We start from the raw sequence: 72,089 nt of genomic DNA, 5'->3' as shown, positions 1-72,089 counted from the left end.
GGTAGAAGAGAGACAAACTAGATAAGGTTGCATAATATAGTCTGTCATCTCTTCCGATTAAATAAAAAATAAAAAACACAGAAGAACATCCTCCTCACAGATATACAACTATCATGATGCAATATCGATGTGAGGGTTGACTTAATACACATGAATGTGTAGGTTCAATACTTAGATTGCTCCGCGAGATTATACAATATTAGCTATGAATATTTAATGAGAATCAAATGTAATATCCCACTCCAAGATGGTGCTCAAATTTTGGGTTATAGTTGAGGAACCAATTTGGATTAGAAACTAAATCTCTCCTACTTATACAACCAATATAGAGTGAGGTATTGCTATCTTGGGGTCAAGATAGCCATAGTGTAATTCCCAAAACACCCCCTTCATTTTCTATAACGGTATAAAAATTGGAGATCACTTTAAGATTCAAGCTAAATAAATATAGTATGTCGCCAAACTAATATAGTATTTTACCGGGAGTATACAAACATAGAACGAGTTGGTGTTCTGTCGGTAGAAAAACATAGTAGATCGCTCCATCTCAAGATGGCGCCCACTCTATAAAAGATAGTCTGATACAAACCTACGGGGACGACAGGTAAAACGAATGCCCAGGAAGCAATCCACCAACAATACACACACATAGAGGTCGCATACCTTGTACCCGGAACAGTATCAGGTTAACAAGCTCCGGGGTGTATGTATATATAGCGTGAAGAATTAGAACAGTTTCTCTACCATACAGGAACCGAGAGGACCCACGGCGCTGTTGTCGGACATTATTTCGGTAAGATGAGGCTACGAAATTAGGGAAAAGGGTGGGGTGCTGCCAAGCTCCAATTTAAAAAAAACACCCCATAAATCATGATAGGTAGAATAATGTTTTACTGCTCGCGAGTTTTTTTTAATGAACGGTATTATAATTAGACCTCGAGGACCTCATCGAAAAATAAACGCGTCGCCAATATAAATATATATATATATATAAATGCGCCGCGTTAGTAATTTCGACTTTGTTAATAAAACGGACATTGGGGGCGTGGCCAGGCGCCGAGGGTAATGGCCATCTGATTCCCCATCTCCGCCGGGACCGCCAGTGTCCCTTCAGAAATCCGCTCGCAATCCTTACCAGGAGGCTAGCTGAAGGCAGCCCCCGATCCCCTCAGGCTGGGTGAGACCTAGGAGCGATTTACAGGCTCTGAGGACCCTCGGAGGCTCCGTGAGGCGGCCGCGACTCGCGGCGGCAACCCGGCGTCACGCACTTGGAACCTAGGAGCCGTCACCTCTTCTACTCGAGGTCCCGGCTTTCGGCCTGCTGCGGACCGCGGCCGGAGGGTGCGAAAACGGGGGGCATGGCCTCCGCAGCGGCGCAGGAGCTTCGCGCACTGGGATCGTCTGTCAAGGAGGCCAGCGAGATCCTCTGGACCCAAGGGACGGACCCTCACACCGCGACTCGAGGCACAGCGCCTACCACAGAAGTAAGGAGGGCTGCCACCCACAGCGCTACTGCCATAGGGCGTGCGGGGGAAGTGATCTCGGCCTGATGGGGTGCTGCTGGCCTTGAGTGCTGCACAAAGGCGCGCTTTGGAAAGGGGCAAATGCCCACGGACGTGGAGACGCCTGGGTCACGGGACATCGGCCTAAAGGTGGACCGGTTGACAGCGACTGTAGACCCGGCCAGTTTGAAAACGCTGCAGAAGTCTCGGAGTACACCACTGGCAGCAGGCCCCACGCTACCATAGCTCCTTGGCAGTACATACAGTCTTAGTTGCGGTCAGTTGGAGCGGGGAGTGAATCTGACCTGGCGACGGCCCGAAAGACGGTGGGGGACAGACCGCCCAACCCCAAGGACATCAGTTCGACCATGCGGCCTAAAGTGGGTGTAGTGTCCCAAACCAACAAACTTGATCAGTATACGGTGCCCAAAACGCAGACGCAGGCCGGGGGGGCAGCGAAGGAAGGAACGGGGCAGGCGGAACCCTCCCTGACATCCATAATGGCGGCGATCCAGACCCTAGGTACCAACCTCGAAACGAAAATAGACAAGATCACCATTGAAGTAAACCTGCTCCGCACCGACCTGGGAAAGACCACGGACCGCTCGAAAACTAACGAAGTGGACATTAAGGCCCTTCAGGAGTCGGAGAAGAAGCTCGAACGCAGGGTCAGTGAGCTTGTCCACCAGCACCGACAGATGGCGATTCGGCTCGATGACCAGGAAGGCAGGGCTCGGAGGAGCAACATACGCATGGTGGGAGTAGAGGAGGAACTGGAGGGAGACAGCACGGAACTATTCCTCGAAGACTTGATACTCCGCCACCTTAAACCCAAACGGCTTTCCAAGATATTCACTATTGAGCGGGCCCACCGGGCCCCGATTCCCAAACCCAAGCCTGGAGCCCCACCGCGAACAATCATTGCCAAAATACTCAATTATAGGGGCCGAGATGCGATCCTCCAGGCTGCCAGACAACACGGGGACCTACAGTATGAGGGATCTACAATTCGCTTTTTCCCTGACTTTACGCTGCAAGTGCAACAGGAGAGGCACTCCTTCCAAGGGGTCAAGGCAGCACTACGTGAACATGGAGTCCGATATATGATGTTCTTTCCCGCAAAACTAAAGGTTATACATGGCGGCAAGTCCCACTTTTTCACCTCGCCAGCGACGGTGCAGGAATGGATTGACACAACGTTGGCAGTGGCCCACCCTCTTCAAAATGACGGACAGTGGAGAGACACAGGACACCCCTCCCCGGGGTCGGTGACTGGGAGAGCTGAGAATGGTGAGCCGAGCCAAAGATCCTGGCGTTCGAGATCAAACAGTCCCCGCTGGGACTCACCCGGAGATAACACGGCGCGATGAGGCGGCACACGCTGGACTTGGAAGAAGCCGGACTGTAATGTATACAGTGTGATTGTTTGTGTGCCTGGGCACTCCGAGGGGACAGCGCAGGGCCTGCCCATGCTTTCAGGGATGGGCCCCTTATAGTACTCATACACACCTGGCCTGAGGGGCTGACTGACCCGGGACACTGCGGGAGGGCGACGGGGACGGAGCTGGCCACGTTAATCCCGAGTTAGAAGTTCCTCGGTTTTCCACCGGGGTAGGGTTGGGCGACAGGCACTCTGCTAATCGGGGTGGTGGGTAGTTTGAAACCCACGGAGCAGGGGGCAGGGAGGGGGGGGTTCTTTGTTTTCACAGAGGTGGGCGGGATGTTAGGGGTCGATATGGGGAGAAAAGCATGGAGTCAAATGTCTAATATGCATCTTACTGTTTACACTGTTAGAGTTTTTGGGGGGGGGTACCAGGGTGGACGGCGGAGTTGGGGAGTTTTGCTGCTGGGGGGGAGCCGGGGAGGGATGGGAGTTGTGCTGCTGGGGGGGATCCGGGGAGGGTTGGGGAGTACTGGGTATGTGTTGGTCGTACAGTATCTATGTCCGTGAAGACTTTACTGGTTCAGGAGTGCTGAGTAGGGACTGCTTTCAAAGTAATGGCTATGGCTAAGAATTGGGAAAAGAGCCTTAAAATACTGAGCTGGAATGTGAATGGACTGGGGGACAGACTCAAGCGTACTATAGTCTTGCAATTCATTAAACGACACCAACCTGACATAGTACTGCTGCAAGAAACTCATTTGCTGGGGAACGCATGTCAAGCCCTCAACAGGTGGGGTTACACGCTCGCCTCACACTCCGGCTTCACCTCAGGCTCAAGAGGGGTGGGAATCCTCATCCGTCGCTCCTTGCCCCTCCATATAGACGGCACTACATCAGATCCACAGGGCCGCTTTACGGTGGTCACAGGCAGGTGGGAGGGGTACGTACTGAACCTACTCTCGGCGTATGTCCCGCCGGGATTGCAGGCTCCTGCCTTTGCAGACTTGGGCAAATTGTTACTCTCCCTCCCCGAAGGTCAGTTGGTCCTGGGAGGGGACTTCAACTCGGTGGTGTCGGGCATGATGGATAGACGACCCTCTAGAACCATACCCCAGGGACAGCAATGGTTGGCCGAGTTTCTTGAGGCCTTTGGACTCACTGACGTTTGGCGACACCTTCACCCCACGGCCAGTCAATTCACCTTCTTTTCGGGGCCACACCATACCTTCTCACGCCTCGACTACATTCTCACCGTCCTGCAGCATCACACAATAGTGCGAGAGGCGTCGCTCCTGACGCGAGGCATATCAGACCACTCACCAGTCACAACTCACATCACATTCGGAGCAAGGAGGGAGGGGTGTGTGGCGCCTATAAGCCTGTGGCACCTGCAGAATGAAGACACGCGGGGGAAAATCGACGCCTCTATCACTCAATATTTTGTTGAAAATGAGGGTTCAGTAGACTCCCCTGTCACGATATGGGAGGCGTTTAAAACAGTGGTAAGGGGGGAAGCGCTATCACTCATTTCGGGCAGGCGTCGAGAACAGCGCAGTCAAGTCACCGCAGCGGAGGCGGGGCTTGCAGAGCTTGAAGCGGAAGCGCTTGCGGAAGGGGGAAGGAAGATCCGACACCAATGGCAACTCAAGCTGGCGGAATATCGAGCTCTGGTCTCCCAGGAGGCCCAGACGATAGCAAGACATAAAATGGCCAGGTTATATGATCAGGGGGACAAAGCCGGAAAACTTATCGCCTGGCTTGACAAAAAGCAGCAGGCCAGGAAGACGGTGCCGCTAATACATAATCAATCCGGGGCGAGTCTCACTGAGCCGCGGGAAGTGGTGAAGGAGTTTGCTAGACACTACAAACAGGTCTATACTAGGGTGTCTGACCGCCCGGAGGAGGACTCTATGGCCCTCCTAGCTGATATCCGAATGCCGTGTCTGTCAGATGAGGACCGAGAAACCATTGATAGCCCGCTCACGGTGGCCGAAATACAGCGCGCGTTACAGGAACTCTGACCTGGGAAAGCGTTGGGCCCGAACGGTCTCCCTATAGAACTACATAAGATTAACCCTGAAACCATTAGCAAACACTTGAAAACCATGTTCGACGCCAGTAGAAAGGAAGGAATACTGCCACGAGACCAGCGCATTGCCACTATTGTGGCTATTCCGAAAGAGGGGAAACCTGTTGAATCATGTGCCTCCTATACGCCGATTTCCCTCCTCAACGCGGAGCCCAAAATACTGGCAAAAACACTTGCTAATAGGCTTAAACCGATATTGACTACACTGGTACATCCTGACCAGTCAGGCTTTATGCCACACCGAAACACGGCCCTAAATATCAGACGTTTGCACGGGGTGATCGGACAGTGCCACAGATTGAAGGAAGACGCGGTTGTGGTCTCCCTGGACGCAACCATGGCGTTTGACACCCTGGAGTGGCCGTACATGTTCGCTGTCCTGCGTAAACTGGGCTTTGGGCCCCGCTTTGTGGAGTGGGTTCGTCTTCTCTATACAGAACCCCTCGCACAGGTCCTGGTGAATAATAAAGTGTCGGAGGTTTTTACTTTAGAGCGAGGGACAAGACAGGGCTGCCCCCTCTCTCCTCTCCTCTCCTTTTCGCCCTCTCCCTTGAACCGCTAGCTGCGTGGATCAGGCGTGACGTCTACCTTCGTGGAATAGAATGGGCGGAGGGATGGGAAGACAAAATATCCCTTTATGCGGACGATATCCTCCTCTACCTTTCTAAGCCACGACGGTCAATCCTTGCGGCCCTGGACATCTTCGCGAGCTTCGGTTGCAATTCTGGCTTCAGCATCAACTGGAGCAAATCGTATCTATACGTCCTCAATGGCGACCCCCCGAAGCTCCCCGACACGTGTCCCATAACAGTCGCTGAGGACGGCTTCAAATACCTGGGGGTGTTCATAACCAAGGATAAGACCCTAGCCTACGAGCGTAATCTCCAACCTCCCCTGCGGCGTCTCCAACGAGAGGCCAAGTCCTGGCAGGGTCTCCCATTATCATTGTTAGGCCGAGCAGCCTTATTCAAAATGATGGCGCTGCCCAGGTTTCTCTACGCCCTACAAAATTACCCGGATATGGTGCCTAAAGCCTACTTTACAGCAATCGAGGCAGCGCAGCGCACCCTCCTTTGGGCGGGAGCCCCGCGAATCGCCCTGTCAAAACTTACACTGGGATGGTACGACGGTGGCATAGCCCTCCCCGACATTCGCAAGTACTACTGGGCAGCTCACCTCACCGCGATTAATCAAGGGACTTATGGGAATGGGGACGATCCGGCCTATGGGATGGATAGATGGCAACTTCCAGGGGGAAACTATGAAATAGCTCTCTACTCCACACTGGGCAAACATCGTCTTACTGGGCCTACACAACACTCGGTGCAGGTATGGCACACAGCACAGAAACAACTGGGGTGGTCGGGGGTCCTCACCATGGCTACACCGCTCTGGGCGTCCGAAAAGTTAGGCAACCTGGGTCGCACTAAGGGGTTCCGGAACTGGGACCTTATAGGTATCTCCCAAATCAAAGATGTCTGGGGCCCTAAAGGAGTTCATACATTCGCTCAAATGCGAGACACGTACGACCTGTCGCACACCGAATACTTCAGATATCTACAGGTGCGGCACTCCCTTCACACACACATTCCACCTGGCACTACACTGCCTCAAAGTTCCCCTCTGGAAGATAGACTCCTGGACGGGAACATTCCAGAACACGCCATATCCCTCACGTACAAAAAGCTGATAAATAACTCCCCTGACCTGCTGCTACCCTTGAAAGAGAAATGGATTGCTGATGGGTTGGAAATTGATGAGGAGGAATGGAGGTATGCTCTGGCCTCCCCCCGTGAGGTGGCCATTTCGGCCCGACTGCGCCTGATTCAACTTAAAATTCTGCACAGAGTTTATATCTCCTGTACCAGGCTGCAATTGATGAGAAATGGGGGAGATGGACTCTGTCGCAGGGGTTGTGGTGTAGCGGGCACCTTCTTTCATACCCTATGGGAGTGCCAAAAAGTGCAACGGTATTGGGGGAGAGTAGTGCACTGCATGCAGGAGGTGTGGGAGGTAGAAATTAGACCTGAGGCCAAGAAATGTCTACTTAACATCTGGGAACCCACTGACCTAACACACAGAGGGAAACAGTGGGTGACACTTGGGTTGGTGGTGGCTAAAAGGAACATCGCAAGGTTGTGGGGGGACCCTAACCCGCCGAAACTGAGAGACTGACAATGTGATATGGACTGGTCCATGCTACAGGAAAAGACAGTGTATGTCTCGAGAGGATGTCCTCGCAAATGGGTAGAAATATGGTCCAGATGGAATGACTACAGGGGGAATATATGTGAGCCTCCTCCAACTACGCAATCTGGCTCCCTGGACATGTAACACTGACCAACGCTAACTGAGTCACAGCACTCGAGAAGGTATAGACTATGTGCGCACACCGGCACTGCCAAGAACCGTGTAGTATTGTAATCTGACGACCTCGTTACTGGGGGTTTGTTTTTGTTAGTTCCTTTTCTTGCTACAGAATGCATTTACAGTGGACCTTATTATTTGTATAACCTTGTAAAATCTGACCTTCTCTCTCCTCAAATATCCTTCGAGATCTTGTACACTTGAACTCCGCTACGCCGCCGTACCCCCGGGTTGTCGGCATGGGGCTGTGTTATTGTTCTATTACACTGAACTGTTGATTGAAAGCCGGCCCAATGGGTTGTAGGCGAGGAATGTCAAAACTGATCTAAATAATAAAGGTCTTTAAGAAATGGCAAAAAAAAAAAAAACGGACATTGGGGGAGGAACTCGAGGCTCATTGAAAAATAAGCGCGCCGCCAATATAAATGCGCCGTGTTAGAAACTTCGACTTTGTTAATAAAACGGACATTGTGGGAGGAACTTGAGGCTTTCTACAGTAAGTGGGATGAAGTCGCAGATTTAATTTTGCCTTTCGACTCACCACAGATATTACTACAGGTAGAATTAGATTTCCCTGCCCTTGTGATATATATTTTCCAAACGTACTAATGGTGAACAACTATTTAGACCTACCAATTAGACCTGTAGGTATCACACAAACTATATACGTGCCACAATAACAAATACTTTATGCACGTAACACTCGATCTGTAAATAGAGGGTCTACTGGTTTACCACGATAAGGCTAGATATATTAAGGGTAATATTAAACAACGAGGGGCCGTGACAGAAAGATTTAAGTCACCAATAGGCCACCTACATTGTCAAAAGAGATAGAATACAGGCAAATTATTATTACTTGTAATTAGCCACTTAATCCGGGTAGAACAAGTAGTGATACGCTATGCACTGGAGCTCAGTAATATGACTAGGTTTTGGATATAATTACAGTCGTAAAACGTTTTTCCTATGCTCATTTTCAAACAGGCACTGGACTAAATAGGAAACAATAGATGGGCCAAACTTCTTAAGGTCATACCAAAATAAAAGAGGAGGAAATAGATGATTTCCCCAACAGAAGTGATCCTATCATCTACCTCATTTAAGGTAACTTTTTGGAAGACTAATGCTATTTCATAGAGACATTCATTTAATCTCCTCCTATAATTAATATAATTAGAGATAAAATGCATATGTATAATATATCATTTTAGATGAGATCTTACTGTGAACACCACTCAGCAACGAGAACAGTGGACTAAGCATAATAAGAGTTGTTAAGGTGAGACATGCTTTGGAGATAGATGTCTTAGGTAACTACTTTATAGAGGTATTAGAAAAGCTCTAAACCATCCTCTCATATTATGTCTGTAGTTGGCCTTCCAGCAAGGGAATAAAAAGCTCCCGATCAAAATAAGGAGGCTTGCTAAGTCGGTCCACAAGAGCTTTGCCTTCAACAAAGATATTAAAAGGGGATGTATGACATTACAACGCATGCTTTTACATCGCATGCTTTTACAACGCTGTTTTTACAACGCATACCATTACAACGCATAGTGCTTTTAGGCGCTTGATAGTGAATTGTTTAATTTACTATTCCAACTCCAGTCCCCGTGGATAGTAGGGAAGGTGTTGGATAGTACATTAAACACATTCCCTATCCTAGAGCGCCCCCCCAGCGCAATGCGTTGTAATGGTTTGCGTTTTTAAAAGTTGCGTCGTAAAGGCACTACCTGGTAAAAGTTGCGTTGTAAAGGATGTTTCCCATTAAAAGGTGAGGTGGCATACAGTAATATTATAGCAACGTAGAATGGGAGAGTTAAGCTTCTCCCTTTCTATAATGAGTGTGAATGCATCTGAGGAAGGTTGTTAGTCCCCTCCTCTTTTAATCAGAATGGATGTATGTGAGTTTAGTGAAAAGCACACTAGTGGACAGTATGTCAAGTACTAGAGATTACTTGTATATAACTATGTGATAGTTAGGACCATGTTTAACCTGATACAAGCATGATGTTCTCCTGACAAATAACGGTCTCAGCAAGATGTGTGCTGTATAACAAGAGTAATATATAACCAAACTAGGACCTCTGTAATTTGGTACTTCCGCAATGTAGTGTACAATTTCTGAACTTAATGTATATTTTTATAGGTGAATTGTTGAAACAACTATATACTGTAAAAGAGAGTGATTAATCGGTCTTAATAAAGATGGAGTAACCTTTGGAAACCATCGAAACGCGTCGACGCCTACAATAAAATACACAATCCTTTTTTCTCATTGCTTGAACAATAGAAAATGTCAATGTTGTCAAGCAATGATTGTAACATCTTTGAATAATGGATGTGTAGTCTATCAAGACTAATTGTATTGGTCTGTTGGTAAAACTCTCTGTATGAATTTTGAAAGGGTCTATTTTGTTAATTTGTGAGGATGATTATTGTGTATTGATTTTTTGTAACTGTCATTGTTTACAGCTGTATTTCAGCTGTCTTTTAACCTTGTGATTTTAAGCAACTTGAAATTAATAAACTACATGTAAATTGAATTCAATTCAGTGGTCCTTTAGGTATATATGACCCTAGCTACGGTGGAATGTTGAAAGAGAATGAATGGTGTGTAAACTATTAGTCATAAACAGAGTGTATGTTACCTATCGATTAGGTAGGTTGGGATTTTTTTCTTACACTGTTAAAGGCAGGGACACCTTTGCATACAACTAAAATGGGAGGGAAGGCCCAGCCAATTATTAGAAGGGGAGGGGGGCCGCTCGGCCCAAGGGACCCCAACCCCGGGGCCCAGTCACAATACAGGAGGGGAGGTGGGCTGTAAGGCCTCCCTCCCCGGGCTGATTGCAGCCTAAGGACCCCATCCCCTGGGCCCCGTCTTAACTGAATGGGTAAGGGGGCTACTCTGCCCCCTCCCCAGGCACTTTAAGCCCCTGCGACGCTATCCCCTGGGGCCCGGTCAGGTTTCCTTTGGTGCCCTGGAGCCTATCCGCTCCAGGACCGCAGGGGGAGCCTCAAGTCCCCCGTGGTTCCAGCCAGCTCCCCTACTCCTGCGGGAGCCAAGATTGCTATTGCACACAGGGGGCTGCCGGAAATGCAGCTCCCTGTGTGCAAGAGCAATAGTGTCATCTCTTTCCTTGCCCGCATGTCTGCGGGTAGGGAAAGAGATGTAACCTCCACTTCCAGAAAGCGGGATCTGTTTGACAGCTACTGTTTGCTGGAAGCAGAGTGTTTGCTTTTGCTTGGCAGGAGCTCTCACAGCTCCCACCAAGCAAAAGCAAACAGATTTACTCAGGGTGGAACCCGGTGACAAATCAGGAGCTAGCACTGGCGGGGTTGACAGTCCCCAGGACCATGTATGGCTTCAGGAGGTGAGCCGTGCAGCCCCCTCTTTTTATTTTCAAGGGCCTGCCCTGGGAGGTGGTGGCCCCGGGCCGAGAATGGAATGGAAAGCGGACGCGAGGCCCCCCTCCTTCTATTGAGTAAAAGAAAACCCCAGGGGGTGGTGGTCCCGGGGCTGGGGGACCCCTACATGTGTATTTTAAGCCCAGGGATTGCAGTACCTGGGGCTTCTTAGAAGCCCAGGATGGGGCCCATGCAGCCCCCATCTTTTATGCAAAACAAATCCCGGGAATTTGGTGGTCCCCATTGCTTCTTAGAAGACCAGAGGGGGTCCACACAGCCCCCTCCATTATTCAAAATAAAGCCCATTGAGGTGATGGTCCCTGGTGATTCTTAGATGCCCAAAAGGGTGGTCTTCGTGGTCCCTTCACTATTTGAAATAAAGCCCCCGGGATGTGGATGTCCCAACAGCTCAAAAAGCCTCAGGAGGGGGACCCCATGCCCCCCTGCTTTTTCCTATATAATGCCCCCCGGTCCTGGCCCACCAAGAGGCCTTTTTTTAAACAAGCGCGGGAGTCCGTTCTTGGTTTTTCTTTGCCGTAAATTTTGTGAATTTGCTGAAAATATGTTTTTTTGCCTTGTCAGGGTATTCCTACCCTACCGCCTTTTCTTTTATTTCACTTTTTTGGGGGGGCTTGGCGATGGCTGCCAACATGGTTGAAGTGTTGGCAGCCACTCAAGCTCTGCAGATTTCGTGATTGATCATAGATATAAAAATTTGGATTTCCTTAAATGTCTCAATAACTACTGAACGAATTACACCAAATAACTGAAAGCATGATCTTCATAACCAAATTTACTTTCATCCAAATTCAGTGTAATTCCGTCCAGCGGTTTGGGCTGTAGTTGTGTTAAAAATTCTAATGGTAATGAACATTTAAAACGCACCTTTTTGTACCTCCTCCCTTTCTCAGCCCCCATTTAACAGATCACCCCAAAACCTTCTGTGCACAACAAGAATCACCGGCTCACTTGTTTTTGGAAAACTTTCTGAAGATTCATCAACAGCGCCAGTGATATAGACAAGTAAAAGAACGCTTTCCCTATGGAAACATGCTTCTAACTATAACTACCTACTGACGACCGCCAGTAGATGATTGATTGATATATATCCAAAGCAATCCTGCCCTTCTTCTCACAAAAGTAGGCACCGACAGCCAAGAATCAGAGAGAGGTATTTATTTTTTAGCAGTGATTGACATAGGACGACGCATTTCAGCCGCAATTTCTTGGCATTTGAATACAACTTGGGACTACTCAGCTATGAGTAGACACAGAAGTCATACTGTGCAGTGACACCTTCGAGCAGCTCAAATAATTCATCATATATGTACATACAATACATATATTACATTCAGCTACTCGCTGTTTTTCAATTGTGGTAAAGAAAGAGAGACTCAAGCAATTAATGAAACAAAATGACAACATGTGCAGAGTGTTAAAATACATCATGAGGCAATCTTAGAGTTACATTTTGTTACACACTCTGCCTCACCCAAACTCATCGAGAGCTAGGCATGGGGCATGCCCACTAGGTCTGCACCTAATTACCTATGTCATTTGACATATTGCCTTAACAAAGATCAACATCTTTACTCTGCTCAAATAATAATTACTTACAAAGTTGCAGATTACAGTTTTGTCAAAATGTGGTATTCCACAGTTTTATCCTTGGTAGGCGTATACTCGACAGTTGAATTGATTAATTCAACATGGTGGTTGTTTCATGCTGTGCTTTGGACAAGTGTTCGAATCATGTGACCTTCTTCGATGGCATATTTCATGTGAGAAAGAATAGGGCACACCTACCCTGCCTCTTGTTGCTCTCAGAAAAAGAGTTCTAACTTAAAATATAATATGAGTACAAAATACTGCTCAAAGCAAACCCAAGTGTAAGTGAATAAAACAAAAGTGAGCTGCAGATTAATATATCTGCATGCGGCTAAAAACACCAAACTGGGCAGCGGAGAAACAGGAACAGTGTGTAATGCAGTTACAAATGTATGTATAGTTCTTCATCTGAATTCAGACCATTAGGCATCTTTCTGTTCAACATTATAATATAGCGAGATTCCAATCTGCAAAATATTTGCTCTCTGTTGCCTCCCCTCACATGACTAGGGACTGAGTTAATGACTTAGTACACCAGATCACTCCTGTTAGCCCCACGGCTATCATAAATGTGTTGTGCTACGGGGTATGTTTTATCATCCTTTGCAATGGCCTCTAGGTGTTGTAAGAGCCTTACATTTACCATGTGTTTGGTGCTGCTTACATATATTTTAGGGCATGAACACTGTAGTACATATACCACAAAGTCACTTCTACAATTGTAGGGGTGACGGATTTCAAAAGGGGTATTGTACAATTAGCTTTGGAATTCACTCTTGTTCAGGCCTACAGTGCAAGCCTTGCACCTGTGATATTTTCTGAAACCAGGGGAGGAGGTGAGCCAAGAATCAGTCTTGACCGTCTCCTGACCACTGGGACACAGTTCTCCCCTCATGGATTTCGCTCACCTAAAAGAGAGCAGTGAATGTTTAGGCATAGATTGTCCAATAGTGGGATCACTGTGAATGAGGTTCCAATGAGATTTTAAGATATTCGTCACTCTCTGATGGTACATGTTGTAGCCTGTAATCATTCTTATCACTCCCTGAATTTAAGCCTTGCTGCTTCTTTTTTTGAATAGTAATGCCTCCCTGGGTAAGGTCTCCACTTTGGCTCTGCAACACTTCAATAGTGTTTGCTCATAGGCTCTTGCTTAGAATCTTTGGTCTAGCTCCTCTTACACTTGTACTAGGGAGTGGTTGTCACTGCAGTTGCATTTCATGCATAGGTTTTCAGCATAAGGGATGCTCTGCCTCAATTTCAATGGATGAAAACTCTGTGCATGAAGAATCAAATTCCCTGAGGGTCCTGTTTATAAAGTTTTGGTGTGAATTCTGTTGTTGTCTACATGGACTTTCAGATCTAAAAACTCAACCTCACTCCTACTAATGCTACTTGTGAATGAGAGGTTCAGATCATTTGAGTTTATGCAATTAACAAAGTCCCTGGCAGATGCCAGGGAACCCTTTCCTAGGACAAAGAGGTTGTCGATGTATCGAGCCCAAGGGACAATATTGTCCATCCATTCCGTGGCGAACTCTGTGGTGAGCACCTGCTCCTCCCACCAGCCCATATGCAAATTTGCATAGCTGGGGGCTAAGCAGGTGCCCATCCCAGTCCCTACATTTGTTAAAACAGATGCTTGTCAAACAACAAAAAGTTATTATCCAAGCACCGCTCCATCACCTGGAGTATCATCATAGTGTGATGATATGCACTAATGGGTTTAGCACTTAGAAAGTGTTTAGTAGCCCTCAATCCTTGTACATGTTGGATACTTGTGTACAGGGATGATACGTCCAGGGTCATAAGGACATACCTCTCATCCCATGTAATGTCATAGATCTTCTTGAGGAAATCACCTGTGTCCAGAATAAATGAAGGTAAGTTTCTGACATGCTATTGGAGAAAGGGATCTATGCATTTTGAAGTTGTCTCGAACAGTCCCCTATTGCTGATATGATTGGGTCTCCCCGGGGGGTGGTCACATGTTTTTGTATCTTGGGGATCAGATACAAGACTGGCATGACCGGAAGATCTGCCTTCAAGAATTCGAGTTCTTCATTGGTGAGTAAACCCATCCCCCGCCATCTAGACAACTCACTAAAAAACCTATCTTTAATGACAGTAAAGCTATTTTGGGACATTCTGCTTTAACATAGTCTGTCATTCAGTTGGAGTTATGTTTCAGCTTTGTACAACATGATGGGCCATAGTACCATGTTTCCCCCTTTGTCAGATTGCCTCACCACCATGTAATTTCTAGACGATATTTTTTGCATCACTGCTTTGTATTCATGCATTGACTCTGCATTGTCTAGTTGAAATCTTTCACTAGATTCTGCTGCCAGTCTTTTCATGTCCGTGGTTACTAGTTCAGAAAACATGTCAAATCCATCTCTTGGCATGACTGGTATAAACACGGACTTGGGTTTGAATGGTGACTCCACTCTACAGCAGAGATCTACCCCTAAGTTGGCACCAGATTGGGTACTGTTGTTGCAGCTTTCTCTTTCCAGTTCGTTCAAGTCCTGGAGTAGTTCTAAATCTGACACAGCCAAATTCCCAGGCGGATGACTTTGATCATTCTGGGCAATTGAATCGGTGCTTTGGAATAGAAGTGTTTTTATAACTAGAGCTTCCTCACACATTTAAATAAATCAATTGTTGTTTGAGCATAATTGAAATTCCTTGGTTTGCAGTGTGAAAGGCCCAATGATAAAATGTCTGTTTCTTGTTTGGTTAGTTCCATATCAGATAAATTAATCACTGTTTTTGTGTTCGCCATATTCATTTCTTCTGGTTCTTCTGGTTGTTTTTTTGTTGTTGCAGTGACTGCTCTGCGGTCACTGCATCTACTTTTCCTCTTCCTCTTGCCAACTTTTTCTATTTTTGAAGCCCAGGGTCTGAGATTGAGAGTCCAATCCAGCCTTAAATAAAGCAATTCCTCTACAGTTGATGGAGGTTCACCACTCGGACCCTCTTCTGGGTCTGTTTCTACTTCTGAGCTCTGGTCCGAGCTAGTTTCTACCATTTGTCTCTGTGGAGTTGGTTGCGACATCTCCAACAACTACTGTCGCCTAATATTGTCGAACCTGCGTGAAAAGGTATAAATCTGTCCACGTTGGTAGTCCAACTTGTCACATAAGAACTTGGTAGCTTTGCGTGTTTTGATCACTGCCTTTCTTCTCACAAATGCAGGCACCGACAGCCAGGAATCCAAGAAAGGTATTTATTTTTGCCAGTGAATGACATAGGACGACGCGTTACGATGGACACCGCCACCTTAATCACATGGTGCGGCTGCCATTTCTTGGCATTTGAATACAATTTAGTACTACTCAGCTATGAGTAGACACAGAAGACATATTGTGCAGCGTCACCTTCGAGCAGCTAAAATAATTCATCATATGCCATATACAATATACATATTACATTCAGCAACTCGCTGTTTTTCAATTAGGGTAAAAAAAGAGAGACCCAAACAATTAATTAAACAAAATGACATATATATGTGTATATATATATATATTTGCAACCAAATCCTGCAACATTCATCCATGTCCCCTCGAGGCTCGAAGAAGAAACAGGTACAGACCACAAGTTGGCTCATGAAATTTAGGTGCTGTTTATTCTCACCACGACCTCCTTAGCATGACGCGTTTCGACCGGGTTACCCCGGTCTTGATCACATGACGTGCCAACATAGAGGCGTGTCTTAAATAGTGCATGAAAAACAATTAGCCCCTCCTACATAAACAATAAACATGGAAAACATCTTGCAATGTGAATACATGAAATTACAATTGCGCGTTTGGAACTGAATACATATAGTTGTATATGTAATAGTCATAAATATTCTCCTCAGCAACACTACTAGCAGCAGATACATTGACTACAATAAAGTGCTAGAAAATAAGGCCAAGTGGCTTCAAATGATTTGCGCTAGAGGAGGGAAAATGTCTTCAAAGTCGCTTGCAATGTATACATAAGCAAGTAAATTTAAAACATGAAGTCAGAAATGTAGGAAAAAATGGCTAAGTAAATGCAAGTGCTAATAATGTGCAAAAACGTGACACAGACTATATGTTAAAAATAATCATGGGAAGTACAGTTTGTAGGTAATAATTGACATAGTTCCAAAATACAAGAATAGAAAAAAATCGATAGATGAATCTAATTACATTGATGTCAGTAAAATTTATGATAGCGATGTATGATTTCTTGTGGTTGCTGCAGAAAAAATCTATTGATACCAATCACATAGTTACATAGTCATGGTTAAGGACACAAGGCAGAGGAACCTCAGGATTATAAAATTGTGTACCAGCATAAATGCGTAGCTCTGATATGCCAAATAGTTAGAATGTACAAAATATGCAAAAAGTGCGACAATTGCAAAATGTGCAAACTGTTCAAAATAAGGCAACATTACAGAGTCTTTGAGTCTCCATGTAACACAGGCATTACATCAGTGACAGTACTTGGATTTAAAGGGGTTATCCTTCATAGGTAGGTTACTTTTGTATGGACATGGATTAGAAAAATGTGCAAATGTAAACATGCGATGGTGTGGATCCATCAGTCTAGTAAGACTGAAAACAGGTATAAAGGTGTATATAAATATACGAATGAATACCTCCTAGATCTCTTAAAAGTGGGGAAGAAGCACAATACCTTCATAAAACCAGATAAAAAGCCAAACCATCCATCTCCCACATAAACAGCTAAAAACCAAATAAGAGACTGTTAAAATAGGATAAGGACCATGACTTAAAATACCGGAATACAAGGATTGCTAAAACCACCACTTTAAAAGACTGCCTTACATAAAACATGTAAAAATCCATCTAAAAAAATCTATATATATATATATATATACACATACATATATATAGACAGATAGACAGACAGACAGACAGACAGACAGACAGACAGACAGATAGACAGATGTGTTTTTTAATTCTTTCCCCGCTGGGCGAGTGAATTTTATTTTATGTATTTTTATTAAAAAAATGTATTTTATTGTATGTACTGTCTTGTACTGTATCTTTTATGGTCTATATGGCCGAAATAAAGAATTTTTGGATTGGATTGGATTGGATAGATAGATAGATAGATAGATAGATAGATAGATAGATAGATAGATAGATAGATAGATAGATAGATAGATAGATAGATAGATAGATAGATAGATAGATAGATAGATAGATAGATAGATAGATAGATAGATAGATAGATAGTGTTGTACTTGGCCCTTTTTGCAGGGTCATCCCTGAACTTTTTGCCTTCCCTCCTGTATTTTGTCTGACCTGTTTTTATTGGTTTTATGACTCTGGGCACTTTACCACTGCTGATCAGTGCTGAAGAGCATATGCTCTCCCTATTGTAAATTGATGTATGGATTAGTGACTCCATGATTGGCTGATTTGGTTTACTTGTCAGACCCTAGTACAGTGCAGCAGGGGTGCCCAGGGCTGGTAAATCCAAATGCTTCTGGTGGGCTTGCAGCACTGGTTGTGCCACCCATAGAAGCAGCCTGTAAAAGTCTGTCTAAGGCTTGCCATTGCAGAGCCTGTGTGCAGTCTGGTACTGCCATACTGACTGGACAAGTGCACAAACTTACCAGTCCCTAAACCTTCCATTTTCTTCATATCAGACACCCCTATGGTAGACCCGAGGGCAGGGTGCATTGTAATTATAAGGTAGAACATGCCCTGGTGTGTGTGACATGTCCTAATAATAATAATAATAATCTTTATTCGGTTTTTTAGCAGCGCAAAACCATAAAAGTTATCACAACATACAAAATACGCAAGTATTTATAAAAACAAATATTATACATAAATTTTTAAAACATAAGACCAGGTTCTATTTCAAAGGTTGCTCCTATGCCTCATTATACACTTTAGGAAATAAAGTACGTGGTAACAGGTACATTCAGAATCCAACATCTGTAGTGCTAGCATGGCTGGGCGACTTTGTCTATGACCCCATCTTTTTAATAGAGGGATTATCCAGATTTTTCGATGGGTGTGAAAAAATTTACAAAACAAAATTGTGTGAATGGTAGACTGTTGGGACAAGTCGTCACATGGACAAAGGGCCAAGTTAGAGTTCCAGTTGTTTTTATCAGGAAAAGTCACTAGTCTGTAAAAGAAATTCAGTCTGAACCTTGTTAGGAGCATCTTATCGTATGCTGTAAGTTCCAGGGTTAGATACAGCTGGATTTTCAGGGAATACTGTATCGTATTCGCATGGATCACAGATTTTTTGGTCATCTGCAAAGTCAGTCTCAAGGACTCTAGGTGGCTCAACGCGATTTGTTTCAGATCTTTCTTGGATATTTCATTTAGTTTTTCTGGGGTGAAATAATATTTTTGTAGCCCTAGATCGGAAAAGAAATTTCTGATATAGGAGAGCCATACTATTTTATGTACATTATCCAGTTCCATAGAGTCCTGCAAGATGTTTTTGGTCAGCCGGTTATCATCCGACAGCCAGACGCGCCTCCAGAGTAAAAGTGGCTGGATCTTGATTAAATCTTCGATATATGGGATTCCCAATTCCATATGTGAGGCTTAGATGGAAGCGCCTTTTGGCGTGGACAAAAGGAATCTCATGAAGATGTTTTCTTCTTTTTGCAGTGAATCAGTAGGTGTGTGTCCCCAAATCCCTGCCCCGTATAGGGCGATGGCTTGGCATTTTGCAGCATAAATCTGTAATAATTCTACTGATGGTCTTTTTCCAAGTTTATTTGAGAAATTCATCAGTGCTAGAATTGCTCGTTTAAAAAGGTGTCTCCTGGCCTCAACAGCTGCTTTCCAGTTTAAGCTGTCATCAATCATGATGCCTAAGTATGGATATTGTGAGGTCTTTTCGATTTTTTGGTCTTTTAAATAGATGGTCTTAGTGGCTTTTCGTTTTCCACCCGCTACCATGACAAATGTTTTTTTTACATTAATAGGTAAGTCCAGAGCACCCATGAAGTCAGCATACTTAGATAAAGATTTCTGCAGCTCGATAGGAGTGCGTGCTAAAATAACTGCATCATCCGCATAGAGCAGAGCGGGGATTAGGCGATGTTTCAATCTAGGCAGATCCTGCCCCCCCCTCAACATGGTCTCCTCTAAGCCGTTGGTATACAGAGAGAAGAGGAAGGGGGCTAGGACGCATCCTTGCCTTACTCCGCGCTCTACCCTAAACGGTGCAGTTAACTCTCCTTTTGTCCCATATCTCACTCTTGCAGAGGCTTCACCATATAGCTCCCTCAGAAAATCCAGGAGGGGAGGATCAACCCCTAATGTACTCAGCAGTGACCAGAGCTTCGCATGCGACACGCAGTCAAACGCGGAGGACAAATCCACGTAGACCATGTAGATTGTCCCTGCCTTTGCATAGATGTATTTCGAGACTAGGATGCTTAAATTAAGGGCCTGTTCAACTGTTCCAAAGCCTTCCCTAAATCCAAACTGGAGATCCGAAAGGATATTTTTGTCTCTTGTCCATTGCTGAAGTTTTTCTAGGACAACTCTGCCCACTACTTTGCCTAAGGAGTCAAGCAGCGATATAGGTCGGTAGCATTTCGTATCCTGACGGTCCCCCTTTTTGAAAATAGGGACCATGATGGAACATGACCATGACTCCAGCAGTCCAAGATTTGCTGCTGCTGTGCAAACTCTTGTGAGTATTGGGGCCCAAAGGTCAGGAAGGTGTTTAAATAGATCCACTGGGACCCCGTCGGGGCCGGGTGCTTTGCCGCTCTTGCTCATTGATAGGGCCATTTCGAGGTCTTGTAGTTCAAAGTCTATCGGTATTGGAAATGTTACGGGTGGGAGATGAAAATAATGTTCTTCTCTTATTGGTGTTAGTTCAAAATTTTTTGAAAAATGGTTCACCCAGGTTTCCTCATCGATGGCAACGTCGATCTGTGGGATGTTAAAGTCCGATAGCAAAGGTGACTTAACAATTCTCCAGAATGACTGGCTATCTTTCAAGAGTGCACTTTTATGCAGAGCGTTCCACAAGGACAGTTTCAGCTCCCTTTTCCTTTCCTTTCTGGCGTTATTATAGTTTTGCCGGAGTTGTTGGATCTCTATTTGATCTCTGTTTGCTTTTCCAAGTGCTTTTTTAAGGTTGGTCTGTGCCTTAGTACAATCATGGTTAAACCAGCCAGTGGTACTTGGTTTGTTTTGTTTGGGTACTCTGGTCAGCAGTGTTTTTACTTGTTCTAATATCGTTTTAAAATTTTCCAGGATTTGCTTTGGTTCTGCTTGGGAGTCCAGGCATATCAATATATTGTTATGAGCGGTTTTTAATAGAGTGTTAGTGAGCTTGTTAGGATCCACTTTTTCCCATTTTATAGTATATCCGTTGTTTTTGCCCAATTCAAGCCTATTTTGTGATAGGGTGCTTGCTATTGTTGCCATAAGAGATTTTGGTTGTTTTATCTGAAAGTTCAAGCTTACAGCACAGTGGTCGCTTAGGATATTTTCCAAAATTATAAAGTTACTGGTTAGGTCTCTCAGACCTTCTGTAGTAATTATATAGTCGACTGTGGTCTTGTGCCCCGTTCCTCGATAGGTAGGTTCTAATTGATTATCTGGTGGTAGAGTAGGGTTTATTATTAGAAGTTCCAAGTCTGAGATAGGACTCCCACACAATCTGGGCAAGATGGCCGCTGAAGCGCTGTAGGAGTAAGTCGCACTCAGCCCTCTCTCCGACCTATGCATAACTCCAGGCTTCAGATGGAACTATGAAAGCAGCATGCGGCCTACATTTTGGAGTAACAGACTGAGATCTAATTACGGTGGCGGTTTTGTTAGCTTTCTACGCATCTTTGAGAAGGCGAGATTACTGTCCACCACGATCTTTAAGGCATTTCTGACAGAGATGGCGTCTCGGGGGAAAGACAAACAGCAGCAGCAACAGTCTATACCCAGCGGTGTAATCAAAGAAATATTCCAGAAAGAAGCGGGAAGAACGGGCACTATCCCGAAAACAAAAATGCCACCTGCTGCCAAAAGATCAATCCCTACAGTATCCTCAGCAACTAAAGCACAACAGCGCAAGCTGGAGAAAGCCAGCGAGAAAGAGAAAGTGATCAGCCAAAGTAAAGAAGCACGAAGCGGCAACAACAGCCAAGCGGCGCGGGACATGTCGGAAAAGAAAAAGAATGATCCTGTTTACCGGCAGCCGTCGGTTTCAGAAGTTTTCAGTGCCAAGGCATCATTGGAGGCGGCAGGATCCGCTACAGCAGCCCCGCTAAGCACTGCAATCATGCCGCCCGATGGACCAGGCAGGAACGTCCTCGAGGACGCAAGCGGAGGCGTTGCCAGGCAACTGGGATCCACTGAGCTCACGCTTCCGGCGGAGCCCCTGGCAGTGAGTCAGGCAGAAGACGCCGAACGAGAGCCGAGGCAGAGCCAGGACGAACACTGCGATACAGTAAGAGAGGTGAGAGAGGCTGATGGGGCAGAGGTGTTGACTACAGGACTAATGCTAGAAGCCCTCATAGAGGTGGAGGCAGAAATGCGGGAGGAACAGGCTCAAGCCCAAAAAAAAGATAGCGCTAGAATGAGAGAGGATACTGCAAGTCCTAGATTACAGAACAATTTGACAGAGGCTGAATTTACAGAAGGAGCTGAGGGGGACAGGTTCTTCTCAGTTCCTGAAGAATCAGAATCAGAAACAACGATGGCAAGCACTGATGAGGAAAGAGACCCTTCAGACTCATGCTCGAGTTCTGGTGATAGTGGCAGCTCCAGGGGGAGAGGTACACAAAAAAGGCGCAAAATGATATCTAGAAAGGCAGGCTCCCCCCTGAGTTCATATAAGGGTACACAGAAGAAACTTCTATGGGACTACTCTGCTACCTCTAATATGTATAAAGAAGATGGGCAAGAGATTCAAAATGATGGAGGAAAATTAGATATAATGTTTGCCACATTAAAACAGATACAAATGGAGGCTAGAGCTGAAAGCCGGAGAGCCAGGTACGACACTAAAAAAATCCAAGCGTCAATTAGGAAAATAAATAAAAAGTTTGAGGAAGTGGAGGAGAGAGTCATTGGAGTCGAAGAGCGAACTGGTAGACTGGAGGATGAAGTAACAGACTGGCATGTTTCAAGAAAAGAACAGACTAAGATTGTGGAGGATCTACAATGGAAGGTCGAGGACTTGGAAAATCGCCAGAGGCGCAATAATGCTAGGCTTCTTGGAATTGAGGAAGGGGTGGAGGGGCAAGACCCTAGAGGTTTCGTCATCAAGCTGCTAAAGGGAGCCTTCCCGGAGGTGCCATGGGACTGGGAACAAGAAGTACAGAGAGCCCACAGGTTCCCGCTCACAGTAAAGAAAAAACGTGAGGAGGGTTCAGGGGCACTCCCAAGGGCCATGCTAGTTTTTTTTGGCAACTTCCTAGCAAGACAAGAACTAATGGAGAAAGCTAGACCTGATTCTAGAAAGACGGTTGAAGGAATAACATTCTTTGCTAGGCCAGACTTTTGCCATGTAACTGTGGAACGGCGATGGAGACTCAGACAATTGATTACTGCATTTCAGACCCAAGGAGCAGAGGCTTATCTAATGTTCCCAGCAAAGCTAAAGGTTATTTCTGCAGGCCGAACAAGAATGTTTTTCTCCGAGATAAAAGCAGGAGAGTTTCTGGCAGAGCTAACAGAGCAAGGGGGAGCTAGAAGGAAATAGGAAGCAAAAAAGAAAAGAAAAGAAAATATATGATGAAAGTATAAATAAGAAAAGATGGTTAACTTATTGAGCCTGACAGTTTAGGAATATCAATAGGCAAGATATGCTGTGGGGAGGAGAGGGGGGCGATGCTACAACGCTCAGTGGACACGCATAGGTCAGGAGTGACCTATTTGCCTGTCACAGGGGGGGTGGGACAGCAGCTTGGGAGGGGGGGATAAAGGGGGGGGTGTGGGAGGGACAGAGGCACTGGTGAAGGTTGGTGTTGCAATACAGTACAGGTTTGTAAAATATATAAGGAAGAAGAAAGAAAATGCACGGATGAAGTCAGGATAGTAGTTGAAGAGATGGTAGAAATAAAACTGGAGTCATGACAGTTAGGATAATTACGATGAATATTTGTGGCTTAAACAATGGGGAGAAAAAAAAGACAGAAGCTTTCTGCATTGTTACGATTTTGGAGAATTGATATAATTTGTTTACAGGAAACGCATGTAGCAGTTAAAGATAAATTTATGTTGGAACAAATGGGATTTGAGGTCCTTGCTTATACGGGACAGGAAGGGAGAAACAAGGGGGTGGCAGTTTTGGCTAGAAGAGGTATTGTAAAAATTAAAAAGAAAAAGGAGGATCAGGATGGGAGATGGGTAATGCTAGATATAGAAACTGCCGCAGGAAGATGTACACTGACCTCACTGTTCGGCCCAAATGAGGATGAACCTGAAATAATTGAACTCATTGATGATGAACTAGCATCGTGGCCAGAACCTGTGAAATGCTGTGGGGACTTCAACATCAATGGCTTGGACGGCCTAATAGAAGAGAAGGGGGGCAGATATCAAGGAAGGAAAAAAAAGCTATTTAAACCTGTACAAAACCTTGTTCAACATAATGCGTTGGTGGATATGTGGGCGGAACTGAATCCGTTAGGTACAGGTAGCACTTTTTACTCTGCTCCACATAAAACAATAGCCAGATTGGATTATTTCTTTATATCTAGTTCACTCGTAAGCAGAGCCAGAATAGAATGTCTCCCCCGAATAATGTCAGACCACAATCCGCTGGTCTTAAGTTTATCAGTGCCCCAAAAGTTGGAAAGGATAAGATCTACATGGACATTTGAAAGAGGGTTGCTGAAAGAGGAGGAGTACATTATAAGAATGCAAGAATGGATAACTCAATTTTGGGACATGAATAGGTACTCAGCTTCAGCGGATATGGTGTGGGATAGCTTTAAAGCAGGAGTTAGGGGAGAGACATTAAGTTACACTCTGGTAAGAAGTAAAAAGGAAAAGGAGACGGTGGAAGAGGAGATTAGAACTCTAGTGGGGTTAGAAGAGATGCTAGTGGATGCAATAGGTAGACAAGAACCCATCAAACAGATTCTGGTGGCTCTGGAAGTACAGAAGGCAGAAACGGGTGTTACACTGGCGCAGAAAACAGCAAGGAATTACTTAGCAAAAAAAGAGAAATGTTACGAATTTAATGAGAGGGTTGGTCACCTACTCGCAGTCAGGACCAGACAAACTTTAGCAGCAGGAGAGATAAAAGAAATCAAGGATAGTACTGGGGCAATTGTCAACAAGGTGGAGGAGGTACAGGAGGTGTTCAGCAGGTTCTATGAGGTTCTATATGAACAAGATATAAACAACGGAAATATAGAGGCAGAAAGTATGGAATATCTCTTACAAGGGCTACAGGTAGGGTTGAGTACAGAAGAGAGGGAAAAGCTAGATGGGCAATTAACAGTCCAGGAGATAAGAGATGCGGTATTTAGTCTACCATCTGGCAAAGCAACAGGACAAGACCAGATACCTGTAGAGTTCTATAAAACCTTTTGGGATGTGTTAGCTAAGGATATTTGGGCAATTTGTTGTTTGGCACAGGGGGGCAGAATAGTCCCACAATCTTGGGCTGGTGCGGATATAATAGTGATCCTGAAAAAAGATAAACCTCCAATAGAACCAGGCTCCTATAGGCCGATTACATTGTTAAATGCCGATGCAAAGATATTCTCCAAATCGTTGGCTAACAGACTGAGTAAGGTAATAGAAAGGGTGGTTTCCCCAGTACAACACGGCTTCATACCTGGTAAAGGGACTACCCAACATACCAGACAGCTGATCACCATCTTAGATGCAGCAGAGGTTTCAGGAGACCCTGTCGCGGCTATTTTTCTGGATGCCGAGAAGGCTTTTGACAGGGTCTCCTGGGCATACTTATGGAAGGCCATGGAGTGGGCAGGCATAGGTAGGGGATATATAACTGCAATTCAGGCACTTTATAAATATCCCACTGCTAGGATAAGAATTAATAAATCGTATTCAAATGCGGTACTAATTAGACGGGGGACTAGGCAGGGATGCCCAGCCTCACCTCTATTGTTTGCCATATATTTGGATCCGTTTTTAAGAAGACTTACACAAAATATCAAGATTCCTTCAGTCACACTGCACGAGAAGGACTACAAATTATTCGCTTATGCTGACGATGTGGCCATTATAACATCGACACCAGAGGGCTCACTGATCGAAATTGAACAGGAGGCAAGGAATTTCGGTGCGGTGTCAGGGTACCTAATAAACAGAGAAAAGACGCAAGTAATACAGAATAGATACACAACATTTGTAGACACACGAATAGTCCCAGAAACAAGGTACTTGGGAGTCAGGGTGACTGCGGATTTAGAGAAATTAGTGGAGATTAATATGGAACCACTATTAGGAAAGGTCAAAAGAAACATGGGGAGGGTTAACAATCTGCATTTGACACTAATGGGCCGTATTAATTTTATCAAAATGGTCACTTTCCCCAAATTTTTATATTTGTTTAGAGCAATCCCCCTATACTTTGAAGGTACATGGTTTAACAGAATAGAATCAACAGTGAATAAATTAATTTGGGCACAGGGGAAGACACGTAGGGCATACCGTTTTTTGACATTATCAAGAGAGAGGGGAGGCTGGGGGGCACCGGATTTTAAAACTTACTATTGGGCGACAGCTCTACAATATTCCAAAGGGCTATTAGGAGGAAGTGATCAGCGGGATGAGAGAGCATGCCCAGAGAACGTCTATGAAGCACTCTTGGGAAAGGCGGCAGAGAATGCCCTAGTCACAACTGTGGACTATGCCTATTTTAAACACACAAGGTTCAAGACCCTGAGCGCAATATACAAAATTTGGAGGGCAATTAAGAAAAAATTAGGACTGGGCAGATATAATAGATATCTGAGACTATATATGAATGATGATCTACCAGCAGAGATTTTTAGGGATGCAGTCATGAAAGAGTGGGATGGCAGCGGGATTAAGAAACTAGGAGACTTATTGGACACAGAAGGAGGGTTCTTACTGTTCCAAGATATACAATACAGATTTAAAATAGCCGGGAATAATTTTTTTAAATACTTACAAGTGAGGAGTTACTTTCATTCAAAACAGGGGGGAGCAGGAGGAATGACAAGCTGTAGGATAATGGACTACTTGGGGAGTAATATACTGTGTTCAATTAGGCAGTTGTATGCAGAGTTACAGGTATACAAAACAGATGACAGAGAGAGATATGGCAACAAATGGGTGGAACAGGCGAGAGCTCAACCTGAAGCCCTGCAAGCCTCATTAGATTTGGGTCGAACTATCCTGTGCTCAGCCACACTGCAAACCCAACATTACAAAACAGTCTATTCGTTATATCATACACCTGCTAGAATAGCCCAATGGGGGGGTAGCACTGGAATAACTTGTCCACGATGCAATTCAACAGGTGCTAACATTACCCATATGTTTTCACAATGCCCGCAATTGTATACTTTAAAATTGGCAATAGAGGAGTTCTTGGAAAAATCGTTGGGGCTAAAAACTAAAATAACTGATGAATTGATAATATTAGGTATAAGTATAGGAGACAATAACATGTACTCAGAATTTCTGTTTATGGCTATAGCAGTGTTTAGGATAATTGTTGCAAAAGCCTGGAAGGAGAAATCTGCACCGACGTTTCAGACCTGGATAGCAAGGCTACTTTCCACATATAACTTAGAGAAAGCCATATATGATAGAAAAGGTAGAAGGGCAAGGGCCTTAGGGGGTAGGATCTGGCTCCCCATCGAACAATGGAAGAGCAGAAAGAATTAAAAGTACGTTTTTCTGCTTTTTTATTTTTATTTTTTGGGCTATATCAGTGTTTGAGTTGTTTTATCTTCCCTACTTTTGTCTTACTTTTTCTTTGTTATATGTATAACTTTGTAAAAACAAATCTGTACTGGGGGGTTAAAAAAACTGTACTGGGGGGGGGGGGGAAATTGCAATAGGAAAAAAGTGTAATGGATTTTACAGAAAAAGTGTGGGGGGGAGAAAAACTGAATAAAAATATAAAAAAAAAAAAAAAGAAGAAGTTCCAAGTCTGAGAGGATCTTGTTCATAGCTGACCCCGTTCGTGAGTGGAGGAAATGGACGAGGGGGTTCTCGTGTTCGTCCATCATTTCACAGGTCTGATTGTTCGGGCAGGGGTGTAGGTTGAAGCCCCCTCCCCAAATTATATGAACGTTACCCTTTCTCTCATAAAGGTGCCGATGGTGAATAATTTTTTCTTGAATCAAAAGAAGGGTGTTTATGAAATTGTCATCATCTAAATTATTGTATAGGTTGATTAATATGATGATATATTTTCTCCCTAAGATGAGAGTGAGCAACTGAAAGTTTGGAGAAGGATCTGCCTCTAATACGATCAGGTCTGTTATTGTGTTCGCTATGTAGGTTGCCAGCCCCCCCCTAGGTCTGCCTGAGCTGCTTGGGAGGGCAGGGGATGAATATGTCTTATATCCTACAAGATGTATGGGCGACGTGACCCATGTCTCCTGTAAGCATATAATTTTGGCATCCTCCAAAAATCGGGCGGCGGAACCATCCTCTATTTTTGATCGGAGACCTGCAATATTCCAGAAGATCACCAGGAGCTGTAAGATTTCCTTTTCTATATCTGCCTTTTTAGGTTCTGATAAAACAGGGGGATCATTAGATATGACCGGGGTTGCATGTAGGGGATTCGGGGATTTGACTCGTGGTCAGTCGACCATTTCCAGGCTGTTAAACCGGTTCATGGTCGGTATGCCTGGCCAGATTTGCCCATATGTGATGTCTCTATAGTTGGGTCTGTATGATCGATAGAGCGGTCTGTCCCACTGTTCCCAGTTTCTGACTCTGTTTCGTGGTCCCACAGTCTGCCACGGGCCCTCATGTTGTTGGTAGTTCTGGTTTGCTGACCACCAAGAATTGTCAGGTTCGCTATATCGCTGAGATGTTGTAGGTCCAGCGAAGTCTAATTCCCATGGTTGTGGGATTGCTTTTCGCCAGATGTTATCGGATTCATTCGCATAGTTATTATAATATCTTTTTGGGTAGAAATAGGAGAGGGATCTTGTAGCGATCCCTCCAGTTGTGTTATTATGTTCCCAGGAGCAGATATACTCAACTATACTAGAATCCTCAAAAGTGATCACTATACAATCTCCCCGGATGCTTTTTTTCCTGTGCCCCACCCCAGGAGTCCTACATACTGATGTAGTGCTGCTTTTCCAAGTTGGCGGAACAGGTCGATTTGTGTTCAACCAATATTGTACTTTATTTTTCAACGACCAATTGGGTTCCAACCCCTCTCCCGTTAATTCGGGAACCCCCGTCATCACTACCACATAAGGACATGCCTCAGGTGGCATGTTTAGAGGGTGCCTGTTATCGATGGTCCCTCTCAGAGCTCCTTTGTTAATTGAGAAATTTGGTTTTTTTGTGGCAGGAGTTTTGGGGACCGGTGTGTTTGTAGTTGGCGTATTTACTTTAGGAGTATTTGGTATGGTATTGGTCTGCGGGGGAATTGTAAGGGCCTTGGGCGTGGGTTTCTGTACAGGGGGAGCCTTTGATGCTGTAGGGGCCTTTACTGTGGGTTGCTGTTTGGGATGCTTCTCTTTCCTTGCCCGTTGTTAGTGGGAGGGGGATTCTAAGATGGTGATGTCTTGGAGGTTCTGTGGTGGATAGTGGATTGTTATCACATTATTAATTGGGTCAGCAGTCTGATGGAATGGTACTGCCGAATTTGTGGTGTTGATCAGGTCTATGTGATCGACCGTTGTTATGTTTAAGGTGTTATCTAGATTTTCCCTATCCTTCCTTTTCTTTATGGCTCCCTCCCTCCACCCTCTAGCTTGCCTTACTTCTTCCGGGGTGTTGTCAGGGAAAATTTCAGGAGTTTTTTCTAACTCATTTTCTGAGAATGTTGTAGAAAGTTGAGAGGCAGAGAGATCTACATTATTTGGAAGACTAAGTCTATTTGTGGCCGCTGTTGTTTGTGTAGGAGCAGACTAAGCATGGGCGGATTTTGCGGATCCACGATTCGCGGATTTAGCGGATCCACGGATCGTGGATCCGCAAAATCCGCCTATTTAGCGGATTCAGCGGATTTGCGGATTGGGGGCGGGGCTTCCTCGAGTGTGTGGGCGGGGCCAAACGGACGGGGCTTCCACGCGAGCGCACATGCCTCTTGTGTGTCTAAAAGGTCAGAGACCGATCAGAGCAGCATCGATGGGATATTTGGGAAGAAGGCACATCTGCCCAGCCTCCCAACGCTCACGATTTTTTTTGGGCTGATGAATGAGTCACTACATTTGCGCTTCAACTAGTTCCAGCGACCAAGTGTGTGTTACTATGCAATCGCGCCGAAGTGCGCAGGGGTCCCTTTAGTGAAATGTCCATCATAGTGGGTAAATGGCGGGAAGACGGTGCACACCTCGAGTGTGTGGGCGGGGCCAAACGGACGGGGCGTCCATGCAAGCATGCCTCTTGTGTGTATAAAAGGGCAGAGACCGATCAGCAGATTAATTTTTGGGCTGATCAATGAGTCACTGAATTAAAGCTTCAACTAGGGCACATGCTTTATTGATATCTGCAAGTGTTTCCTGTTGAGGTTTATTTTTTTGTGCCAGGACCGTCATGCCCGAATGAACCCTGCCCTTCATATTTACTCAAGAAGACACCACCGTTGAAATAATTTACGATGGCGCCGGCAAGCTGCCAGCGCCATCCTGCAATAGTTACTTAATTAGCTTCAACAGGAAGCTCCAACTGTTAAAATAAAGCAGGCGCTCGAGCCCCTGCTGTATCTTATCTATTAGAGCTTCCTGTCGAAGCTAATTAAGTAACCATTTGAGGATGGCGCTGGCAGCTTGCCGTCGCCATCGTAAATTATGCAGGCTTGAACTTTTGACCGCAAAATCCGCTCCGATCGCGGATTGCGGATTCTCGGTAAATCCGCGAGAGTTCGCGGATCGCGGATTTACCGAAAATCCGCAAAATCCGCGATCGGAGCGGATTTTGCGCTCATGCTTAGAGCAGACTGTGTATCTGGGGTTCTTGCAGTTGCTAGTAGTCCCATTGAGGATCGCCTTGCGATTGCGAGTTCAGTTGATACTCTACCCTCAATCAAACTTATACTTTGGTCAATGAATGTATTTGCTTTAGAGATAAAATCATCCATTGGTCCTAACAGTTTTTCTCCTACCCCAATTTTTTGTTTGAGTTTCTTTTGCTTAGTTGATCTCGTATTCATTTTCTGTAGATGGAGTATGCAAAGGTCTCTAATTAGTATTAATAAATAGTCGCTAACTTCAGAGAGATGGTAAATACCTGTGATTTGATGTCCGCAGATATAAAGCTTGGAGCAGGGGCCCGGACCGGACTCTCACGTTCTCGAACGGCCTCAAACGGCCTGCTCTTTGCCCGGTCTTCGCCCCGGGCTCCGCCCCGCGCGCGTCCCGCGACGCGGGAGGATTGATGTCAGTTAAATACTTATCGGCGGGGGGCGTGTCCGTGGGCGTGGCCGCCGGGGGAAGAGGAACCAGCTGAGCAGCGTGGCGATTGCTGGTCCTCGCAGTCCCCCGGCTCGCTGATGTTTATTGCCCAAGCCTCTACCCAGGGGACTCAAGCTGGGAGCGGTATGCTCGCCCTGCCGATTGCAGGGCTCGCTCACACCAGCGAGTCCTCGTTGAGGGGAGGCGGCACGCAAGGAGTCAGGTTATGCGACTACACGGAGCTCTACTCCGTTCCTGGATACGGCAAGCAACACAGCAGAGTGAGTGGCACCCGCGAAGCGGGTGTCACGAAAGGTTATGAGCCGGTGGGCGGGGGGCGTGTCCGTGGGCGTGGCCGCCTGGGGAAGAGGAACCAGCTGAGCAGCGTGGAGATTGCTGGTCCTCGCAGTCCCCCAGCTCGCTGATGTTTATTGCCCAAGCCTCTACCCAGGGGACTCAAGCTGGGAGCGGTATGCTCGCCCTGCCGATTGCAGGGCTCGCTCACACCAGCGAGTCCTCGTTGAGGGGAGGCGGCACGCAAGGAGTCAGATTATGGGACTACACGGAGCTCTGCTCCGTTCCTGGATACGGCAAGCAACACAGCAGAGTGAGTGGCACCCGCGAAGCGGGTGTCACGAAAGGTTATGAGCCGGTGGGCGGGGGGCGTGGCCGTGGGCGTGGCCGCCGGGGGAAGAGGAACCAGCTGAGCAGCGTGGAGATTGCTGGTCCTCGCAGTCCCCCGGCTCGCTGATGTTTATTGCCCAAGCCTCTACCCAGGGGACTCAAGCTGGGAGCGGTATGCTCGCCCTGCCGATTGCAGGGCTCGCTCACACCAGCGAGTCCTCGTTGAGGGGAGGCGGCACGCAAGGAGTCAGGTTATGGGACTACACGGAGCTCTACTCCATTCCTGGATAAGGCAAGCAACACAGCAGAGTGAGTGGCACCGGCAAAGCGGGTGTCACGAAAGGTTATGAGCCGGTGGGCGGGGGGTGTGTCCGTGGGCGTGGCCGCCGGGGGAAGAGGAACCAGCTGAGCAGCGTGGAGATTGCTCATCCTCGCAGTCCCCCGGCTCGCTGATGTTTATTGCCCAAGCCTCTACCCAGGGGACTCAAGCTGGGAGCGGTATGCTCGCCCTGCCGATTGCAGGGCTCGCTCACACCAGCGAGTCCTCGTTGAGGGGAGGCGGCACGCAAGGAGTCAGGTTATGGGACTACATGGAGCTCTACTCCGTTCCTGGATACGGCAAGCAACACAGCAGAGTGAGTCCTAATAGTGAATTACAGCCATTTTCGTTTTTCACTATTGCAGGGCTACCTGTTCTCCATAGGCCAGAATGGGCAGTTAGATTATTACATTTTATAAGCCTAACTGACTCAGGGAACATAGTAGAAATTCGAGTTTAGTATGCCTGAACTCAGAATGATAAAATACAACTTTTAGTGAAGTTGGTTTTAACATTCTGTGTTTGAAAATACCACTTTTAGAAAGTAGGTATTTTCTTGTCTAACTATCCAAGCCTGCCTCGGCTAGGTTGTGTATTCCTTGTCTGGAGTTTGAGTGACAGGGTTGGGGGATTCCAGGAGACAGGGTGAGTCAGCACAGGGCCGAATAGAGAGATAGGCATGTAGATGGGTTGGAGGAGTTGCACCTGGGACCTAAATAGGGCTGTGTCTGTCTTCCACAATGCTGGCTCCACCCCCTGTGGTGCGTCTGATGTCTCTGCCCTGCACTGTTAAAGGAGAGAATGAGTCATATCAACAAAGTGCTCCAGGGCAGTGTCTTCCATCGACAATGCTGGCTCCACCTCCTGTGGTGCGTCTGATGTCTCTGCCCTGCACTGTGAAAGGAGAGAAGGAGTCATGTCAACAGAGTGCTCCAGGGCTGTGCCTTTCCTCCACAATGCTGGCTCCACCTCCTGTGGGGCGTCTGATGTTTCTGCCCTGCGAAAGGAAAGAAGCAGTCATGTAAACAGAGTGCTCCAGAACTGGTTCGGACTAGGCAAAGGCCCCTCTGCCCTCAGTGGACAAAGGATTTTGGGGTATAAGTATTGGGACACTGATCCCAAGAATTTAGGTCACTTTTGGACTACAAGAAGAAACCTTTGCTGAGGAGAGGAACCTGAAGAAACTGAGGAAAGACTATCCCTAAGCTGAAGTGCTGCTTGGGGGATTGGCCTGCAGTGATTGCCTGACTGCCAAAGAAAGGAGAAAGGACTTTGTTTGCACTTTATTCAACTTGTGAAGGATCTCCAAGGGCTTGAGAAAAGAGCTTGCCTCCTGCTGAAGACTCAGGGACAACAGACTTTAAGCCACAGCTCCCCAGAGTTCTTTGGAAGTGCCTGCTGCTGTTTGGTGCCTTCTGAGGCACTGCGTGTCGCAAGGAGCTGGAAGCGCGACTCAAGAGGGAGAAGCGTGTCACCGTCTCTGCCGTTGCGTCTCTGAGTAAGGATGTCGCCGATGTAGCTGTTGCATTACACCGCATTAAGAGAATCGTCTCGCACCGAGGAAGAAGCGTGTCGTCGTCGCAGTCGCTGCCGTCACATCTCTGAGTAAGGATGTTGCCGCTGTAGCTGTCGCATTGCACCGCATCACAAGAGGCGCCTCTCATCCACGGAGAAGCGTGCCGCCGTCGGAGCTGTAGTCGTCACATCACTGAACAAGGGTGTCGCCTTGCACTAGATCTTTGTCGTATTTCCATCTTGCAACACTTTCATTGCCCTGCATGTAGCATCTTAAGGTATATTGACTCAAAGTGTCGCATTTTAAGAACTAAAGAGAACTAAACTAAACCTACCATTTTAAGTATAGTATAGTATTGTGGATTTTGTCATTTGTGGTCTTGTGTTAAGTCTATATAAAGAATACTTATTTTTAATATACAACTTGTGCGCTGTCCATCTGTAGTGTTGTCACTTGATTACTGTATGTGTTCACAAATGCTTTGCACACTGCCTCTCTGTGTCTGGAGCAAGGTCAAGGAGAGGCAGGGTCTTGTGCACTGAAAAGACTTTCCTTTGAAGTGTGCCTACTGTAAAGGCAGAAAGTGGTGTCAAATCCAGTTCCTGGGCCCTTGCAAATGTAACCTGGTGAGAAAATCCACACATCGACTCTCAGCACCCATTTTTTCGATGACAATTGGGCTTTGTGAATTCACGCTAGGCAGTCACCCACGAAGGGAGCTGAGGTGTGCCCTGCATACCCTGATGGCCCATCACAGGGCTGATGGTTCTTCCTGAGCTAGAGCGGTGGTGGGAGTTGACACTTGCACTGATGTCTCACGGGTAGCTCCGTTATGTGGCCCTTATTCGTGTGTTTGTGGTAGGTGGACTCTGGATGTCTCTACCCCCACTACATGCACTCATGAGGCTCTTGCCGCAGATGTTAACAGGTCAGGTCCCCATTTTAACATATGGAACCTGAATGTCAGGTCGATGGTAAAACATCACCAAGATATTTTTGACTTGATAGGCAAGGAGTTGCCGGATGTCTTCTGTTTGACGGAGACCTGGTTACAGGAGGCCGATACGGCAGTCATCAACTTGGCCTTCCCGCCAGAATATTCGGTTTATACTCTTAACCGCTCCTCTAGAAGAGGGGGTATAGCGCTTGCCGTCAAATCCTGCTATCCGTGCGACTGGCGAGGGCAAAAAATCACAGGCTGTGAAAGTGCGTTGTTTAAGATCTCAATAACGCCTCAGTTTGCTTTCTCTGGCCTATTGATTTACCGTCCCCCTGGTAGCGATGTGGCTTTCAGGGAGGCCCTCCCGGATGCTATCAGCACGCTAGCAGCAGACTGTTCCAATTTTTCTATTCTTGGTGATCTTAACCTTCATTATGATAACTTGTCCTTGTCTGCGGTAAGTAGCTCGGTAGCCGATCTTGAGGCTCTACAGCTAGCTCAGCTGGTGTTACACCCCACCCATGTGGCCGGTCATACTTTAGACCCATTTTCACAAATTTGGCAGAGGCTTTTATTTCCATTCCAACTCCTCTGGCCTGGACTGACCATTATTTGGTGCGTATCCAGTGTCCACTATGCGAGCCTCCTCGTAAGACCATGGCCCGTACTATTCCCAGACGGTGCTGGAATAAATTAAAACTTGATGATTTGTTCCATCTCTGGACTACCAACCCGCTGGGTCCAGTCGAAAACGTGGATGTGGGCTATGACCGCTTTTGTGAATGGGTTACTAGGGCTCTTGACTCCCTTATTCCGCTAGTTCTGTGTAAGTGTGGGTCAAGGGACCCGAGCCCTTGGTACGATGACTCCCTGCGTACGCTTAAAAGTACGTGTAGGCGTGCAGAGCGGCTCTGGCGCAAAACTTATGACAGCAATAAAAAAGTTTTGTACTCGGCCGCCGTAAAATTATATCATCGTGCTGTCTGCAGAACTCGTGCGGCTTTTTATGCCCATCAATTTCGTACTTCCACCAATCCCTCAAAAACTATCTTTAAGGCCTTGAAAGATCTAATAGCTAAAAGGGTAGTAGCGAATAATCAGGGCTCCATCGCACATTGTGAAACCTTGGCAGCTTTCTTTTTGGAAAAGGTCCTGGCTATTTACAGAGCCTTTCCTACGGTCGCACCCTCCGCGTGTAGACCTTCTAAGCTTCCTGTTCTGGATGTTTTACACTCTTTTCCCAGTTTAACATCGGAAAGCTTTGAGAAACTGGCTCAGCAGGTCAAGTCCGGTTCTCCGGCTGACCCTTTACGGCCAGCTCTGTTCAGAGATCTTACATCTCATGGCCTCTCGCCGGTTTGCTCTTTGATTAATAGCTCATTAGCATCCGGTCTTGTACCTGCTAAGTGGAAACAGGCGGTAGTTATGCCCATTTTAAAGAAACCATCTTTGGATGCCGGTAAACCCAAGAACTACCGCCCAATTTCACTTCTTCTGTGGCCTGCCAAAGTTGCGGAGGCGCATGTTAACTCTGCCCTCTCGGACCACCTTTTACGGGCGAACATCCTAGACAGTACACAGAATGGTTTTTGGGCGGGGCACAGCACGGAGACGGCCCTTCTTTATATGGTGGAACATCTGCGCTCCGTGTTTGATGCGGGTCAAATGGCGGCGCTGGTGCTATTAGATCTGAGCGCCGCCTTTGACACCGTCTCCCACCCGACACTTCTGCAACGTCTGGAGGTTGCTGGCGTCACCGGCCCTGCTCTCCAGTGGTTCCGTTCTTTCCTTGCCAATCGTTCGTTTTGCGTGGCCATTCCGCCCCATCAGTCCAAATTCCATCCTCTGGATCTTGGGGTTCCGCAGGGCTCCTCGCTGAGTCCCACGTTATTCAATCTTTACGTGAGACCGCTGGCTGAGGTTGTCAAGCATTGGGGTATGACCATGGTGTCATATGCTGACGACACTCAGCTAGCGGTCATGATCAGCGGGGATGCGGAGGCCCCTAGATTTCAGAATGGACTCCGGGCGGTCGCCAGCTGGATGACTTCCAACTGTCTCCAGCTGAACGCAAATAAAACGGAAATTATGATCTTTGGCAAGCATACGGAACTATGGGGCGACAGGTGGTGGCCCTCGGATTTGGGTCCTACGCCTACTCCGGTCACTGAATTAAAAAACCTTGGGGTGTGGCTTGACCCAACTCTCACCTTTGTATGCCATACAAAGCGTACGGCGGCTTGCTGCTTTGGCATCTTATGTGGACTTCGTCCCGTATTAAAATTCTTTGATGCTACCACCAGGCAGCTTGTGGTGCAGGCAACGGTGACCTCTCGGCTCGATTATGCTAGCTCCCTTCTGGTGGGGCTAAACCGAGCCGAAATCACTCGTTTGCAACGAGTGCAGAATGCAGCGGCCAGAGCAGTTGTGGGCTTACCTAGATTCTGTCCCACTACTAACACCCTGCGTGCCCTGCATTGGTTACCGATTGCGCAAAGGATCCAGTTTAAGGTTCTTTGTGAAGCCTATAAGATCTTGAAGGGCTCCCCTGTTTTGATCCTTTCTAAACTCTTGTCCCGCTATGTCCCGGTCCGTGCCTTAAGATCTTCGGACCTAGAACTAGCTGTTGTTCCCCGTTTCAAGCGCAGCCGTGCCGGCGGTCGCTCTTTTCAAGTTCGCGCCGCTGTTCTTTGGAATTCTCTTCCTTTAGAAATTCGTGCCCTCGGGGATTTGCTCTCCTTCCGCCGAGCTGTCAAAACTTTTTTGTTCCCTTAGATCTTTTTATGTTTGGTCCAGTTGTGTTGTGTTGCTACCTTGTCGGGCGCCAGGACGCTCCTTTGCTGGAGCATCTGTGCGCGTAATAAATATTGCTAACATAACATAACATAACATAACCTGCAAGGTCTGTGCCTGTCCCCTCAAAAAGAGCTGCATACCCGTCTGTAGTGTGTACTGGATCTCCAACACCATATACTCAGAACATTTTTGGACTGCGGATATTCTGCCAGAAAGGATAGCTGTTGTACTGCCAGGAGAGACTGCCATTTTGCTGCTTGCTTTGCTGTGTTGGCCTGCTGCCTGCAGCTTCTTGCCTGTGAATGAGAGTACTGGACTTTGCTCTCTGCATCCTGCTTTCTAAAGTTTCTTCAAGGACTTGGGTAGAGCTTGCCTCCTGTTGGAAGTCTCCAGATCATCAAAGACTTCACTTGCATCTTACTACCAGCACCTGGGCTTCTTTGCTGTGAGTCCAGGAATACCGAGTGGTGCCTAACCTAGTCCTGGGCCAGTGGAGGGGATTTGGGTGCTGCAACCAAGAAATTGAGTTATGGCGGGTTTACAAACCCATCTAGACGCGCACTGTGCATATGGTGTGTTACACCTTCACCCTTTTCAAAAATAAATTTTCATTGAACTCTGTACCAGAAAAAATTCTCTGTTTTAATACATGATACTTATTGTTTGCTGTACATATTTATACTCAATGCTGATTATTTCATCATATCAACAAATACATCATGATATCTGATTTTGCTTTGAATCATACATGTACATTATTACATTCCATTGTTACATTTTAACATCATAATATTCTTATGCTGCCCTATGCATTTCGGTACACCATGGTACCTTCATCAGGGGCCAGTCTGAAAAAAACAAAAATATAGGGAGATGTAAATTTATTGTGATTATTAGAACGCCCATGAGTGTGGTATTATTAATGTACCAAGTCATACCTGTATAGACAAATCGCTGTGCTTACAAGCTGAAATGAATGAAAAATGTATGAATGTATGTGTTCTCCCAAATAAACTCACTACTACACAACTTAAGTGGATCACTTTTCCTTTTAAAAAAAAATATATAATGAAGCTTACCGCCTTCTTAACAGTGTTATACTGTGGATAAGCTGCAAAAACGAAATAATAATAATGATAAACCCTATCTAATGACGTATGATATTTCCATATTGAATGCTTCTGATATCATCCAAAAATACCTGAACTGTAGCCGACCTGTTTCTAGTCCTGCAAAAATATATAACCGATGTTATGTCGATTCACGGGCCAAATAGCTATATGCTCAATGTTGCCGTGTAAACGTATGTACGTACCTCAGTACTTGAATGTATAATCTACAAAATAAGCGAAAACAACGCCGTGAGTTCCTGCCACTTGTTTGATCATTAAAATGCTAAAGCTCTCTTATGAAGCCCCGCATACTCAGCATTTACCTTAAACTGGTGTCTCTTCCCGCCTGCACTTCACCGGTGTATACAAAGCCGCGTTCTAAATCGCAATAGTAACCGTGGTCGCCATCTTAAACTGGGTGATAGAGTCACCGATCCCTAATGAAAGTTTCTACCTACGCCAACAGCAGGCTTACCATTGTTAAGTGCAGAATAGCCGTTTCAGTCCGGTTTTCATGTTTACGGCGAAGCACTGATGAGAGCCTCGTAAAAACTGTTCTGGAATGGCGGCGATTTAGAACGCGGTTTTGTATACACCGGTGAAGTGCAGGCGGGAAGAGACACCAGTTTAAGGTAAATGCTGAGTATGCGGGGCTTCATAAGAGAGCTTTAGCATTTTAATGATCAAACAAGTGACAGGAACTCACGGCGTTGTTTTCGCTTATTTTGTAGATTATACATTCAAGTACTGAGGTACGTACATACGTTTACACGGCAACATTGAGCATATAGCTATTTGGCCCGTGAATCGACATAACATCGGTTATATATTTTTGCAGGACTAGAAACAGGTCGGCTACAGTTCAGGTATGTTTGGATGATATCAGAAGCATTCAATATGGAAATATCATACATCATTAGATAGGGTTTATCATTATTATTATTTCGTTTTTGCAGCTTATCCACAGTATAACACTGTTAAGAAGGCGGTAAGCTTCATTATATATATTTTTTTTTAAAGAAAAGTGATCCGCTTAAGTTGTGTAGTAGTGAGTTTATTTGGGAGAACATGTACATTCATACATTTTTCATTCATTTCAGCTTGTAAGCACAGCGATTTGTCTATACAGGTATGACTTGGTACATTAATAATACCACACTCATGGGCGTTCTAGTAATCACAATACATTTACATCTCCCTATATTTTTGTTTTTGTCAGACTGGCCCCTGATGAAGGTAGCATGGTGTACCGAAATGCATAGGGCAGCATAAGAATATTATGATGTTAAAATGTAACAATGGAAAGTAATAATGTACATGTATGATTCAAAGCAAAATCAGATATCATGATGTATTTATTGATATGATGAAATAATCGGCATTGAGTATAAATATGTACAGCAAACAATGAGTATCATGTATTAAAACAGAGAATTGTTTTCTGGTACAGAGTTCAATGAAAATTTCTTTTTGAAAAGGGTGAAGGTGTAACACACCATGTGCACAGTTGGTTTGTAAACCCGTCATAACTCACATTCAAACAAGGAGTGACTACCCTTATTAGCCGCGGCACCGGTTCTTAAAAGTGATAAAGAAGGATAACCAACGGAGTGCTCCTCACGCACCCACATAACTAGCAACCAAGAAATTGACACATTGACTTCAAGCGTCACTTCGGAACCAGCGCATCCCTGCAAAATCAACGTATCACCGATGCCTGCACCGAAGTCATCGTTCCCGCTTGCTGAATGCGCAATGCAATGACCACAACTTACAACGCAAGCTTTAATGGTGCAGCAGCGCCTCTGAAGTACTGCATCTGAGTGAGTCTCAAGCACCACTTCACTGAAGCCTGTGACGCACTGCTTCAACTCACCACCTGTGGCCTGGTGGTTCAATATCAATGCTGTGGAATTGAACCATTGCACTGTGACATTGATGCATCATTGACACCGCATTGCAATCAGGACCTCAGGTCTCATACCTGCAATCAGCGCATCAACTCCCCTGTGCCCACATTATCCCTGGGTGTTAGTAGCTCAACGACCCTGCACCGCCTCCAGGAACCAACACATCACTTTGCTACAGTGACCCCTCACCCCCTCTGCGCAATGTATGGCCCCAAGTGCCAACGTGTCACGACCTGCATAGCAGTAAAGAACCGATGCATCACCTACCTTTGCGACAACTCACCTCCTCTGTACCTCACACCATCTTTAACTTTGTGATGCACCCAAGGTCCTGTACCGGGTCCATGTGACTCCTGTAGCCGGCCCCAGCTCCAATGCAGTCGGACTGAACTTGTGGATTTGTCTCGGTTAAGCATAACCAAATACCCCAGTTGGACCTAATGTTTTCTAAATGCATAAATGCATTTAATATTGAAGGATTCATATGCTGACTTTCGTATGTTAAAAGTTTATCGTCTTGGTCTTGTTTTACTTAGATAAATATTGGCTATTGGTCTAAACTGGTGTGGAGTACTTCTGTGGTGTTTTCACTGTGTTACTACGTGTGTGTGTGTGTGTGTGTGTGTGTTGCACAAATACTCTACACATTGCCTCTAGGTTAAGCCTAACTGCTGTATACCAAGCTAGTAGGGGATTGAGCACAGGTTAATGTAGGGCTTGCTTGTGTCTTACCCTGACCAAGATTTTGGTTGCTGCTTGACCAGAGCTCACACCCCAGTCAACCAGTAACCAGCGCTGGACTGTGAACACAAACCAGCGCTGGCAATTCAGTTTGGCTGGCACCGGGGGTGCTGGTGAGAAGCAAGGCCTGCCCCTTGAGGGGGGGAGGTGCTAGTGAGGAGCACTACTGGTGCTTTTGTTGCAGGGAGCCAGTACTTCAGGACTGCTGCAAAACCAGCTTCCAGTAAACAAAAATTGCCCCCCACCACTCAAAAAACAGCCCCCACCCTTCCGGCACATCGGGGAAACAGCCAATGCCGGCTACGACCAGTCTGGCCCTGCTAGAAACCCAATTTCTACAAGTAAACAATCTGCAGATACTGTAAATCAGGGTCAAATGTTGTATTTTGGAAAGCCACCAAAATTCCTACTGCTGTGCTGAGGATGCTCCAGGCAAACAACTAAGAATATCGCTGAAGATATAGAGTTAGAAGTACAGCTGAAGGAACTCCAGCTTGAACGGATGACCGAGGGAGGGGGTGTTGATCACACGCAGTAATGCAGCCAGCCCTAAATCAACATGGAAGCAAACCTGCAAGCTATGACACAGCCAGCCAAGCAAGCATTTATGCAATCAAATTATTTGAAAGCCCACCCATTACAAAAAGCATAGGAGCTGACAAGGCAATTGTGAAAATAAAGCCAACTTTTTGATTCAGCAGCTATCACCAATTTGTTTTAGGCGTTCACTTCTAGTCATAAATTGCGTTTTTATTCTGTTTGACTTTTTCCTTGCCTTATCTAAACAGTTGTAATGTGGGATTTTCCAGCAGCTCAGAAGGGGAACAGACTTGTGTCCCCAGCCAAAACATCCAGATATAAAACAAAATGATAGATATACATGTAATGTGTATTCTAAAACATTGAATCTTCCAAGAAGAACTTAAAAACGTAACTGTTGAGCTTACAAATATATTTATGAATTGTATGGTCTTAGGGGAAGCTCTGAAATGCTTACAGCAGTATTGGAGTCTTATCGATGATTTCTGTGTAATGATCATTCATAAAATAAACCAAACAATATGCCTATGTGGCACCTTACTAACTGATCATGTCTTCTGTTTTTTTTTTTCATTAGTGGAATAATGTAACCTAGGTTTTTCAACTACCATTTTTGATTAGCATAGTGCAATATAATTAAAGCTTGCAGGTTTCCGTTTTTACTACATTTTGCAGATACAGACTCAAAACATTGCATTTCCTTACTTATTAGTGAGGCGGCTGTTCAGCATGTTGAAAAGTTATAATAAAAAGTGTTATAAGCATTTTTGTTACCTTCTATATAACCAAGAAAACATTATGTACAACTGAACAACCCTATTAAGAAAAGAATTAACATACAAAATGGCTTCTAGTTTTTTTGTCCTTGAAATGCTGGCAACTTCTTCCTGCTCGTTTTAATGCTTAATTGTTATAGCATTTTTTTGTTATGGGGTGGGGACATAAACCACAGGTGGGTGGAGTTTGGGAAACAGTACCTGAATTACAGCACGAGCAGCGGAAGGACACTAGGGGATAATAAACAGATGCCAGATCCCGAGGGCAGACTGAGGTGGATTTTGTGCTGGTACGGAGGTGATGCGCATCTGATACTCAGTGATGCTGAGATGGTGCTGAGTGATGCTGAGGTGCTGAGTCAGGATGAGGTGGTGGTGGTGAGATGGTGCTCATGTGCTCAGGTAGTGCTGTGCTGACACTGCACTGCTGCTAATGTGGTGATGTGCTGATGGTGAGGTGGTGCTACATTGGTGCTGAATTACTGCTGAGGTGGGGCTGCACTGGTGCTGAGGTGGGGCTGCACTGAAGCGGCAGTGGCGCTGTGCTGATGCTGAGATGGTGCTGTGTTGATGTTGAGGTGTAGCTGCGCTGATACTAAGGTGGTGCTGAGGTGGTGGTGTGCTTATGTGGAGGTGGTGCTCAGGTGGTGCCAAGTGATACAGAGGTGGTGCAGAGTGATGATGAGATGGTGCTGAGTGATGCTGACTTGGTGCTGAGCTGGTGCAGAGGTGATGCTGCACTAGTGCTGAGGAGGAGCTACACTAATGCTACTGTGGTGCTGAGTTGCTGCTGAGGTGGTGTTGTGTTGGCACTGAGGTGGTGCTGTGCTGATGCTGTGGTGGGGCTGCGCTACTGCTGAGTAGGTGCTGCGCTGGTGTGGCTGCACTGATGCAGAGATGGTGCTGTGCTGATGCTGAGATGGTGCTGTACTGAGGTGGTGCTGCGCTGATGCTCAGGTGGTGCTGTGCTGATACTGAGGTGGCACTGCGCTGATGCTGTGCTGGTGCTGCACTGGTGCTGAGGTGGTGCTGATATGGTGGTGTGCATGTGCGGGAAGTGGTGCTCAGGTGGTGCAGAGTGATACTGAGGAGGTGCTGAGTGATGATGAGCTGATGCTGAGCGATGCTTTGGGGGTGCTCAGATGGTGCAGTGCTGGTACTCAGGTGGTGCTGAGGAATGCTGCATTGGTGCTGTGCTAGTGCGGATGTGATGCTGCACTGGTGCTGAGGTGTGCTGTGCTAATGCTGAAGTGGGGCTACATCGGTGCTGAGTTCCTGCTGAGGTGGTGCTGTGCTGATGCTGTGTTGGGGATATGCTGGTGCTGTGCTGGTGATGTGCTTGTGCGCTGATGCTGAGGTGGTGCTGTACTGATGCTGAGTGGTGCTGAGTGATGCTGAATGAGGCTGTGCTGTTGCTCAGTGATGCTATGGTGGTGCTGAGTCACTCTGAGGTGGTTGTACTGCGCTGGTGCTCAGGTGCCTCTGAGCTGTTGCTGAGTTGTTGTGCTGTGGTGATGCTGTGCTGATGCTGAGGTGGGTATTGTGCTGATGCTGAAGTGGTGCTGTATTGGTGCTAAGTTGCTGCTGAGGTGAGGCTGCATTGGTGGTGGTGCACTGATGCTACGATGGTGCTGTGTTGATGTGGTGCAGAATGATGATGAGGTGGTACTGAGTGATGCTTCGGTGGTGCTAAGTGATGCTGTGATGGTGCCGAGTGAAGCTGTTGTGGTGCTGAGTCCTGCTGAGTAGGTGGTGCTGCGCTGGTGCTCAGGTGGTGCTAGTGATGCTGAGTTGGTGATGTGCTGAAATGATGCTGCGCTGATGCTCATGTGGTGCTGTGCTGTTGCTGAAGTGGTGTTGCGCTGATGCTGAAGTAGTACTGCTTTGTTGCTGATCTGGTGCTGAGGTGGGGCTGTGCTGGTGCTCTTATAGGGCTGTGCTGGTGGTAGTGCATTGATGCGGAGGAGGTGCTGTGCTGATGCTAAGATGGTACTGCGCTAAAGCTGAGGTGTTGCTGCACTGATGCTGAAGTGGTGCTGTGTTGTTGCTGTGTTGGTGCTGAAATGGTGCAGTGCTGATGCTGAGGTGGTGCTGTGGTGGTGCTTAGGTGAGGCTGAGTGATGCTGAGGTGGTGCTGAGTGATACTGAGGTGGTGCTGAGTGCTGTTGAGGTGATACAGAGTCATGCTGTGCTGATGGTGCTGCATGGTGCTCAGATGGTGCTGAGCCAGTGCTCAGGTGGTGCTGAGTGGATCTAAGTTGGTGCTTTGCTGAGGTGATGCTGTCCTGTTGCTGGGGTGGGGCTGTGCTGATTCTGAAGTGGTGCTGCATTGGTGTTAAATTGCTGTTTTTATGGTGCTGTGAGTATTCTGAGATGTGCTGTGCTGATCCTGAGGTGGTCTTGTGCTGGTGCTGAGGTGGTGCTGCCTGATGCTGCGAAGGTGTTGCACTCATATTGAGTTGGTGCAGCACTGGTGGTGGTGCACTGATTAGGAGGAGGTGCTGAGGTGGTGCTGTCGTGATGCTGCGGTGGTGCTGTGGTATTGCTCAGGAGGTACTGCACTGATGTTGAAGTGGTGCTGCACTGATGTTGAGGTAGTGCTGCACTGATGCTGCGCTGCTGCTGCACTGGTGCTGAGGTGATGCTGAGTGATACTGAGGCAGTGCTGATGTGTTGCGTGCAAGTGCAGGGGTCGTGCTCAGATGGTGCTAAGTGATACTGAGGTGGTGCTGAGTGATGCTTTGGTGGTGCTTTGTTAGTGCTCAGGTGGTACTGAGTAATGATGAGTTGATGTTGTGCTGGTGCTCAGGTGATGCTACACTGGTGCTGAGGTGATGCTACACTAATGCTGAGGTGGTGCTACGCTAATTCTGAAGTGGTGCTGGGTTGGTGCTGAGTTGCTGCTGAGGTGGTGCTGTGCTGATGCTGTGGTGGGGCTGCGCTGGTGCTGAGTTGGTGCTGCACTGGTAATGGTGCACTGATGCGGAGGTGCTGCTCATGTGGTGCTGAGTGATGCTGAGGAGATGGTGTGCTGATGCTAAGGTGGTGGTGAGTGATGCTGTTGTCGCACTGAGTGATGCTGTGCTGGTGCTGAATGATTTTGTGGTAGTGCTGAGTCATGTTGAGGTGGAGCTGTGCTGACATGATGCTGCACTAATTCTGAGGCGGTGCTGCACTGATGCTGAGGTGGTGCTGCGCTGATGCTGATGTGGTGCTGTGTTGGTGCTGAGTTGCTGAAGTGGAGCTGTGCTGGCGCTGAAGTTGGGCTGCACTGGTGTTGGTGCACTGATGCGGAGGTGGTGTGCTGATGCTGAGATTCGATTTGATTTGACTTTAAAATTTATAAAGCGCAACGAATGCCCGGAGACGTCTTGGCGCTGAGAACTAAAAACTCGGGTCAGGAAGGGTGCGGGCGAGTTAGAGGTCTGCTCGGAATAGCCAGGTTTTTAGTGATTTTCTGAATGAGGTAAGATTCTGGCTGTTTTTAATTGAAAGAGGTAGGGGATTCCAGAGTTTTGCCGCTCTTAGCAGAAAACTCCTTCCTCCCTAACATACCTGCTTAAACCTAGGTACTTGGAGCAATTTCATTTGTGCAGGTCTGAGGTTCCTGGACGGGACATAATACTTTATTCTGGAAGTCAGGTAGGAGGGACCTCTAACTTGGAGTGCCTTAAACGTAATGCAGAGTGCCTTAAATACTATTCTTTTCTGTACCGGCAGCCAGTGAAGCGCTAGTGGCCGCTGGGACACTGATTCGTGCTTGGGGATGTTCAGGATCAGTCTAGCTGCCGCATTCTGCAGGCGTTGGAGCTTGCTTAGGTGTTGATTTTGGATCCCAAGGTAAAGAGCATTACCATAATCCCACCTGGAGATTGCAAGGGCAGTTACCACTGTTTTCAAGGCCTCTGGGGGGTTAAAAGAACAAATCTTTCTGATGAGTTTTAATATAGCCCAGAACCTTGCCGTAAGGCAGTTGATCTGAGATGGTGCTGTGCTGATGTTAAGTTGGTGCTGCACTGGTGCTGAGGTGGTGCTGCGCTGTTGGTGAGGTGGTGCTGTGCTGATGCTGAGTTGATGCTGCACTAGTGCTGGTGCACTGATGAGGAAGTGGTGCTATGCGGATGCTGAGATGGGGCTGTGCTGATGCTGAGGTGGTGCTTTGGTGGTGCACTGGTGGTGGTGCACTGATGCGGAGGTGGTGTAGTGCTGATGCTGAGATGGTGCTGTGCTGATGTTGAGGTGGTGCTGTGCTGGTGCTGAGGTGGTGCTGCTCTGGGTCTGAGGTGGTGCTGTGCTGATGCTGGGTTGGTGCTGCACTAGTGCTGGTGCACTGATGAGGAAGTGGTGCTATGATGATGCTGAGATGGTGCTGTGCTGATGCTGAGGTGGTGCTTTGGTGGTGCACTGGTGGTGGTGCACTGATGCGGAGGTGGTGTAGTGCTGATGCTGAGATGGTGCTGTGCTGATGTTGAGGTGGTGCTGTGCTGGTGCCAAGGTGGTGCTGCTCTGGTGCTGAGGTGGTGCTGTGCTGATGCTGAGTTGGTGCTGCACTGGTGGTGGTGCACTGATGAGGAAGTGGTGCTATGCTGATGCTGAGATAGTGCTGTGCTAATGCTGAGGTGGTGCTGCACTGATGCTGAGTTGGTGCTGCACTGGCGTTGGTGCACTGATAAGGAGGTGATGCTGTGCTAATGTGGTGCTCAGGTGGTGTTGTGGTGATGGTGAGGTGGTGATGCACTGATGCTGAAGTGGTGCTGCACTGATGTTGAAGTGGTGCTACTTTGGTGCTGAGGTGGGGCTCTGCTTGTGCTAAGGTGGGCTGCACTGGTGGTGGTGCACTGATGCAGAGGTGGTGCTGTACTGATTCTGAAATGGTGCTGTGCTGATGTTGAGGTGGTGTTACACTGGTGCTGAGGTGGTGCTGCACTGGCAGTGGTGCACTGATAAGGAGGTGATACTGTGCTGATGCTGAGGTGGTGCTTCACTGATGCTGTGCTGCTGCTGCACTGGTGCTGAGGTGATGCTGAGTGATACTGAGGTGGTGTTGAGATGGTTGTGTGCTAGTGCAGAGTTGGCCCTCAGGTGGTGCTGAGTGATACTGAGGTGGTGCTCAGTGATGTTTGGTGGTGCTTTGCTAGTGCTCAGCTGGTGCTGAGTGATGCTGAGTTGATGCTGTGCTGGTGCTCAGGTGACACTGCACTGGTGCGGAGGTGGCGCTGCGCTAATGCTGAGGTGGTGCTGCACTACTCCTGAAGTGGTGCTGTGTTGGTGCTGAGTTGCTGGTGAGGTGGTGCTGTGCTGATGCTGAGGTGGTGCTCAGTGGTGTTGAGTGATGCTGAGGAGATGCTGTGATGGTGCTAAGGTGGTGTTGAGTGACGCTTTAGTGGTGCTGACTGATGCCGTGCTGGTGCTGACTGATGCTGTGGTAGTGTTGATTCATGCTGAGGTGGTACTGTGCTGAGGTGATGCTGCACTGTTGCTGAGATGGTGCTGTACTGATGCTGAAGTGTTGCTGTGTTGGTGCTGAGTGGCTGAAGTGGGGCTGTGTTGGTGTACGGATGTGGAGGTTGTGTTGTGCTGATGCTGAGATGGTGCTGTGCTGATGTTGAGGTGGTGCTGCACTGGTGCTGAGTTGGTGCAATGCTGATGCTGAGGTGGTGCTGCGCTGATGCTAAGTTGGTGCTGCACTAGTGGTGGTGCACTGAATAGGAAGTGGTGCTATGCTGATGCTGAGATGGTGCTGATGCTGAGATGGGGCTTATGCTGAGGTGGTGCTGTGATGGAGTACTAGTGGTGGTGCACTGATGCAGAAGTGGTATTGTGCTGATGCTCAGGTGGTGCTGTTCTAATGCTGAGTTGGTGCCGCTTTGCTGCTGAGCTGGAGCTGAGGTGGGGCTGTGCTGGTACTGAAGTGGGGCTGTGCTGGTGGTGGTGCACAGATGCGGAGGTGGTGCTGTGCAGATGCTGAAATGGTGCTTTGCTGATGTTGAGGTGGTGCTGCACTGGTGTGTATGCACTGATAAAGAGGTGATGCTCTGCTGATGCTGAGGTGGTGCTGTGGTCGTGTTTTGCTGATGATGAGGTGGTGCTGTGCTGATGCTGAAAAGGTACTGCGCTGATGTTGAAGTGGTGCTGCTTTGGTGCTGAGGTGGGGCTGCACTGGTGCTGATGTTGGGCAGCACTGGTGGTAGTGCACTGATAAGGAGGTGGTTCCGTGCTGATACTGAAATGGTGATGTGCTGATGTTGAGGTGGTGCTGCACTGACGTTGCGGTGGTGCTGCACTGATGCTGTGCTGGTGCTGAGGTGGTAGTGTGCTTGTGCGGAGGTAGTGCTCAGGTGGTGCTGAGTGATAATGAGGTGGTGCTGAGTGATGCTTAGGGGGCTGAGTGATACTATGGTGGTGCTCCGGTGATACTGTGCTGGTGCTCAGGTGGTGCTGATTGATGCTGAGTTTGTGCAGTGCTGAGGTGATGCTGCACTGGTGCTGCGCAAATGCTGAAGCAGTGCTGTATTGGTGCTGAGTTGGTGCTGTGCTGATGTGGTGGTGGGGTTGTGCTGGTGCTGACTTTGTGCTGCAATATTAGTGGTGCACTGATGCGGAGGTGATGCTATGATGATGCTGAGTGATGCTGTAGTGGTGGTGAGTGATGCTGTGCTGTTGCTGCACTGATGCTGAGGTAGTGCTGCACTGGTTGTGAGGTGGTACTGCACTGCTGCATTCGTAGTGCTGTGCTGGTGCTGAGGTGGTGCTGATGGGGTGCTGTACTAATGCTTCGTGATGCTGAGGTGGTGCTGGGCTGATGTGTTGGTGGTGCTCAGGTGCTGCTGACTGAGGCTCGGTGGTGCTGCTGAATCGGCGCTGAGTGACGCTGACTGGTGCTGAAGTGGTGCTGCACTGATGCTGAGGTGGTGCTGCCATGGTGCTGAGGTGGTGTTGCACTGTCTACTTGCAGGATATATTGTTAAGTAACCTAACATTGCATGCCGCGTTTGGAGAGCATTAGTATGCCTCACTTGATATTGGTTTTATTTCACCAACGATTGAAACTTAAAAAAAAGCAGCAAAAATGTAAAGCACACAACTTAAAGCTGCTTCTAATGTCATAAAACGGAGCAAGAACAGCATGTTTACCTCTTTAATCATATCCAATATTCACGCTGTCAAAAGCACAATGTAAATAGGTTGATCCTACTGTCAGTCATCTTCTTAATCTACATTCCCATTAAGTAAACCTATTATTTAATGTTTGGACATTTTTAGCTAATGAAACCAAAAATGTTATAGGATGAAAAACAACATAGGCTGGAAAAGCACTTGTGAAATCAAAGACAATGGAAAACAAGATAAGGACATGATTTGCAGCCCTCGGCTGAGAGCGTTTGGAAAGCCAAACAAGCCCAGGCAATAGAAAAATTAGTCTGCCAAAACTAACATATTTGACCGATAGTGAAATGATCCATGTAACAGGGCAACTCTCCAGGGCGTGATCAAAACAGCAAAAGGAGGGATAAATATAAACTATTCACCAAAGAAAACAAAGGAATTTGGAAAGGCACACAAAGGAACAAATGAAAGCAGATGAGTGTGCTGAAAGTCCGTACAGTAGGTACAGCGTGTCTCGAGAGACAGCGAATACACTGCCTACACGAGACTTAAAAATTGTAAAAACTAGGCCATGGGATTGGTGGATGGGTGGAGAACGCTTAACCCGGATAGGGCACAATGTACCTTTCTATCGAGCGCCCATCGCAGTCTCTCACGTATCAACTATATACTTGTACCGGCCGTACTGGCACTTGACATTCAAGAAATACGGCATCTAGGTAGAGGTATTTCTGACCATTCACAGATCTGGACACACATTGTTCTGGGCCAGAGGAGGGCAGGCAGAATCGCTCCCATTAACCCATGGTACCTCCGAGACCCAATCACCCGAAAGAAAATAATCTAAGTAACAGATCACTATTTCCTTGATAATGAGGGGACAGTGGAGTCAGCACAGACGCTGTAGGAAGCCTACAAATTGGTGATTCGGGGAAAGGCTCTCTCTTTGATAGCAGGAAAGAAAAAAGAAAAACTGAAAGAGTTGACACAGGTAGAAGACGAAGTATTGAGGCTGTAGAACGAGTTAGAGATGACGGTAACTCCTGAGAAGTTACATCTCTTGCAATTAAAACAAGATGAGTTCATGGTCATAGCGACAGATAGAGCCAGGGCCCATTGTCGCTCATTATCGAACGATATACAGTACAGAAGGGAAATACTCATTGGAAGAGAATTGCTCACTGATTCGCGACATCTCACTCCCTGAACTGTCAGATGAAAACAGGGAATATCTTGAGTCCGAGTTCGCGAATGAAGAGGTAGCCCAGGCGATACGGGCGATTAATTCCGGGAAAGCCTCAGGCCCCAATGGCCTGCCAATTGATTTCTACAAGCTCCGACCGGATAAAATAGCCCCATATCTCCGCTCGATGTTTGAGGACAGTCGGGAGGAAGGTGCACTCCCCATAGACCAAAGAACAGCTAACATAATAGTCATTCACAAGGAATGGAAACCCCAAACTAGTTGTGCCTCATATAGACCAATATCCTTACTTAAAGTAGAGCCCAAGATTCTCGGAAAGTTGTTGGCGATCCGGCTGGTAAAGGTGATAAACAGTTTGGTATATCCAGACCAATCCGGTTTCATGCTGCATCGTAACATGGCATTGAATCTGCGCAGAGTACATGGAGTATTGGGCAGAGCCGCAACTATCCAAGAACCGGCAGTGTTGGTCTCCTTGGACGCCACCATGGTGTTTGACATGGTGGAATGGCAGTATCTCTTTAAGGTGCAGTAGCGGTGAATAATCGCACTTCAAAGACATTTCAATTGAATAGGGGCACGGGGTAGGGGTGTCCTTTGTCCCCGCTCTTATTCGCTTTGGCCCTGGAACCCCTAGCAGCATGGATTCGTAGAGATCCGGTGATCCACGGAATGCGTTGTTCAGTGGATTGGGAGGATAAGATATCCCTATATGCGGATGATATCCTATTGTACTTGATGTCCCTGAGGGCCTCTTTGATATGTTTATTTGATGTCTTAGCAGTGTTTGGTAGATATTCCAGCTTCACGGTGAATTGGACAAAATCTGTTCTCTATGCCCTACAGGGAAACCCCTGTCCTTCCAAGGAACTGCCCACTTCAGATAGCATCTGATGGCTTTCAATATTTGGGCATTTACAGCTCACTAAGACCCACGAGCTGCTTCACTTGCAACCTCCTACCCCCCATACAAAGGCTGAAAAAGGATATAAAGACCTGGAAATCTTTGCCACTCTCCATGTTGATTAGGGCAGCTCTTCTTAAGATGATGTCCCTGGCCCATTTTCTTTATGCCCTACAGAATTCGATGGACCCAGTCCCTGCATCATATTTTAAGGAAATAGAGGGTCTTCAGAGTGACCTATTGTGGGATGGCACACCCCGGATTGCATTAACCAAGCTCACTCTGAATCGGTATGTTGAAGGCATTAGCCTCCCGGACATCAAAAAATATTATTGGTCAGCTCACTTGGCCGCCATTAATCATGGAACTTATGGAGGCATTGGCGATCCGGGCTACGCCATGGACAGATGGCTCCTCCCTGGGGGAGATTATAGCAGAGCACTCAATTCCAAACCTGGCAGATATCGTTTAACCGGACCAACCGCTCATACAGTTCATGTTTGGCATATAGTAAACAAATATTTGGGGTGGAACAATAGACTTACACTGGCAACCCCTTTGTAGAATTCCCAAAAACTTGGGAATTTGTGGCAAATCAAGGGCTTTGATAAATGGGACCTAATTGGTATTTCTCAAATCAGAGACCTCTGCGTCAGGGATGAGGGCATCCCTTTCATCTCCCTTCAGAAGCAATATAGTCTAGCGGACTTGGAACACTACAGATATCTCCAAGTCCTGCATGCCCTCCGAACCCACCTTACTTCGAACTCCGCTCTGCCACCTTCTTCTCCCTTAGAGTGTGGTATATAAATAAATAATACCGGATCTATTTTTGAATGAATGAATGAATAACAGATAGCTCAATAAAATAAGAGTCAAGATTCGAGGTAGTAGGAGTTTCTGCAGGTTTATTACAGCATAAGGACAGGATCAGGACAACCTGCAAAGGAACAGAGGTGACAGGGCCCAGCAGGACAACTGGGGCCCAGCAGCTGCTGGGGCTTGGTCTGGGATGAGCGCGCTAACTTTTAATAACAATACATCAACTTATATACATAGCGCAAACACATAGCATTACATTGCAGTAGGCGTAACAGTGGGTGGAGCAGAAGGCGTGACGCGTAGCAGTCGCGAGAGATAACAGTAAAAGTAGGTGTAACTGGGAGTATACATAGACATGTGATGCAAACGTAACAGAATATGTCATGAATGGGGCGGAAACCATGGAGGGGGCTACCTAAGGAGCCGGGACCTCTAACCTGGTGGTGCGCGTAAACTGGCAATGACGTATTACTAGGAGAAGCTGGGGGCTATGAACTCTGTGCTAGGAGCAGAGACTAAAGTCTGGAGGGTCGGAGCGACATGTACCTAAACCCTATCTGGTATCTGGTGTTTAGGGAACATGTTGATATAAACTAGAAGTCATGAGGGGAAAAGCTAACTTGATTCTAAGACTGGACCATGCATTATTCTACATGTAGTGCGTGATGAAGAATATTAAATGACCATTAAATACAGTATTTCTCTAACATGGAGACGAGAAGGCTAGACAATGACGGAAACTATTGATGCAGTTCAGTAGCTTAGGAATGCAGAGAAGGAGGACTGAACTGATAGCTGGAACTATAACATACTTTTGGCAGACTCAGAGGCAGAGCCAAGCTGCACCGGGCACTGCGAGGCAGGAAGTAAGTGAAGGGTCGAGGATACAGGTGGGGGCTGTATCGCTCCTCAGCGAGGCTTTCAGGAGACAGGAGCTGAATCTGATGTCCGGGCCCTTTTGAGGCCTGGAAACGGGGACTTTATAATGGAATAACGTGCACACTGAGAAACGTGGCAACGTAGCTTTACCTAGGCCTGATATTCGTAGTATTCACAAGGACTGGAAACTGGCATACTAGAGGTGGACACAACTATAATTGCGTCATTAATCGGACATGGGGAATAACATATGCATATTGGTCATGCACACATAACATATGATGGATGAGGCGTAGGGACACAGAACATGGCAAAATTTACTTTTCCACATTCCCTCCTTGTCACTACGTTTCCATCAGGAAACATCAATTTTCATGATACCGTCTATCATTTCATACAGTATCATTTGCTCGTCTCGAATTATCCTGGAACGGGACTTAGAACGGGGCTTGGGACTAGGAATACAAGAGGTAGCACACATGCTGCAAATCGCAGGGCCACATTGTATACAGAGGCAGCAGCTAAATATGACCGCTACTGCTATACTTAGAAAGGACAGGACTTTCCATCCCCATGCGGAAATTATATTCCAGAACCAACCGGACCATGTCCAGGTGCCTGGATCTTGGTGTAACAGATGGGCGATTTTATGGAGTCTGGTTATAGCTGAATAAACAGACGGCGCGTTATTTGGAATGAAAATGCAGCAACTAGATCCGATGACTCTACAGGCCCCGCCCCTATCGGCCAGTATGACGTCAAGGACGAGACGATTCTGTAAAACGACAATTCTCATAAAGGATTGCTCTTCGGTTAGGTTACCTAGAGCGGAGGCAGTCTCATCTACTACTGCTTCAAGGGTTCTTGTTAACCTACGGATTAGCTTACTATTTACAACTGTACCTAGATAAGGGAAAACACCTTTATCTATATCAATGAATTGCTCTGCGGCAGTTTCAGTATAATCGACAATCGGGAGATTTCTCTTGTGTCTAGTGTGTACTAGATGTGTGTTTCTATGATAGTCAGGTGGGGCTAGAAAAACAGGTGGCAGTAGGAAAGCAATGTAACAGGTTCCCTCCCAATCGAGGGGCAGACGAACATATGCGGTTTGACCACAAACAAAATATGAATGACGTGAAGCTTTGAAAATAGATTTCCCACTGTCACTATACTGGATAACAGTAGTACATTCACTATGTCCTACGTGTATGGAACCAAAACTACGGACACATAATTCACCTTTGACTGGTAGTACTGAAATAGCAGGTAAGTCTGGAGTAGTATCAGACTGAACATTCAGGACCATGAAATTCGACGAATAATTACCTAAATTATACACTTCATTTTCTAGATCTAACCCGGTTCTGTGGGGGAGACCTTGCTTGTCTGGGAAACATGTACTGTTAAGAAAAGACATATCTGTTGAGGATGACGTTAGCGTGGACCATGCTCCACACGAACCATTATGTGAGAATGGATAAGGAAAAAGTGGCAGAACTCCCTTCGGTGTCTGGAAAGGGGGGAGTCGACCACACACCCAACAATTAGTGGCATTGCTGGTCTGGTGTGAATAATGTAACATACGGATAAATGTGTTGTTACGCATAGCGAGGCGATAAGAATATTCGTGAGGAGGCAGATCACTAAACGTGTGCTCTACTGTAGCATTAGCGGACATATTTACATGAGGAACTGGAAAATACAGGAAAAATGCGTAGCTGGTGCAGGAAATCATTATGCTGAGAAACAATATGAAACTTAGAAAAACGATACATTGAATTGAACTTTGACTGACTCTCTCACTATGGGGGTCTATTTTATACATGTCAGAAACAGTCTAACCGTTTCACCTAGGGGAGGACTTATACAATCAAACTGACTGACTTATTTTACTAGACCTGAGCTTTAACTTATACTCCTGCTGCGGAGTTTTCTCTAACAAGGGAGGGGTTGTAATAATGTCTTTTGCGGGACAGTCCTTAAGAGCAATATTTTGGCAGTTTTTAAAATCCTGGGAATCCTGGGAAATGTTTTTAGAAACGGGTTTCAATCCATTGAAAAGTTTTACATGAGAAAGGTGGATCCATCCTTTTCTGCCTTCCAACTTGACGGCAGTACGGGTGGTCAAGAGGACCTGACGTGGCTCCTTCCAACGTGGTTCCAGCGGACTTGATCTGTCAAAATTTCTGATCATCACCAAGGAGCCTGGAACGATCTCGTGCGGTGCCACCTCGGTATTGTCTGGAAATGCGGCGGCAACCTGTGAACGACATGAGTTGAGGGCAGACATCAAGGAAGCTAGGTAATCTGTCAGCATATTACATGAAACATCGGTAATACTTCGGGGTCTAGGAGTACCCCACATGTTAGGGGGGCGGCCGAATACGACCTCATACGGGGACAGACCTGATCTGGAATGTGCGACCATGCGCATATAAAACAGAGCGACTGGCAGAGCTACTAGCCAGTCCACACCTTTTTCTTTACAGACTTTGGCAATGCGGATTTTCAGGGTCTGATTATGTCTCTCGACTAGACCGGCTGCTTAAGGATGGCGTACACAATGGAACTTCCACTGGTACCCTAACAAAAGGGAAACGTGCTTCATGAGTTCAGATGAGAATGGCTGACCGTTATCAGAATATACGACTCTAGGGAGTCCATATCTAGGGAAAAATTCACGAACCAACTGCTTGGCAGTGGTCGCGGCTGTGTAATCTGGGACTGGATATGCTTCTGTCCACCTGGACAAAGCGCATACAACTACAAGGACATACTTGAAACCTCGACATCGCTCCATCTGAATATAATCCATCTGGAGGACCTCAAAAGGGTGGTCAGGAGGCTGGAAACCACCTTGTTCCACCGGGACACTTTTACCTGGATTAAACTGACAACATATCATACAGGTACGGACTTTCTGTTTGGCTGCAGCTCGTAAATGCTTGTTGAACCAAATGTTCTGGATACTGTCTAACATAGCTTTTTCTCCTAAATGTGCTGGACTATGTGCGGTATTAATAATGACTTGAACCATAGAGTCGGGGAGAAACCATGTGGCTCTACCCTTCGTTAACCATCCTTGATCTGTCTGGACCCCTCCTTGTTCAGACCATTTCTTGATTTCATCGGGGGTAGCATGTAACTGGATATCTATGACATCTTGTGTAGGGTCCTTAACTGTCATGCATGTAGTCGGATCTGGAGTGTGTGTCTGATTAACTGGAATGTCTAGAGTCTGTGCTGTAAGCTTGGCTGTGCGGTCTGCTAGATCGTTACCTTGAGAAATAATGTCAGTAACTTTCGTATGTGCTTTACATTTCATGATAGCAATAGATGTCGGTAAATGTATGGCATCTAACAGGGCTTGAATAAGGAGACCATGCTGAATCTTGGTTCCATGAGAAGTCATAAAACCTCTCTCCTGCCAGAGCACTCCGAAGTCGTGTACAACTCCGAATGCGTAACGTGAATCTGTGTAAACATTAACTTTCAGGTTCTTGGCGTGTATACAGGCTTGTGTCAGAGCGACTAGCTCTGCTGCTTGAGCGGACAGGGTGTCAATACGGTGTGTTTCAATAACTTCGGTGTCAGTAGTCACGGCATACGCGGCGACTAGTTCTCCTGTACTAGTTCTCATACATGAACCATCCACATAAAGTGTCAGGTCAGGATCTGGTAACGGAATGTCTGTCAGGTCTTGTCTTGGCTTTGTCGTAATGTTAACTACTTCCACACAGTCATGTGGGTCAGGGTTCAAACTGACTGATGGTAACAGTGTAGCAGGATTCAGGACGTTGCAGCGTCTAATTTCTATGTGTGGCTGGAACAGAGTCAATTCATAACCTGTTAAACGTGCAATTGTCAAGTGCTGAGTTTGTGTTCGGTTCAAAAGAACTTCTACTGAATGTGGGACTTGTACTGTCAAGGAGTGTCCTAAAACTATGGAATCACTTTGTCTGATAGCTAGTGCTGTGGCTGCAACTGACTTGAGGCATGCAGGCAACGCCTGGGCGACTGGATCTAATGTGCTCGAAAAATAAGCACAGGGCTTGTATTGTCCTGCTTGATCTTGTGTAAGAACAGATAATGCTGTACCTTCACGTTCAGTAACGAAAAGTGTAAAAGGCTTACTATAGTTCGGTGTGGCTAGAACTGGAGCTTGACATAGGGCTTTCTTTAACTCGTTGAAACTGAGTGTATGGTCAGATGTCCAAGGGAGGACAGTCGATACGGCTGCCTCCTGTGTCGTTAACTGTATCAGTGGCTTGGCTAGAAATGCATACTGGGGAATCCATTGTCTACAATAAGAAGTAAGGCCGATAAAAGCACGTACCTCCTTCTGGGTTCTGGGCTGGGGAAGACTCGCTATTAACTGGATACGGTCTGGTGTCAACTGCCTACCCCTCTTGGACAGTAAGTGTCCTAAGTATACCACTTGCTGGACACAGAATTGAAGCTTCGAAGGGGACACCTTGTGCCCCATCTCGGCTAGGAAATACAGAACCGTCAGTGACGCTCGCTCGCAGTCACGTTCAGAACGGGCTGTGATCAGTAGATCATCGACATACTGGAGCAGGGCAGTGTCAGTTGGCATGTGAATATTGTCTAGTTGTCTCTTAAGTGCTTGACTGTAAATACTAGGGCTTTCTGTGAAACCTTGAGGAGCGCGTGTGAACATATAGCTCCTTCCATTTAAACAAAATCCGAAAAGAAACTGGCTGTCTGGATGAATGGGAACACTAAAAAATGCATTCTTGAGGTCTATGACAGTGAAGAACATGGCTTCGGAATCAATGGCTGTTAACAGGGAAGAAATATCTGGAACAACTGGGTACTGAGGAATAATACATTTATTAAGCTCTCGTAAATCAATCACTAATCGATATACTGGGGGTGCATTTGGATCAGTACGTTTCATGACTGGAATGATCGGAGAATTACATACATTGGAGTCAGTTTCTACAACTACTCCTTGAGCCATGAGCTCGTCAATAATTTTGGATAAGGCTGCTACAGCCTCAGGTGGCAATCTGTACTGTCTGATTCGGGGTAACACTACACCTGGTTTGAGAGTCACACGATGGGGTGTGATTTGCATGTAACCTACATCAGTTGGACCTTGCGCCCATAAGCGTTGCGGAACATTAGACAATCTGGAATCAAAATCTCGTAATACATAGTGACCCTTAAAGTCACGTAGGAACAGACGTATTCCCTCTGGGGAACAGCAAATAACTGCACCTAACTCTTTCAGTGTCTTAATGCCTAATAGGTTTTCTGGACATGACTTAGTAAGTAACAGATCAGTAGTACGGGACAATGGACCTACTTCTAGAGTAACTGGCTTTGATATCTCGTTAACTATTGGCTTTCCTGAAAATCCAAGGGAAACATTTCTTGAGCCTGAGAGCGGAGCCCCTGGAACTTCGGCATGACTAATTGTGGTCCTACTTGCCCCTGTATCGATCAAAAACTTTCTGTCTTTCCCTAATACTTGACTGTAAACATAGGGACCTTCTTGATCTACAGGTATCTCGATGAGAGGCAAGCCTACCTCCCTCTCTAGGCTGTTTCATGAATATGGCTGGTACTCTGGATACTCTGTCTGAGCATACTGGTACATCTGCGATGTAACGTGCTGTGTTGCAGCAATAGGCTGCGGTGCAGAAACTGTCTGTTGTGCATTCTGTGACTGAGGAATCTGTGAAACTTGCTCTTGTCTAGGCGGACGTGGTCTTTCTTTAGTCTTACCAGTAGCTATATTATGTTTCAGAACTGCACACTCGTTTATAAAATGACCTGGCTGTTTACAATAATTGCAATTCCCTTTAACGGGAGCTGCAGGATGACTGGCTTGATTCGGACCCCTCTTCTGACTGTCTTGAGGAACAGATTGTGCAACTAGCACTTTCATTTTCGTGTCTTTCATACGTTTTCTCTCGTGTTCCTGCTCTTCCCTGATTCTATTCTGGTGGTACTGAAGCATCTGGAGCATCTGGGACGGAGTATTTGCTTGCCAGGTGCTTTCGACTTTCAAAACTCGATTTTTAATTTGTGGGCTTGAATTCTCGACTAATTTGGTAACGAAAAGGTGAGGGTATGACTCACTACTTGTCTTGAGACCACTGTTGATACTGAAACATTTTTCAAATCTAGAATAAAAATCACTAATATCTTCATCTTGTTTCTGTTTACAGGCTGAGATTGCATCCCAGTCTTCCTTTCTCGTTGTCAATAATCTGGGTAAAACTTGAATCAATAATTCTGGTAATTCTTTACACTTATCTCCAAGACCGGTACCTGGTACTCGTGCCTTGTCTTCAGCTTCTAGAGCTGTCCAATCGATCTTTTTCTCTCCCACCTCCCATTCTTTTTCCTTTAACTTTTCATACACCCCTGCGGGCAACAGGACTTTTAACATTTTAATGATATCTGGGTAAGTGTATTCTCCCATACGGAGCATGTCTTTTAATTCTCGATGGAACCCTGCTGGATCTTTGTCATGACAAGGAATTAATTTCTTCATCTCGAGAAGTTCCATCTTTGATATTGGAGTGTATACAAACACTCGTTGCATTTCGCCACCCGTTCCTCTGACTGGGTGGACTTCTCGTAACGGATTCTGTCTGTCTATGTAGAATGATTTACTTTCTGGGGGTGAGACATGAACAAAATGCGGGTTCAGAAACGTTCTATATTTGTGACGCTGTTCTAGAATGACACTAATTAAATCGGTACCTAGACCTCTCCACTTATACTGGAGTAACTCGTTCAGGACATCATGTAACGGACCTGGATCAGAGTGTTGACCCTCATACAGAGTAATGAGGTGCTGAATCATATACACACCCACCAGTCGCTGCTCGGCTGGGGGCAGTTTCAGAAACATTTGTGCCACTATTTCGTCTGGAAAAGTGGTAGAATCAGTAATCCATCGGACTGCTGATCGGGCTAGTTCTTGTTCATGCATGGTACTTAACTCACTATAACCGATTCGTGATTTCAGGATGTGATCGGTAACTTGAAATACTTGTTCTAGGGAACCTTGTTCTGGCGCTGAATGATGAAAAATAGACTTGGGTTCTAGGCGTAAATGGCGATCTGGAAATCTGGATTTTCCTACATACGCTATTCTGACGGGATTCTCGTCTTCCTCTTCAGGATCAGAGATACTTTCTTTCTCGCTTACTTGTGCTGCTTTACGCTGTTCGTGTATCTTTATTATCTCTTTACGGATTTTCTTGTACATACTTTCCATAGCACCGACGGTCTTGTGCTTACCCTCGGCTATATTATCACTCCACCTTGTCAGGATTCTCATTTCGGCTGAATCTTTAGACGGGTAATCTTGTTCTCTTATTAGACAATTTATCAGGAACTTTAATATCATGAGCTGGATCTAGGCTTTCCTTTGAGACATAGTCTCACTAATACTTTCTGGATCATCCCCTGTACGGATGAAACGATATATTCTGTCTAGATCTTCTTTCATATTCGGCAAGGTGACTAGATACTCGGTCACTCTCCTTACACGTAAGGAATATAAAACCATATTATATTCGCCTGGAACTGGATCATAGACACATTCGTTAAGGGTTTGCCTGATTTCTGTAACAGACTGATGTTTGGGCGTGCGCTGTAACGCTTGAGCATGTAATTCGAGTAATGTTAAACGCTTGTGTGGCGGCGGGGTTTGAGGAGGACCTCCTCCTGCAGCCCCTAAACTAGAATCATCGACGGACATTCTTCGTGGCGGAGCGGGAAGTTGAAATGGTGGCTGGACCGGGGGTACCGTAACAGGTACTCCGGTGTCTGGAGGAGCGGGAAGTGCCTGATTTACAGGGACTGGCGGAGCACGAACAGGATTTGCATATTCTGGGACTGTGTCGTCCAGATAGGACGAAATAAAAATATCAGCTGCGGTCGGTTTGTGACGTAGCTTGGTCGGAACTAATGGTGGCGGGAAATTACTGGATGCCTCTGGGGTCGCTTTTGGCAAGCCCTCGGCAAGGAGAGGATACATACCCTTAATGAGGGCATGCCTCTGTCTGTCTGACTGTTCGGTTTTGACTTGTTCACCTATCTCGATTAATTCTCTTTCATGGGCTCGTTCCTGGGATTCTCTACTTAACTCTGACTTTCTGACTTCCTTTTCAGTTCTTCTATGAGCTTCTTTACGCCATAACTCGATGGCATCTTTCTGTGACTGTCTGGCTTTCTTTTTCCATAATGCTTCTTCTACTCGCATGATACATTCGGCATCCCATGTACCCGATACGGGCCATCTATACTTTTCTTCTAACTGTTTGGTATACTCTACCCATAAATCTAGATACAATATGGCGCTTATGCCATGTTTCTGATACATAAAAGTGACCTGGACTGTCCCTAGGCGGAACAGGAACTGCTGCTTCCAGCAGACCCTTTCTAGTTTTTAACTGTCGTAACTTGGAAAATATAGGCATGACTGAACTGTAATCTGGACACAATACAATACACAATAAAAACACGAAATCACGTCACACTCATACCACAACACTAAAATACATAAAGAACATTATAAATAACAGTTCGAACAGAATATTACCTGAAATACTGAGAACAGAAACAGAACAGAATTTCTCGAGAACGGAACAGACTAGAGTTACTGGATGCACTGCTGTAACAGTACGGAACATACCGGTCCCATAAAGGGACGCATCAAGACCCGTATCCACCTAGGTGAACACTTCGTTTGTGAGTCTGGGCACCACCAACCCACGGACCAGGAGTCAATTTAGATTGGTCCTGTCTAGATACTACCCCAGCAATGGTACTCACCGGGCAGCACGGAACGGAAGGCCTTGGACGGGACTGGACTGCTACGACGACGAACTTCGGACTTCAGTTACGGGTGGGCCTCCGGATACCTCGGACCTTGAACTCTCGGCTTGGGCTCTGGTCGGGACTCGCCGCGTTCCTCCACCGTCTCGTTTGGATGCTGGACCGCCTCCTCCGTCTCCTCCGTGGGCCTGAGGGATACTTGGAGCAGAAATATCTGCCAGTGCACGGTATGGTTCCGTCACGACTGCAGAGGGTCAGGGGGTCGGCGTGGCTTCACCGACGCGTGGGGAAAGGGCAAGTCCCTGTTCGGGCGCCATTATGTGGTATATAAATAAATAATACCGGATCTATTTTTGAATGAATGAATGAATAACAGATAGCTCAATAAAATAAGAGTCAAGATTCGAGGTAGTAGGAGTTTCTGCAGGTTTATTACAGCATAAGGACAGGATCAGGACAACCTGCAAAGGAACAGAGGTGACAGGGCCCAGCAGGACAACTGGGGCCCAGCAGCTGCTGGGGCTTGGTCTGGGATGAGCGCGCTAACTTTTAATAACAATACATCAACTTATATACATAGCGCAAACACATAGCATTACATTGCAGTAGGCGTAACAGTGGGTGGAGCAGAAGGCGTGACGCGTAGCAGTCGCGAGAGATAACAGTAAAAGTAGGTGTAACTGGGAGTATACATAGACATGTGATGCAAACGTAACAGAATATGTCATGAATGGGGCGGAAACCATGGAGGGGGCTACCTAAGGAGCCGGGACCTCTAACCTGGTGGTGCGCGTAAACTGGCAATGACGTATTACTAGGAGAAGCTGGGGGCTATGAACTCTGTGCTAGGAGCAGAGACTAAAGTCTGGAGGGTCGGAGCGACATGTACCTAAACCCTATCTGGTATCTGGTGTTTAGGGAACATGTTGATATAAACTAGAAGTCATGAGGGGAAAAGCTAACTTGATTCTAAGACTGGACCATGCATTATTCTACATGTAGTGCGTGATGAAGAATATTAAATGACCATTAAATACAGTATTTCTCTAACATGGAGACGAGAAGGCTAGACAATGACGGAAACTATTGATGCAGTTCAGTAGCTTAGGAATGCAGAGAAGGAGGACTGAACTGATAGCTGGAACTATAACATACTTTTGGCAGACTCAGAGGCAGAGCCAAGCTGCACCGGGCACTGCGAGGCAGGAAGTAAGTGAAGGGTCGAGGATACAGGTGGGGGCTGTATCGCTCCTCAGCGAGGCTTTCAGGAGACAGGAGCTGAATCTGATGTCCGGGCCCTTTTGAGGCCTGGAAACGGGGACTTTATAATGGAATAACGTGCACACTGAGAAACGTGGCAACGTAGCTTTACCTAGGCCTGATATTCGTAGTATTCACAAGGACTGGAAACTGGCATACTAGAGGTGGACACAACTATAATTGCGTCATTAATCGGACATGGGGAATAACATATGCATATTGGTCATGCACACATAACATATGATGGATGAGGCGTAGGGACACAGAACATGGCAAAATTTACTTTTCCACAAGAGGATAGAATACTTGACTGCCATTTACCTGAAAAATCTATTTCACTGATCTATAAGAAGCTAATTAACAACATGGAGGACCCTCTCCAAGCACTCAAAGGCAAGTGAGAAGGGGATGGCCTTGAGCTGGATAAGGAGGACTGGCAAGATGTGGTTTCCTCCCCGAGGGAGGTGGCGATCCAAGCACGACTGCGATTGGTGCAACTTAAAATTATCCATAGGGTATATGTAACTGGTCCTAGGCTGGTGCACATGGGTAGAGCAGTAAGTGGGGAGTGTAGACCTAGATGTGGTGGGGAGGGTACCTTTATTCACATCCTGTGGGAATATGAACACATACAAGTCTACTGGACTGCCATACACCGCACACTAAGTGAGGTCCTCACGATTGAGCTGCATCCTGAGGCGCGGAGATGCTTATTACACATATGGGAACCGACAGACCTCACCGCATACACTAAGCAGTGGGCAATATTAGCAGTAATGATCGCAAAAAGGAATATTGCCCAGAACTGGGGAGCGCAGCAGCCACCCAGGATAGAAAAATGGAGGGAAGATCTAGATTGGTGTATGTTCCCAGAAAAGTCAGTCTAATAGCCTGAGGATGTCCCGGGAATTGGAACAAGGTCTGGGGACCATGGAATGCGTATAGGGGAGACATATGCGCCCCACCGACGCCATTACATGATGGCGATCTAAGCACACCTCCTTAAGCGTTTGCTATTCATTACTGTGTATTCGACCTCTGTAAGCATGTACACTTGTTTGATTTCTATACTGTCTCCCAAATATGATGTAAACTGCATAAGATGTCGATATTGTTTAATAATAAAAAGAATTATTAAATAAAAAAAAATTGTAAAAACTGATTGAGTGGATGGGGGAATGGGAGTTGGTGGTTAGATATATGTACCGGGTCGATGAATGTGTGATTGAATGAGTGTGATATTGGGTGAATTAGCATTAATGCATGTGGGTGAATGTGAGTAGGAAGGTGGGAACATAGAGGAAGGTGGGGTTTGAATGTGGGTAGATGGGTGCTTGAGGGTGATTATTCAGGTGTCTCTAAACACAACCAGTTGTGCACATTTACTATTACCTTCTCCGTTTACAAACAAATGAAGGAATGAAATAGAGCTCTACACTAGACTTGAATGATATACACTAGAAGCAATATCAGGTGGATGCTCGAAGTAGTGTAGCTCAAATCTTGTGATTTCAGGGGTCAGTTTCCTGTCACGTACCTATGTGTATCATCCCAGAGTCGAATCGATGGATGTAAAAACGCCGACTTTGTCTCTCTCTATTAAAATATTTCTCAATATATTGCATGGCTTTCCTTCATCAAATCTCCCCCTAAGGGAAAATTCTCAAATATTAACATGTAAGGACCAGTCACACACCCCTGCTGCACTGACTCATATAAACGCACCCTGGGTTAATCAATTTAAAATATTCAGGGCTCCCAGATACCTTGCACCAACAACATCGCCAATACTTGTTAACAATTTGAGAATTATTTTTTATGGTACCAATAGCATGCCTCAAAACAGCTGCGACACCTTCCCATATACCATATGCATCAGTACGTTTTTAGGGGGTATACAATACCCTATATTTCAATTTGTGAACCCAAGTGTATTAGTTATATCAAAAAGGCACAGATTGTCTTGATCACCTAATTTCTTTACATCAAAGAATAAGCTAACACGTGTTTCGCCCTGAGGAAACTCGAGCTCTGGCTTTCTAAATACAGGGCAAAAGTAACATGCTGAAGTATGGCTAACAATGTCATTTCTGCATTCAGTGATGACTTGTCGAGCTGTAATGCTCAGGTAATTAATTAGCAGGAAGTTCTCACTTGTGGTTGAATTTGCCAGACAGCAAAAGAAGACCCATGCAGTTTGTGATTGGAGCATCAAGTCTTGCTATCTAGAAATTGGAATGCGGGCTTAATAATGCACATACGGCGAGTTGAGAAGCAGCCTTTTGTATTCTCGGGGCTCCTTGTATTATTTGCTATTCTGCATCCCATCATGATCACCTGCTAAATGACCTTATGCTAAAACATTTCTCATATCTGTTGCAGGGGACACCTGTGTGGACAGGCACCTGCTCAGTGGGACCTCGCTTGCCTCCCTCAACCCAAAAAGCACACATACACACAGCAGTAGTGTACGGACAAAAAGACCATGTGCAGTCTATGCCCCTTTATTCTATAGCCGCTGGCCACGCATGGCCAGAGGATGTGCAAGGGTCTACATCCAGGTGAGGCTATTTTATGTCTGTTTTTAGCCCTGACGAAGTCTGTTGGCATAAAAGCCCGACGAAACACGTGTTGGCAAGAACTATTGGCTTTCCATTTGCTGAAGAATTTTTCTATGGTTTGTGGCAAGAATCTCTAATTTGGTTACCCTGCGGCTGGAAAGAATTGAGAACTGACATAATATGAAGATGTCATGGAATTGAAATAATAAATTGAAGAAAAGAAACTTTACTCTTTGGAAGAGAGTGTTTGTTATTGATATGTAGATTTATTTATGCTAGCTCTGCTCAGGTTTTGAAATTGTGTTAACATCCAGGTGAGGGATTACCTAGGTGAGCTCTGGATGGCTCACTACCTTCCTTCCCAACTCTGTCATAAAAATCCTCAAAATTAAATTTTGCACACAAAGCCTCTGAGCAGTTGCTTTGTTCAAGGACTCGGCTGGAGAACGTATTGCTGGTGTTGTGAGGGATCCGGCATCTCCCCAGCAACCCAGGTGGCTTTGGTGCCTTCGGCTGACTTGCCCTTTTCAGCCATCTGGTTTTGGCTTCCTTCATTTAGGACAGTCTTGCATGATCCTTCAGTCTCAGTCCAGTTGACCTCAGCCGTGCCATCTGCGTCAGATGCCAGCTGACTGGGTGAATCAACCCTCTTGAACCATGTAATGTTTCTTGCTACTGTTTAACCTGCTTTTGTCACAGTGATCATGGTGCCATTTACTGTTTGTACTGTCTACACCCCTGGTTCAAAAGGTGTTCTGACTTTTCCAACCCAGCCTGAGGTCTCTGATGATGACTTTGTCACCTGGTTGGATTAGTTGTGTCTTTGCTCGACACTTCTTGCTCGCGCACATTGCTCTGCCTGCACCTATCGTGAGTCTCTTGAGGATCATAGGGCGGTGGGAGCCACCCTGGGTGTACGGGAATGGTGTCTTGCTGAGGTTCGTTGAACATTAAAGTCCATGGGGCCAACTGGGTGGTACAGTAAAGTCTTCCACGATATTCATGAGGAAGTTTTGGAGGCTGAGTTCAGGGTTGGCTCTCTCTGGGACTGCAATCCTGAGTGCTTTATTTAAAGTGTGCATACATTTTTCAACCTTCCCGTTCGCCTACGGTGACTGAGGAGTGATGCGATGATGATGTATCCCTAGGTGATTGAGTTGGTCCCTGAACTCTGATCCCTGAAAAGGCAGCCCCATTAGTCTTGATCTCCGAGGGTAGGACGTCTTCTCCAGGATGGGCGCCACATTGGTGAATGCAGTAGATTCAATTACTTCGACAACAGGATATTTGGAGTAGATATTAATTAAGACCATTGTGGTCACCCCATTCCAGAAGCTTCCAAAATCGCGACTGATCCTTAACCATGGGGGGCCGCATGACTCCTCTGTGATGATGTGTGCATGACTGTCTGGGGGTCTTGTGATTTGGCACTCTGAACACTGTTGGACCACTTTTTATACCATTGCCTCGAGGCCTGGGAATCACACCTTTTTAGAAACATACATGATTTTATCCTCATGGGCCTTGGTTCCCTCTGTGGGCTAGCAGCATCACCTGACGTTGGAGATCGGCAGGGATCACCAGTTGGCGCCCTCTTAGCAAGATACCATCTTGAGTGGCGCTGAACTCACCACGCAACCTCCAGCTCTTGATTAGTCTCTCCGTGTACTTCCCAGACCAATCGTTGGCATCTCACAGGAAGTTCTACCAGGAAAGCTCTTGTACTGCCGCAGTTACTTTCAACATTACTGCATCCCATTTTGTTGCGTCTTCGATTTTGCCTAGGCTAACCACCCTAGGGCAGGCTGTCTGTGAGACTCTGTGGACGTTTCTCTGCGGTCTTAGCGTCGTCTGTGTTCTGGCTGTCCATTGGAGGGGTGATAGGAGAGAAAGTCTACAGGGTTTTTGGAACCTAGTCTATATATATTACTTCCATGCTGTAGTACTGCAGTTGGGTGGCCCACTTTTCTATTCGAGGCGGATGGTGTGGAACTGAGCCTCGAAACAGCAGGACCAGAAGCTGGTGATCCGTGATGACTTTGCAGGGCCTGCCACTCAGATATAGGTGAAATTGTCCGCACACACACTTTAAGACCAATGCCTCTCTATAGAATTGCGAGTATTGTACAGGGGAGTGATAAAGTTATGGACTCTGGCGTCTGTAATCAGTACTTAGTTATTCAACAAAAAATGCCTCCAAGACCATCATTCAAAACAGTCTTTAGTAGAAGGAACCAAAGTATTGTTTCTTCCAATGTCTATGACTTGACCTGTAGTTATTTAATGTTTTCAGCAGGTATTTACCACTTAACTATATCACACCAGAATGAAATATTCCTGTAATTCTGGATGAAATGAGTCAATAATCCTCTTTCTTAAATTTTATAGCTGTTTTCAGCATACAACACAACATAGGAAATTGAGTATAAAGTGTCCTACATTGAACTATTGGTGGGACGCTTGTCACTTTAGTCCTCTTATCTGTAGTGCTAGACAGTACTACTTGGCCCTATAGTGGTGGGGGTCAGAGCATAAGTTTATAGAAGGATGTGATCCAACAGTAGCCAGAGCAAGACTTTGTCTGTGGGGTCCATGAGCCTTGGACGGGTCAGTCTTGCTCTTCGTGCAGACAGCATCCACCCGTTCTGTCTTAATAGGCGGGGTCATCTCGGAGCTTGAGTAGTGGCCAGGTCCATTTCATTGGCTCTCGCGACAGACAGTTCATCAGAACGTGCCAAAACCAGGATGTCATCCAAGCTGATGTTGGGTTGTTTCAGAATGAGGCCTCTTAGGGTCTTGTTGTGACACCCTTGGATGATTTGGGCCCTTATCTCCTTTAACTGATCATCTGCAATACAGGTACTGATCAGTTCATGTAAGCACGCATAGAATGCATCAATCGATTCTACCTCATGTTGGCGGGCCTGGCGGAGTTTAAATCGCTCAAAATAGGGATTCAACTGCGGGACGAAGTGAGCGTTGAGCACACTGACGGCGGCGTCATAGTAAGTGGCAAGGCCTGTGTTTGGCAGTTGTTCAAACATTTTGTAGATTTCTTCACCTGCATAGTGAAGCAGTAGGAATTGTTTGACAGTACCATCAGTCTCACGTGTCGTGACAAAAAAGTTCTCTGGCAACCCAATCCAGGTCATCCAGCCGTCGCTGAGTCAACGAGCTCGCTGAATGGTTGTAACACTCCAACCTGTGCATTCTGTGGAGAGAATGGTCACCGCTTTATATTTTTTACTTAACTTTTTATTATTTATATATTTTTTCTCTTGTGCAAGGTCAGGTTACCTTTTTAATTCAGTAGGCCTTATCCAGTATACTGAAGCGTACGAGGTTGTGCCCTCGCTTTGAAGCACGTGTTGGACAGTCAAGGCCAGCAGGGGGCTGTCTCCTTCGTTATGCTGGGGAGGTACCACAGGGCCCGGGCGCGTGGAGGACAGCCACAGGAGGGTCGAAGCACGTTGTAGCAGCATACTGAAGAGGACCGGGGAACGTAAGGGCCCGGCCACAGGAGCTTCGTGCAGAGCCACACGTGCAGTGCAAGGGCGGGAGTAGGAAAGACTGCTGGAGTGACGTGCAGCTTACTTGAGGCACACGCCGATGCGTATACTCTCAGCCAGCCGCACTCAAAAGGTATCAGTCAGGGCCCCAAAGTAACCGGAGACAGCTGGGCCCACAGGAAGCCGATAGGGCCAGGGGCGTCGCGCCAGAAGCAGCAGGCCGGTGGCATCAGTAGGCCAGTGCCCGGGTTCTTTGATTATCATGTAGTAGCGAAACCACTTGTGTGCAGGTGGGGCCTCGTACAGGCAGCGACCGCAACAGCTCCGGATCAGGCAGGGAGAAGAGCCAGCAGACCCTTGAGGATGCGAAACGTGGGAGCCATCCCACCCTTGTTGCCAATGTTGCAGGGGCAGGGCTCGAGTCGGGGTACCACGCGGGTGGACGACGTCCCCCCACTTATTTTACCGGGGGACACCATCCCCCCTGCCAAACAGCTGGACTTCACTCTTTGGCCTCTCTGGGACGAGGAGCTCGGCACCTTTTGTGACGTCACTTCCTGTCGTGACGTCTCTTCCGGTGACAGCGTCCCCCCACTTCTTTTTTTTTAGGACCTGTGCCCTGTGCTGGGGGAACCTGCGTGGTCAGGCCCATGCTCAGTAGGCCCTTGCTTTGCCTCCCTCAGCCCACAAAACACACATACACACAGTAGTAGTTGTGAACGGACACAAAGACAATGCATAGTCTACGCCCCGGTATTATATAGCCTCTGGCCATGCCCGCCCAGAGGATGTGTAAGGGTTTGGATCCAGGTGAAGGCCCACCTAGGTGAGCTCCGGATGGCTCACTACAATAGCGAGGAAAGTACCCAGCGTGAAAATCCACATCAAAGTGAATCTCGAAATGGTGAGAATCTTGGCCTGGGTTTAGTAGGGTGAGCCTGGGGTAAAACATAGAGAAGGATATCGAATCCAGGGCAAAGGGTCAAACGAATGGAGAGATAGCGAACAATGCAGCAGGACAAGCCTTACAAATGTAAACTTATTAATAAATATAATTTCTATATGCAAATAAATAATAATACCAGGCATCATAACCTGACTTGATATGGGCACATTTTTCCATGTGTCATATTTTAAACATAAAGTAAAATGTGTAATATGTGTTCTGCAACAACACTTTCTATACTGTGCTACTTCATTAACACATCTGCTGCTAGGCCCTTCAGATCATGCTTTCTGAAACCTGATCTCAACGGGGGTCCACACACCATAGCGCTCTATGTACAGCTCTTGTGTTTTTAATGCTTCAGCTTAAATAAAATGTTTCTCTGTAATGTGCTCTACAACTCGTTGGAGATTGGTCGGGGCTATATTAATATAACAAAATAAAAGCAGGTTATGGTTTGGACACTGGAGAGTTAAATTATGTTTGTGTTTTTTAAGATGAATACTTAAGCAGTGTTGGTACTAGCCATTTCTTTTTGGCTCACTTACATACAGCTTAGCTTTCTGTCTGGAGCTCCTGCCACCATACACTACGTACCCATAAATCACACAATGGGCAACATATACATACATACATATAAGGAAAGGGTTTTACGACAGCCCCTTGGAACCATTGGTTACTGTGCGTCATTTGGCTGTAGTTATTGGCTAACAGAGTTGTTGATCATCGCTGTTCTCAGTCCACACTATTTTGCAGAAGTGTACACCTTTAAAAAAGTAGTCCACACTCGTATTGGTAATAATACCTTTTTAAATATATCTTTTCCAGGAGAGCTTCCACCCTGTGCTCTCTAGTTCCTTCCTACCACTCCACTGATTACCCACTTGTCCTTGTTCTATTTTTATATTTGTATATTTTTCCATTGAGAGTCCAGCATCTGCAAAGTGCTAATGAGCCCCTTGCTACAACTTTGTGTCCCCACAATGTAAACAAGGCTGCCGCTGTTTCACAATACATGCAAGCGCAAGTCACGGAGCATACACAGACAGTGGCCATCTTGTAAATTATTGTCAGGATGTGCTGTCAGCCATTTTGGCTTTTTTGTACTTCCAACTTAGTCAGCAAAGCTAATAAATGGGCACTCGCCTTCTAAAGACAAGGCCTATTGGCCTTGCCAATGCTAGCTATTATTGTGCTTAGCAGCCTAAAGATAAGTGATGCGGCATAAACATGGAATTTTAATATTATATTCATCATTCAACTCAGTACTGTGTGATAGCAAATATCAAGGGTACTTGTAGAATTCTACCTCTATTCTCCTTTGAAATAATTTTCTTTTATTTTGGCGTTGTATACAGTATCTGCCTGTTAGACCCCCTTCCAGAGGGTCACAGGGCAAGCAGGAGCTACTCGGCCAAACCGTGGGGGGTTGGTGCCTTTTACTCCTGATGCCCCGGGCACGGGCCCAACCTATTATATGGGTGCTGAGGAACTGGTCTAAGAAGTACCCCTTCAGCACTTGATTCAGTGGTACTGCGGGACGATCACTCCAAGGCTTCTCAGGATGGGATGGGTGGTGTGGGGGGAGTGAGGGAGGGGAGGTACATGCAAGGTGTGCACAGGATCACAAATCGAAACACGTCCAGCAACCCCAGTAAATGAATGCCAGACAAATACTCACTTTTATTTTTAAAAAAACGAGTATTTATATACAAACACAAAGTGAAATAGGGCGCACAACATATAATACACACAGTCTTTATACGGCCGTCACTCTTGCGCTGTCTGGGTATGTCACCTGAGTTCCACTCCCTTAGCTGAGGATGGCAGTTATTCCCTATCCACATAAGGGGTTAATTCAGGTTCCCGCAATAATGCACCAAGGCGAC

The sequence above is a fragment of the Lissotriton helveticus genome, chromosome 1_1, assembly GCF_964261635.1.
Source record: "Lissotriton helveticus chromosome 1_1, aLisHel1.1, whole genome shotgun sequence".
NCBI classification, from domain to species: Eukaryota; Metazoa; Chordata; class Amphibia; order Caudata; family Salamandridae; genus Lissotriton; species Lissotriton helveticus.
Note: the sequence above shows the minus strand (reverse complement) of the source record.